Genomic DNA, 58,346 nt, shown 5'->3' with positions numbered 1-58,346 from the left:
GTATCGTGAAATATCAGAGAAATGCCTGTTTTTCTTTTCTTGGTCGAGGGAAGGCGAAAATCGAGAATAGTTCGCAACTTATTCACAGCTCTTACAGTCTTGGTGATCAAATTGTGGAATTACAGCTGATAAAATTGGGTCATTAATCTAGCAGCAATCGGGTATCTTCAACTTATAAATTGAAGACAATTTTCCCAAATGATCAAATTCCTGGTGTGATAATATGAGAGTTCATCAATCAAAATTAGCAACTGCAAAAATTATCCAAAAGTCAAATTGTGGAATTACAGCTGATAAAATTGGGTCATTAATCGAGCAGCAATCAGGTATTTTCAACTTATAAATTGAAGCCAATTTTCCCAAATGATCAAATTCCTGGTGTGATAATATGAGAGTTCATCAATCAAAATTAGCAACTGAAAAAATTATCCAAAAGCATAGGCCACAGGGACTTGAAATGTTGAAGGGTTAAATTGTTGTTGTTTTCATTTCTTGTTTGCCTTGTTGTCAAGTGTACAACAAACAGCCACCACCACCTTAACCAGAAGCCACTACTACTACTTGGCACAATAGCATAAGAACACCATAACAGAAAATATTCATATCCATGATAGAAAGACTGAAAGAAAGAGGACTGTACTAGACCCTCAAGTTACTAAAATGTTTGGTTTTTACTTGGAAACAATCTGCCTAAACCACATAGACAATTAGCAAAGGGTAATGCAAGATAATTCAAAAAGATCAGAGACTAAAGCAGTAAGTTATGAGGCACCTTCAGGATGGGATTGAATTGGTACTACCAATGTGAAAATGCTGCTCTTCAGCACCTCCAAGCTGAAGCTGAGATGAGATCTTTTCTTTGCCAGCAGAGAACAAGCGAAGATTGTCTCTTCTCAACGTGGAAACCCCGAACAGGCGTCCGCTTCACCAAACACTCAGCTTGGGACTCTGAGAAATTACTGAACGTTAATGGGGAGAACCCAGATGATAATAGAAGAGTCCTCCAAGGTGGGGTCTTCTCAGGGGAGCGGTGGCGACCCAGGACGATTTTCTCAATGCCAGGTTGAAGCAAGAACCTTTCAATCTTTTGCAGGGCATCTGAGTTCACATTTACAGCATCAAGGGACTCGAGAAGGGTCAAGTAAGACTGAAAGGCGTGAAGGATATGGTGAGAGTATGGAAGATCAGTTCGGTCACAGCCTCGGTCCAGTGAAACCATAATTTTTGGGGAGAGCTGCTTCACAACACGAAGTACCAAAGGAAGGGGTAAGGGGTAATTCGAGAAAGAACCAACTGGGAGGTTCACAGCAACTGCTTCATTCTCTGAGAGATGAAGGGGTAATGAATTCAAAGAATCAAGGCTTAGAATTTCAAGTTCAAAAGCCATGTTAATTTCACTAGCAAAGTGGTTTAGATTTTCTCTGGCGAGGCCAAGCTCAAGCTGATCATGGTTGGAGACAGAAGCAAACGCAGTGATTTTCAGAGAAGGGGCACCACCGTTCCTCAAGGCAAGCTCCTGCATAAGCGAAGCCCATTGCCCACCATATCCAATATCAAAATCGATTATGTGGATTCGATCAAAGCCCTCCAAGGCTTCAAGGATGGCTTGAATGCAGGTGAAATTGGCAAATTGAATGAGCGGTGATATCTCTGAGAAGGATTTGTAAGCTCCAATCTTGAAGATAAGGCTAAATGGTGAAGAATGAGGCGAGGTGGCCAACGGGTTGGTGTTATTGCTGTTGGAATGGAGGAGTAATTGCAGGGCCTCCTTGAAGTAGAAAGCAGCTCTTTGAAAAGGCTTGCCAATTGGAGAGAGCTGGTGATTGAGCCGCGCCAATATCCCTTGCGCGAGTATTGAATTCCCCGTCTCGACCAGCTCTGCGGCCTTGAACAGCTGGTCGATTATCACCTGTTGATACTGCTGGTGGTGCCCCATTTCTTCCCCAACCATTTTCGGCTTACTTCCCATGGCCGGCCTTGGCTGAAGATGATGAGGAAGCAACTGAAGCTGCTGAGGAAACCCTTGTGCCTGCTGTTGCTGCTGCTGTCGCCGAGCAAACAGCTCCTGCCCTGAATCCGAAAACGGAACCTTTGGAACCGGACAATTCTGTTCAATGCTCCCTATAGGCCCAGTGTTGTGCCGCTTGGCCTGGGGCGGCAAGAGGAGGTTCTGCTCTTGCTGGGCATAGGGCAATGGCAAGAAAAAAGCGGGGTTTTGAGTATGTTGAGCCTGGTGCTGGTTTATAAGCACCTGGGGAATAAAAATCTGTGGCTTCTCATCCAAAGCTTCAAACGGCTGTTGCTGCAGTTGCTGCTGATTAAACGAAATGGGCATAAGATTGTTCCCCGATTTTGCAAAATTCGGGTTGCTTTGAGGGTTATGAATCTTGAAATTAGGTTGGTTCGGATTCGAAACCGGACCAATCCTCCCATGATTGATACTATTGACGCTGTTGCTGGTAGGAGGAAAACCAGGACAAGGTGCATTCATGGAGGACCCAGAACCCAGACATGGCTCAAACCCAAAACCCTGATCCACAACCCCAAAGCCACTGCTGAATTCGAAATCAGGAGGGCCACCTCCACCAGATTGAAGCAGTTTATTCAAGCCCACTGATGGGTCCTCGACATCACCCATGATCCACCGGAGAATGGACTGCTCTTGGCTGGGCGAGGCTGCCGTCTCCGACAACACACTCTCCCAATCCTCCATTCCAAGACCGCATTTTTCACCGGCCCCGAGATCTACAGAGGCGGGAATTGGGTGGAGTTCAACTCCAGCATTGGAGCTTGTGGTGTCCGGCTGTGCCGGAGGCCATTTCTGAGAAGGGTTTCCGGAAACCGCCGCCACGCCGGCCGTATCTGAACCACCACCACCACAAGAAGAAGACAGTGTTGAGGTGGATGTAGGAGGACTTGGGCTTCTTCTAGTATCCAGGACAGAGGTAGGCTCAGTGCCCACACAACAACCTCCTTCTTCCTCTTCTTTGTTCCACTTCTCCAGCAAAGAATTCAAACAAATCTCAAACACCCCCTTCCCCTCTAACTCCAAGGGTAAGGGCATATCCTTCATCTAAACCCAAAAACAAGAAAAAAGGAAAAACCACTCAATCTTGTCCAACACCCACACAGCAACTCTGTCCAGTTTCCCCCAAAATCACCACAAACAAGAGACGGGATTAGTTGATACAAGAAAACACAAAGAAATGCATGCAGAGCTCTACAGACCCATTTCACCACACACCTGAAACAGCTCTTTTTCCCTTCATCTTCTCGTTCTTCTCCCCCTACAGTACTCCATTTCAAGCACTGTTTTGGATATGATTGATGAAACCCATTTCTGTTATGTTGTAGTAGTTGTTGTTCTTCTTCCTCTTGGGGTTAAACTCGGTGGGTGTTGGTGTGATTGGCTTCTTCTCTTCCCTTCTCGTGTCCTTGTAGTACTCTGTATGCCTTCTGTTTTCTGCCATGGATGCGTGCAACATAAAAAAGTAGTAAAGTGCTCTTCATCCCTTCTCTCTCTCTCTACCCTCCCCCCTCTCTCTCTCTTTCTCTCTCCTCTCCTATTTTTTTATTTTTTTTATTTTTTTTTTATCTTTCTCCTTTTTTTTCTTTTTCTAATTTTGTGTGGCTTGTCTGTAGACGTAGTTATCTCTCTCTGCTAGGGTTTCTGTCACTCAATTCACTCTCATTCCCTTGAATGGCGCGTGACTACTACTCTCCAAGAAAAAAAAGTGATTTAAATATAATAAATAGAATAATTTACATACATTATCATTTTTATCCTATGTTTAAATTAACAGGCTTTTAATAAATATAACCATAAAATGATAAAAAATAATGATAAAGCCTTGGTGTAAAAACTAAGAACTAATAAACTCATAATGATTATTTAGTTTATAAATATGGAGTAAATTATTATTATTAGTTAAAAAAAAATATGGATCACGCTCATGAGAAGGCGCGTGAGGTTGTTAAATTCGAGTGCTCCTTTTATTATTTTCTTTTAACAGAGACCAACGACACAGAGAGGGAAAGGTGAACTGGCCCAAATGGCGTAGTGTTCCGATAACACCCTTACGCTTTTCTTGTATTAACCCCCAGTACCCATAATGTTTAATTAGAGACGGAGGGCGTCAGAGTAATTTCCGCGCTGCTGGCCTGGATTTCGAAACTGAATCTGACGACACGAGATAATGAGAGGCTTTTTGGAGTTTAAAATATCGAGACGGATTTGACGGATGAGATCTTTTGGGGAGAGGCGCAGATGAGTGGCTGAGATCGAGAGTTTGGTTTTTGATAAAAAAGTAACTGTTATTTCGAAAAAGTAAGTGGTAAAAGGCAGTAAAGTACGACGACCAAGGGACTTTTTTGACATTTTAAAATGGTAGAGGCGTTTTAGTCTTTTTCGTCTATTCTGAAGGGCATTGAGGTCACTCCACTAAAAAGAGAAGGGCATTTATGTCAAAATGTTGAGGATTTGATTCAGCTGGCGTGGCTGTAGATTTGGGCATTAATAACCGTCCTTAATTTGAGGGTGACTCTTAAGTTAAGATTAATGATTTTTAAAATACTAGAGAATTTATTATTTTCCATGAAATCATAATACTATTATTAATTGATTTCCCAATAATATAATTTTCTTTTTAAAATTTATTTATATTTGTAAAGACAATATGGAGCCATTTTTATTAATGTTATTTTGTCCTTCAATTAGAAAAATAGAGGCTTACCTTTGTTATGATAAAATAAAAAATAAAAAGGATGAAATATATTATAAATATTAATTTTTATATATTAAATTCATTATTTTATTTCAAAATAAGTAAGGTGGTGTTTGTTTTTTTTTATTAAATAGAAAAACTCAAAATATCATTTTTTTTTGTTAAGTTAAAAGTAAACTGTTAATATCAATTAATGAAAGCAAATCGAACCTATCGATACCAAGTTTACTTTAATTACTCGACAATTCTTACGAAGGTACTATATAAAAGTTCTCAAAGTATTCCATGTAGTTTTAATTATTGTTCAAAATATTATAAAAAATAATTAAAAATATCTTAAATTGTATTTTAATAAATAACTTATTTTCATAAAAATATCTCAAAACGTATTTTCAATTAAAAGTTTACTAGAAAAGTTTTTGAGTTAAAAAAAAAAAATTCCAAAAACAATTTTCAATAAGATTATCAAGGCCTTATTCCAGAAAAAAAAAAAAAAAAAAAAACAAGAAAATATATTTAATAATCATAAAATCGAAAATAGTTTTTTTTTCTTAAAAACATAAAAATAACAGTATTTTTTAAGAACATGTTTCAGTTATTTTCAATCATATATATATATATATATATATATATATATATATATATATAGTATTATGAATAAAAATTGTTTTAAAAACATATTTAAAACATAGAAATCGGGTTAAGCAAACAAGCTTTTGTTTTATAGATAATGTTTTTCAAAAATATTTTCGAAAATAAAGTCTAATTAAAAAAATATATATTTTTTCATTGTTTTATTTTATTTTATTTATTTATTTACTTTGCTTTCCAGCCTTCCCATATTGTTTTTGTCACAAATGACAATATCCTAACATGGTTAAGGGTAATAATTTTTGGACATAAATAATTAGTTTGTCAGCATTAACCATGGGATAGTGTGAGTGAAAATTAAGGTTAGGGTCTTAGAGTAGGGTTGGGCAAGCTTTTAGAAAGTGTTGACAAGTGAAGATTTCTAAGATTAAGGATACTCTATTTAAGGCGACAAGAATTCATTTGCTAGGCGGCATTGGTTGGTTTTGAAAAGAAAGACATTGACAAACATGATCTTGAAAAATATCACTTCTATTACTATGTGCTACTCTGGTTTTCTAAGAATAGTAAGGAAATTATTATTGAATAGTGCCCCATTTGGATGCTCATCACCATCAAGAGGTTCTTCAAGGCCCCAAGATTCACAAAATTAGGGTTTCCAAACATGGTTTACCAAATCAATTTCTCCATTTAAAAAAAAAAAAAAACCCTAAAGACCATTTTATTTTTAAAATATTTGTACTAAAATTTATGACAATATTGGTATTTTTTCGAAAATTTTGATTAAATAAATATGTGTTAAATTCCCCATTTATTTTAAATATGTCAAAAAAAAAATACAACCCTAATTTAATTAAGAATTTTATCCAAATATCATTAAATATTGTCTTTGATGTTTGTAATAAGAAGCCCTCCAAAGTAGAATTTTTCATGTTGTATCTTGATTTGTACAAAAAAAAAAAAAAAAAAAACCTATTTGAGAGTAAATTTGAAAAGACTTAAAAGTGTTTACTAATATTTGAAAAACGTTTTTTTTTCACAAAAATTAAGTGTTTGAGGAAGTTTTTAAAAAATCACTTAAACAATTTCTCTACAATCACTTTGTGTGAGCGACTTTTCAAAAATCATTTTTTGTTATATGATGCATTATAGAAAATAATATCAAAATATTTCTTTAGTTTATAAATAAACATTAAACAATCTGATTTAAAAACATTACTAATAAAAGGTTTTCTTTTAACCAGAATCGCTTTAAATCAGACTCTAAATAAGAAAAATATTTGGTCCACTTTTAACTTTTTTAATGGTTTTCCTTCGTGCATTTCACTATAAGACGGATATTGCTTTTAACAAGTAAATAAAAAAATTGCTTCATTTATGCTTAACAACTTTAAAATTGTATTACTAATTTTCTATTTAAAAGAAAAGATAAAAAAAAAAAAAAGGAATTAAAGGGGAAGAAAGAAGCCACTAGCACATCCTTTTGTACCATACTTTCAATTTTCCCACAAATAAGCAAATGGATGATGTACTTATCCGACCCTTTTCCCAACTTGTGATGAACCCATAAGAAATAAAAATAAATAAAAAAGTATGACAAGGGTTTTAGCCATAGTGGGTTGATTAACCATGGTGCCTGTAGAACAAAAGACAAAGGGTCCTAAGAAGATCCATATAAATTGCAGTGGAAACAAATCCATTCTTAAAGTTTTGCATTAAAGAATGAAAGAAAGGCAAGAAAACAAAGTAAGGATACACTGAATTTGATTGGACAAGTCCATGGACAGACCCACCACCTCTTACACTGAGGTGTTTCATTTATTATTACTCCAACAGGACCAACACTCTTCTTGCTTTTGTCCATTTCATTAGCTTCAGGGGTTGACTCCAGTGTGCTCTCATGCATCATGGCTTTTGTACTTTGGCTATTCTTCACCATCTGATCAATGGACTATTTGTTTGTGGGTTCAGCACTCTTGAGGGTTTGATGAGCAAAAAATGTTTAGCTGTTCATTGACTTTGCTTTGTTTTTTTAAAAAAAAAAAAAAAAAATTGTTTATTTATTTTTGAAGCTTTTTGGGTTTTCACATGCATGCAGAAAGAAACAAAAAATATATATATACTTTTTTATAAACAATTAAATAAGAGAAAGACTTATACATCTTTCTTATATTTTTATTTTCTTATATTTAATAAACCTTTTATAATATCAATATTATTTTTTGAATAAGTTGGACCAAACTTCTCATTAAAGTTAGAAAAAAAAAAAGTATTCAAAATGGAACATGGGTTCTTATAAAGCTTGAGTATCATTTAAACATGTCTTTATGGCTTGATGGCTTGATGGCTTGATCAATATCATAGATGCTAGTGCAGTAAAATTATGTCATAGAAAATGATTTGAGAAGGATTTTTTCACATGAATGAAAGTTTGAACCTTGTGTTTCAAAACCCTTGTGGAGGTTAAAGCAACATTCTTTTTGTGTGTTATCTTGCAAGTGAATCTAAAAGGGGATATGGTGTAGTTTCCATTGTTCTCTAATACCCTTTTGGACATCATCCATTTGTCCTCTAATGTTTGAGGCTATTATACCAAACTTGGAAGAGAATTGTTTTTGTTTCTCTTTATCTCTATCAATGACTTCTTAGTTAGAACTTCAAACATTAGTTTATTATCTTACCCCTCTCTTACAAAACACAATCCTTTAATTTTCTTACACTTGAGTACCCTTGGACTTCATATTGAAGCTAAACTTTGGATTAATGTTAATGACATCTACCATTGGAACACCATCCTAAACAAGTAAGGAATAATTATTACCTCACCCTTGGGGGAATTTTAGGGTTGCTTTTCTATGGGACACCCAAAAAAAAAAAAATTAAAAAATTAAAAAATTAAAAACCTCTCAAATGAGTTTAAGAATTACAAAAGATGGAGGGTGACTTAGGTGGAAGGTTTAGATTTTGAAGGGGGTGAGGAGAGTGAAATTGCAAAGAAACCCAGAGAAGCAAATTGTGGTGGCTCTGCCTTTCAATCAGTCAAATCATATAATTTGGCAACAAGCTATTTAAAGGGTGGGACAGAAGTGCAGGGCACCAGTAAAGAAGTAATGGGTTTTCTATGTTGTGTGAATACCACCCTGCAAAAACATCAAAAGCCCATGGTTAACATGTTTTCATCTCAAGGTTGCTTTCAAATTTGCCATGTTTTGTATGGGGGGCCAAAATGGGTTACATGCTTGGATTGGTAAAGGTTTGGGAGTGCCCTTGAAAAGGGTCACTTTCCCTATAAGAAAGGAAGGAGAAGATGGGTAGGGTAAAGACAATGTTAGGAAAGGAAAGGGCAGATAGGGGAAATGGGGAAGTGGGGTTGTTGAGTAGAGTAGACAAGATTGAAGTATTGGGTATTAATGTGGGGAGGAAGAGGGGACATGCATAGGTCTGGCATGAATTGTTTAGGAAAACCATGATTTGGACATGTCAGTGAGAAGGCTTAGTTTATGGAGTCTCCCATGTGATCACTAACAACAACTCTCTCTCTCCCCCTCTATCAAGTGGAAAGTGACCCATCTTAAACCCTCTTTGCCTCTCTCTCTCTCTCTCTCTCTCTCTCTCTCTCTCTCTCTCTCTCTCTCTCTCTCTCTCTCTCTCTCTCTCTCTCTCCTTCCTTCCTTTGTCCAAGTGTTTTTTTTTTTTTTTTATTCAAAAATTTCATCCAATTTCCCTCCCTCTCTCCCAAGTCTCAAGTCTCAAAAGCATGGTGGCATGTTCCTTTCTCTCCTCTCAAGACACCCATCTCCTCAAGCAACCCACAAACACAAAAACACTAAACATAATTATCCATTTGTTTATACTTGTATTACTTCTTATAAGATTTGTTTATGCATAATACTTGAATTTTTATTAGGTTTGGCATGTGCAAACTTTTTATCTGTTTTAGCTACTATTTGGATTGACTTTTAAACAATTAAAACTTTATTTTTAAATTACTAAGAATTGAATTATTTTATTAAAAGAAATTTTGAATTAAGAAGCCTTAAATATAAAATTTAGAAAAATATTATTTTTTTGTCGGGAACCTTGATTATAATACAAAATTATTCATATTAAATAAAACTTTTATAATATCAATATTATACTATTTAAACATAAGCTAGTGATAAGAAGAGATGGTAAATATTTTAAAAATATATAAATGAGATGTTATTTGGATATGTTTTTTTTCTTTTAAAAAAATAATGACATTTAAAAACTAAAATATTAAAAAATTATTATTTCAAATTTTAAAAATAATTTTTAAGAATATAAGGTAAGTCCGTTCTCTTCATATAAAAATTACTATATTTTATATAAAAATTATTATTATTGTTTTAAATATATATATCAATTGATCATAATGAATATTGGACATGATTTTAGTGACATATGGTTCTGAGTTTAAATTTTGTCACTGTTGATACTTTGAATTTACCCGATGTCTGTTGTTATAAGACGATTAGCACAATTATAAAAATAATAAATAAATAAAAATTATTATAAACCTTGGTAACAAAGTTCAAAGAAGTAATGATGTTAGAAGGCTAAGATGACTTCTATGACTTTTAACGAAGTAATAAAAGCTCATTGATTTGTTTTATTGATGACTACACCATATGATTAGAAAACACATGAGAAAACCTACTATATTGCCTCTCCCCCACTTCTCTCCCCACTAAAAAGCTAAGGGAGACTTTAACAAAACATTATCATTCCTATCAAAAAAATAATATAAGCTTGTTCCTTAGTTTTATAGGAGACACCCCGTCATTAATATATCCATGAAAAATAATCCATTTCTCATTGGATCACATGCCCCATGACAAAAAATATTATGCATAGGTTAAGCCTACTACTACTAGGTGACTCCCATGAAACAGTGCCGTCACATTGAGATCACGGGTTTGTTCCTTTGCAACTACTACCAAGAAAAAATATAAGAGAAGATGAGAGAAATCTAGACATATACATGCATGGTTAATTTGGGTACAAATAATTGTTAGCATCTTTTGTTTTATTTAATTTTGGAATGTTTTTGTCTATTATTTTGTGATTGAAGTATTCAATATGATGTGTAATCTGTTGGCGGATGCGGTTTTTTATGACTTTTTTGAAGTCAACAAATATTAGATACCGTGTTTATATTTGTGTATGCATGTATGTATTAATTATAAAAATATTTATGGTTTGTTTTGTTGTGATATTTGGACAAGACAATCTTGTTGATGATTTTTGTTTAATGGCATATGAGGTGATTTTTTTTAAATAATTATTTGAATTGAGAAATATTCAATTTAAAGGAATCTAATCCGTCCTTTAATTTAAAATTCTCGATTTGAGTCATATATTTATTTACTTCTTCAAATTCAGATTATTCGAATCTTGACGATTTAACTCAAATTGAGTTCAGACCATAAAAACTCAATTCAAGCCCACCAAAATAATTTGGTCACGTTATCAAGGTAAATTGACTGCATTGGAAAGTAATCACATCAAATTCGGAAAGTAATTTGATCATGTTTGGAAGGTAATCGGGTCTAGTTACTTTTGAGCGTGACTAACATGAATTCGAGTAGTAACTTCATTTGCCTTCGATCAAACCTCCCCATAGTTGAGAATATTTTTTGAGAAATTTTGTTTCTTCCATTTGGGTAGGAGTCTTTCCTGGTCCTTTATTCAGAAGGCTCGGGTGGCCAATGGTGAGAATGGGCACGAATCAACCCATCCTAAGCCCACCTCAACAGCCTAAACTGTTGAAACATTCAGGTTGGGCCATGGGCTGTCCTGATTTTCCTGGAAAATTGTCATTTTCCTGCTTTTTTCTGAGAAATGACTAAAATCTTTGAAACTATGTACAACAAATATATGAACTAATACAACATATTGTACAAGATGAAGAATAGAATAGCTAACAGTGCAACTCCCAAGTCATATCCCTCTCCTTCATACAACAAGCCGTAGAGCACAAGGAAGATGAAAGAAAGAATAATGAACCCCCACCCCCTTTCTTCATTTCTTCCATCCTTCTCTTGATCTTGTGGAAGCCCTTGCAATGGAGGTAAATAGTTGTTGACAAGGAGAATTATCGATATCAATATCAATATCAACGGCCAAAGGAGCATTTTGCTAACGAGGTAGACTATGAGCATCAACACAAGAGAAATAGTGATTGATCCACCGATGAAATATGCCATTAGAAAGACCAAAAGAGAAATTGCTAGAACGAAATCAAAGATTGTTTGCTCTAGGTTCAAGATCATCGAAACGCTTGTTAGGAGGGTTTGTCTATAAATGACTATTCCTAAAGTGATTAGTACTAGAAATGGGATTAAAGGAGATGGTCCACTAGCCATTTGCATCCAAAATCTTCGACTTTCGATGACGATGAAGAGAGAATTGAAATCTCAATACTAGGTTTTATATAAAAGCATACATACAAAGAGTAGTTATAGGTGTGTTGTTGGATTAATTGTTTCACATTGTAGGTTGATTCTAGTTAGTTAAGTTATGGTTTCTAAGTTGGTTGATTGTATGTTTTCTACTTTATTGAGTAAATGAAATTTCATCAAAGTTTGATTATCAAACTGTAAGGTTGGAATTGGTTTATATTATGGGTCCATTTAGAATACTGAATTGATATTTATCAAAAAGTTTAATCAATCAAGTTATGTCATATATTCATTTTGGTTTCATTGCTTTGTATCTTGATCTGATTCATTTAAACATTTATATCATTTTTTGTTTCTAATCTAAATTTTGTACATTCTTTCAGTTACTTGAATTTGTTTATGTAATCTTAATGGTGAAAATTGAAATTTTGGAAGGTATCAAATTGATATCTTGGTTTTTTCCTATATCATGACTTGCACAATTACAAGATTGAATGATTTTATGAAATTACTCTAATTGAATGATGTCCTACTATTTGTGTAACGTTTTTTAATGTGTCTTAGAGCATAAAAATCTTGTTTTTGTCAACCTCCGAGAAAAGACAAAAGTTTCACTTGTTGCTCTTTAGTTTTGAAGAGTTTCCATGACAATACTCCATATTCAATTCAATTCATGTTCAATTCAATTGGAAAATATAGGTAGTATAGGTGTTGTATCGAATAATCTCTAAAGAAAAATTCGCTAGACCAACTTGTCAATCAAAATTATTAAGTGGATTGACCATTGATCTTTAATTTTGACATAAATAAAATTATGAATATTATTTGACATTTCAATAATGTCAATTCTAGTATATTATTTATGTAATTTTTAATAATAAAATATTATTTTATATTTTGAAGATGGAAAATATGTCAATTTATTGGTTTAAGAAAAAAAATTAGTTTTATTAATTAACTTTCACTTAAATAATAAGTTTTAAGTTCTGCGTACAATTCAACTTTAAGTCATCTTTAGTAATTAAATATTATATCAAAATTTAATCAAATCACACCTAACTATTTTTTACTTGTCTCATATTGAAGTGCATATCATGACAAACGTAAAGATATAAAAGAAGCCTAATGACCTAAAAGCTTATTAAACTCCTTAAAAGCGACCCAAAGTTTCTAGATTTGAAAAAACCTATAACAAGACCAACGCGAATTAAGGGACCGATGGTTTGTCTTGTGTCGATTTTTTTTTTTTTTTTGAAGACTTCTATTAGTTTATGGGCTTCCATTTTGCTAATTTCTTTAAGCCCACTTGTACAGTGAGTCCAGGCCCATTTCATTAAAGTCTTCACCCATTTGAAACTCTATAACCGCATCAATCAATTTCTTAGTGCAAAACATTTTTTGGTCTCCTCATAATCACCACTATCAAACTATGTCTTGAAACACTAACCCTAAATACAAATTTATTGCAATTTTAATAGTTTCAATTCCATATTTTCTAGACTTTATTTTTCTTTGGATTTTTTTTGTTGCTATATGTTGTATTTTAGATCAATTGAAAGATGAGAAATTTGGAATTGGATTGAAGGAGATCATTTGTGTTGGATAATATTGTTGGAAGATATTCTCTAATCTCTATAATAGTTTATCGTTTAGTGGACATATAAGAAGATTTGTTGTTGTTTTTTTTTTTGTTTTTTTTTTAACTTTTGTACTTGTTATATTAAAAATTCATCATACAAGATTTTCTTTTGTTTTTTATGATTTATTGTGAGAAAACTCGTTTGTTCTATTTCATTGGATCGTGGAATAATTAGATTACTAGTGTAGCAACCCATCTTAATAGGGGCCTGCTTATAATAAAATCATCATTCTAACAAATAAATAGAGTATGAAAGGAATGAAATTCAATTAAATAATACTAATAAAACAATGATTAAATGTAACGGCAGTAGCATAAGTAAGTTATACAAGATGAGCCATATGATTGAGAATAATTAAATTAAACTAAAAACATAATAAAAATAAACTTTTCCACAAGTCTAATAAAGACTAGATGTCTAGTGACTAGCTTTTTAAAGCTAAATATATCTCCTTAATAAGAATACAAAAGTCCTTACTTACCTGGAAAAAAATAAATAAATAAAATTTACGAGGTGAATACAAGGTCTGGTGAATGGTTACAATATACAAGTGTTACAACGGTTAGTCCATATCAAAGACAATTCTAAAACATATCTATAATATTTATATATATATATATATATATATATATATATATATATATATATATATAATTAGAAACTAGCATAGAATAATTATAATAGCATTTGAAAAATGTATGAGATGCAAAAGATGCAATCATAAGTATGGACATATCTATGGTCGATCAAACAATTATTCAAAAGCCTATTGCTTGTGAACCCCTACGTTTACATGGTTTTCATGGTCTCACTACCTCGAATCACAATACCAAAGAGTTCATCTCTTGGTCATCCTATTAATGGCACAACAGAGCGTACCTTACCACTTTGGGCTCTACCCTTAGTCTAACATTAGAAAACACAATTTCATCTTAAAACCTCTCGTGACATCCCACGTCGGATAAAAAGGAAAGATTTTAGTGCTAGATAAGTATGAACTTCTCTTAATTTTATAAACGTGTTTTAAAGTCGTAAGGGTTTCAAAAGGGGTCACAATGGGAACGTTGTGTCTACATAGGGATAAATGGGGTGTTATATAAGTATGAATTCCCCTTAACCTTGTCGACGTGTTTTAAAGTCGTGATGACCCTTTTTGGATCTAGAACGGACAATAATTACGTGGTTGAGGGTGGGTCGTTACACCTCATCTTGACAACATGAGTGGTGTAGAGTCTCAAAACAAAAATGCACGAAACACCTTGTAGGTGTATGTGTTATCATACTCATCAGATATCAATGTCTAGAAAGTTCAATAATTTATTACATCATAATATGATATATAATGTCATTGGTTATAAACATAGGCATGATAATATATAATTTATGAATGGTAAGGTAATATTCATTTTTGTAGCTCAACATAAATCATGTACATTTTAACCAAATAAGAACTTAACATATATCTCATATCTTTTAGAAAATTAAGTGATTAAAAACTATCTTAGTTGAACCGCTCTATTTTTTTACCAATTTCTTTAGAATTTTTGTTCTAAGCTATTAAGGTGAAATTTATATGTTAAAAATCCTAAGGAGTCTAATACTATATGAAAATAATTTGAATCATAGGATTCATCATAGATAATTCCGAAAATTTTATTGAGACACTCACTTTGGGCTTTGATTTTGCTGTTGGGCGGCTTTGATTGACACTATCCTGGATTGTTCATGTGGGCTTGGGCTTAGATAGTATTTCTGGATTTGATATTTTTGGATAGAACACCCATAAACACCAATCACCGGATTCACCATGGCAGAATTCAATATACTAGTATAGCCTATACAGCTCCGAGCCCCGGACTGCACCCACCGATCCATGTGGGCTTCTGTCACCGGTAACGGCATTCGATTTTTGCGTTACTGCTATGTATGCCTGCCACCTGTCACGCCCACTCCATCATCCCTGTCCCTGCTGACTCGTTTTGGCGCCCTAGTTTCAATGGAGAACAACAGTTCCTTCTCTGCTTTTGCTCATTCCAGTAGAAGGTAATTCTTTCTTACCCTCTGTTTGGTTTCCCAAGAAAACTCCGGAAACGAAAAGAATCGAAATTTATGTTCAAAAAATGAAAGACTCGAATGGACTAAGTTAAATAGCTGTATTAGGCGCAGTTAGGCCCTAATTCTTTTGTTTCTATTCTGTTTGGTTGCCGATAAAATTGTGGAAAAGAATATGACTTTTATGTTTTATGTTGCTTTTTCTCTCGGGAAAATGAAAAATTCGATTCGAAAAAGTCATCTGGTTGTGTTAAAGTGAAAAATCTGAGATTCAAAAATTTAACCTTTCTTTTCCTGAACTTTCTCACCAATCAAATGGGTCGATGATGGTGATTTAGCTGACGTGGTTTTTTTACTTTTGTGGTAGTGGTGGTAGGGGAAGAGGTGGGACCATGAGGGATGATCGAGAAAGATCAAGAGGCCGTGGTGGTGGTGGTGGTGGCGGCGGCAGTTCTGGCAAAGATAAAATTGACGCTCTTGGGAGACTCTTGTAAGCATGACTAAACTTTCTAATTTTATTTCAATTTCATTCTCTCAGTTGTTGAGTTTCAACTGTGAATTCTCAAGTAAATTATGCTTATTTTTGGTGCTTGTAAATTAAAATATATTCCACAAATATTTAACTATTGAGCTTTATTTGCATCCTTTTGTTTTCTTTTACCCTACTTTTGGGTTGGTCAGAAAACCAGGGAAAAAAAGATGGAAGTAATATTTTTTTGATAGGTAAAAGCACAGCAAGATAGTATATAGAATAAAGGGCACCCAAAGCATGCAGGGAATATAAGGCTCCTAAAGGCAAGAGCAAAAAAGAAGAGGGGAAACAAAAAACTTAACCACCCTCATCTAGAATCCAACCAATCAAAAAAATTGAATAAAGGTAAAGGTCCTTCATCTATAAACAACTTAGTCTAAGACCAAAAAAGAAGGAAGTGATATTTTGATCTTGAGTCTTGTCTTATTTCAGTTTCTAGCAAAATCAAAAGCCAACTCAACTTATACTTGGGTTCTTTTTTTTTCTTTTTTTTGATAGGTAAAGAAATTTCATTAAGAGCCAAAAGGCTAGAGAAAAGGTATACATGGAGTATACCATAAACAAAGAAGCAAAAAACAAAGGGACAAAACAAACTGACCCTTACTTGGTGGCTAGCTAGTCTACAAAATCTATTAAAGACAAAGTGTGTTCCTCTATATACACCCTAGCCCAATTCACACAAGTGTATAAAAAAATGGATTTAATATATTGATTGTTCCTCTCCATATCCTTGAAGGCCCTCCTATTCCTTTTTTTCCAAATGGTCCACATCAGGCAAAGGGGGGCAGCTCTCCAAGCTTTCTCTCTTTTCTTGCCCACAAATGATCCATGCCAACCTAGGAGGTTTCTTTTCACAGAGGAGTGCATCACCCATTGCACCCCCAAAAGGGAGAAGATTAGAAGCCATAACATTCTAGCCTTCTCGCAAAACATTCTCGCAAAACAGAAGAAGAAAGCGATCTGTGGTTTCCTCCTTATATTTACACAAAAAGCACCTGTTGGGGATGCTCCAACCAAATCTCTTCAGGCGGTCCGTGGTGAGCAGCTTGCTCCAAGCCACCTCCCAACCAAAGAAGCTAGCCCTAATTGGAACCCAAGGCGTCCAAGTAGCTCTAGCCGGGAAGGGGGGCTTGGTGTCCCTTGAGAATGAGCTATAAAAAGACTTGACAGAAAAGGTCCCATTCTTGTTCTCTTTCCACTGGAACAAGTCATCCACACCCTTCTAATGGTCAAGGGATGAAGTGTGCTTAATAAGCTTTCTACTCCTCCCACCTCCCAATCATTAAGGTGTCTATTAAAACGAAGCCCTCAGCTACCTCCACCTTCGTCTTCCTCCCAAGCCTCAGCAACCCAACCTTCTTTATTGACGGAGAGGTTAAACAAGATGGGGAAAGCTTCTTCCAGAGATTGATTTCCACACCACAAGTCCTTCCAAAACTTCACTCTGGTGCCATCCCCAATGATGAAGCAGGATTGAGAACGAAATTTCTCCCAACCTTTTCTGATGGCCTTCCAGACCCCCACCCCATAACAGTCTCTTACACCTTTGGAGCACCATCCTCTCTCTTGAAGGTTGTACTTACTAAAGATAATTTGCTTCCATAGGGACTCATTCTCATTAGCAAATCTCCACAACCATTTCCCAAGAAGGGCCTTGTTAAAAGTAGGTAGACTACGAATGCCCAAGCCACCTTCCTTTTTATCGACACAAATAACCTTCCAACTCACCAAGTGAGGTTTATTCTCTAAGGCTCCACCACCCCATAAGAAATCCCTTTGGATCTTTTCAAGCCTTGCACACACCCTCTTGGGGATCACAAAGAGAGAGAAAGTAGGTTGGGAGGCTTGAGAGGGTGCCTTTTAGCAAGGTAAGACGACCACCTTTGGAAATGTATTGCCTTTTTCAGAGAGACAACCTTTTCCTGAATATTTCTTCCACTACATCCCACACCCTAGTGGATTTGTAGGGGGCTCTAAGGGGAAGACCCAAGTAGGAGGTGGTAAGCTCCCTATCTTACATCCCAAGACTGACGCAAGAGTCTCCATAGGAATGCCTTGCCCATTGGGATGGCCTCTGTTTTACTCAGATTGACTTTTAATCCTGAAATCACCTCAAACCACATGAAGGTCCAGCTAAGGTATTGCAATTGATCTGCATCGGCGTCACAGAAAATTAAGGTGTCATCGGCAAACAAGAGATGGGACATGAACAACCCCCCACTTCCTCTTCCTCTTACTCTGAAACCAGAAATAAAGCCCCCATTTCTTGCACGGGACAACAATTGGTTAAGAGCTTCCATGGCCAAAAGGAAGAGATAGGGGGATAGAGGGTTGCCCTATCTCAATCCCCTAGAGCTACGAAAGAAGCCCGAGGGGCTTCCATTGATGAGGATCGAGAAGGAAGCCGTGGAGCAGCACCATTTTATCCAATTAATCCATCTATGCCCAAATCCCATCTTAGACATCACATCCATGAGAAAGTTCCAATTGACATGGTCAAAAGCCTTCTCAATGTCCATCTTGAGAAGGAGGCCCGGGATGTTGTCTTTCAATCTAGAATCAAGGGCTTCGTTAGCAATAAGAGCAGCGTCCAGAATCTATCTCCCATGGAAGAAAGCATGCTGAGAATCAGAAATCACCTCCCTCATCACTAGGTTCTATTCTTATTATGTACTCTCCAATGAATATTTTGATTTTATCAGATTTCAACTGAGATATAGAAGTGTATTTTGTTTTCTCATTCTGTCTTTTTCTCTATGGCCAAACATCATGGTCCTTTTGATTACTGTTAAATAGGAGGAAAAAGAAAATGAAAGCTTGGAAGCTTGCTTTCATCATTCCAACCTCTGCCTGTTCAGAATTCCAACTTCTCATGTCATATTTTTGTTTTTCAACATTCACAGGAAGTGCTGAGGTTAATAGTGAATTTTAAGACAACTCATTGTGTATGTTATCTTAGCAGTTTGTTCTATGTGATATTCTCAGGACTCGTATATTACGGCATATGGCTTCTGAGTTAAACTTGAATATGCGGAGTGATGGGTATGTCAGAGTTCAAGATTTGCTAAAGCTGAATATGAAAACATTTGCCAATATCCCATTAAGATCACACACAATTGATGATATTAGGGAGGTTGGTTTTTTAAATACTTTTAAAATCTCTTTCTCTATCCCCATTTAACTAGCTATCTGTTTGTGTTTGGCTAAAATATATTCTAGGAGTTATTCTGTAAAAGTTCCTATTGTCATGTGCTTTTTGTTGATAACAGTTGTATGCCTATTCAAAATAATGGAACATGGCTTCATTATTTATTTTTGGGATGCCATTTTCCAAAAACATGCTGGACACAAGTGCTACTCATTTTCTCTTAACTAAACAAAGTCTAATTTACCTGCATAATTTCACATTTCCTGATTTGTTATTCAATCTAAACAGATGTGGCATAAGTGAACTGTGTTTTACAATATTACCCATATTTGTCATGCATTCCTTATTTGGACCTTCTATTTTCTTATGTTTTTTTTTTTTTTCCCCTTCCACCTGTTGTAAAAGGTTTGATCCTATATTGCTTATGTTGAGACTATGTTTCATTCTTTTTCAGTGGAGCAAAGTGAGTATAACTGAATGAGGTTTGAAATCCATCCCTAATACTGTATATTTATTCTGCCAGCCAATTTTACATCACAGATTTTAACACATGGAAATTTCTAAGGCTGGGTTATTTCCATGTCGAGCACTACTCTAGTGCACCTGGACACATGTCAGACTTGTGCATAGGGCCAATGAATACATAGGGACATGGTCCCTTTTTTCTTAATATAAATGTTATGTTTAATTGTAAATAAAGTAATAATTGAAATAAAAGCATAATAAGAGAGGAGGGGTAGGAGGAGGATGTGTGTGTAGCTACATTCATACTCCCCGTGTCTATGTTTACCTCCTTTTAACAATTTGTTCTGTTGGCTCATCCTTGGCATATCATGTCTATATCCTGTGTCTGTTTCCATGGAACATAGTCCAGCATTTGAAACTTATAATGTTAATACCCATAGTCTTGTTGTTTAATGGTCCTCTATATTTGATATAAACTGCTTTGACATAAACATATTTATTTCATGGTCCTCTGTATTTCACATAAATTGCTCCCCCATAATGTATATTTAATGCATTTTCTGAAGGCTGTCAGGAAGGATAATAAGCAGCGATTTGGCCTCCTAGAAGAAAATGGGGAGCTTTTGATTCGGGCAAACCAAGGGCACACAGTAACGGTGATTCATCCTCTATTAAACCAAATTTGTTCTTTTATATGGTTTATAGTTTGCTAGAAATTGTTTGAAACTAGATTACAGGTTATTGTGAGCATGTGTCCATAGATTTCAAAACATCCCTTCTTATCCTTTGAACTTTCCTATAAATTTTTCATAAATTTTAATTGAACTCCATTGTTATGGATCTCTTCTAGGCAGTAAAGTCCGATGCTGTTTTCTACACTTATTTCAGCTTTGACTCTGTACTTGACCAGTTGGTTATTGGTTGATTACAAATTAGTTATGATTGAAGGGTAGTTGGCCTCATCATTCAAGTGTGCTTGCTTTCCTACCTTACCCGTTAAAAAAAATTCATCTATTGTGCTTGCTCCATGTGTCAGACTGTTTTTATCATTTTGTGTGTGAAGCTGCATTCAGAATGGAAAATCATGAGTTGCACTCACTATAACTCATATCAGATCATAAGTTTGGAACCATTTTTCGTCACAGGGATGTTAAATATAAGTTTGAAACAAAACACTGACCCAACCTTCTACATAACGACCTACTTTTTTCCGTGCAGCAGAAAATCCTAAGTAATAGGACACCGCCTTATCTGAGTGCCCAATTCTGAAAGAACTTTTGTAGCACTTTTTTTCTAAATAGGAAACAAGACTTTGTTTTATAACAAATCCAAATCAAAAAGAAGAAGGGAAAATCAACCATGTACAAATGAGGACCAAGTGTCCAATGTGAAAAGATTAAAAGAATAGATGTCAATGCAAAGGCAACCCAAAAACTAAATTCAAAACAGATGCTCACTGGTAGCTTCCCCTCACAAGCTTTTGGGAATTTTTAACATTGATTTTAAAAATGCCACCCTGTTAACTTACACTTACTTTGAACAAATAGATTTATTTATATTCATGGTTATTGAAATGTCTAGTGTTGTCCCAACAATTGCTCTATCAGGTACTAGGCACTTTCTTAATGTACATATACTACTAGTTAGTTACTAATGTTGCGGTCCTCTCAATAATCATTCATCTTCAAGTCCTTGATATTGTCCTTACGAAGTCAGTCTAGTCTTAATTGATGCCATTATACTGAACTAGATAAGTAGTTTTAATCTTAAGCTCTTAGCAGTTTAATTGATTCACTTGAAAATCATACTTGGTTTTAATTAATTCACTCGAAATTGTTCATTTCACTGGATTAGATTATCACATATCTGACCGAATTAATCATCAAATGAATTGAATGAAGAATTTTAGAACTATATGTTTATGCTTTGGATTTTGCTTCTGTGTACTGATAAATAAATTATCTTCATAGAAATCAAATTTTGAACATTGGGACATAAAAAGTGATACTGGTTTTGTTTGGAATGATGACATCACACAAATTTTAATTATTTACCTTGATCTATCAATATGTTAATACTGATGCTCTTTTTCTTTGTCATATGTTATTAGCCTAACATGGAATCTTGATGTTTTTTCTTTGATTTGTTCATGCTTTGTATTGTTGGATGGAGCATTTAATTAAGTTTGCATGATATCAACTATTCATATGGATTCTTATGTGCACTTAGCAGATAGTTGAATCTGAAAGCTTACTAAAACCAATCCTTTCGGCTGAAGAAGTTACTGGTACGTACATTTGCATATGAATTGTTTTGTATTTTCAAGTTAGAATCTCAAGAGTTCTATATTATATTTTGAGTATGTCTTTGTTTTTCTATTTTTTGCTTCCCTGTGATATGTAGTGTGTGTACATGGAAGCTATAAGAGGAATCTGGAATCAATTTTGGAATCTGGTCTCAAACGCATGAAGAGATTGCATGTTCACTTCTCATGTGGCTTGCCAATGGATGGGGAAGTAATTAGTGGTATGATATCCAAAGAAATCTCTATGTAATCATTTTACCATTCATGATACTGTTTTCTGAAACAATCCCAATGCTGTTGCCTCTGGCATCCTTTAATCATTTGTATTATTTTCCAGCATGGTTAACGAACCAGAAGAAGAGAGGAGGGGAATAGGGTGTGTGATGGGGTGAGAATAGATAGATCAATGCTACTAGGTGGGTTCCCCAAATGTTTATGATGGCAGCTCCTTTAATCTTTGTATCTACAGAAAATTCCATTGTGGTTGTCTTAACTTTTTAGTGAGGTGCATAGGGACCTCAAATGGAAACTATCAGCCTCTTGTCTGTTCCCCAAAAGGGGAAAGTGTCAGTGAAAGGAAAAAGTGTTGCTTGAATTTCCTTGAAGGAATTTCAGATATCTATGCATTCCAGACTTATTTTTCAACCTTGGGCAGTTAGATTTTAGGGCTCTCATGACCGATTTGGGACATAACTGAATTGTGAGGAAGGAATTAAAAATGAATATTCTGCATTGTGGTAAAAGAAGGATATCGCTTTGTGGATAAGCTTCATAAACAAATAATAACAAAAACAAAAATAAAATATAACATTTCGAGCTTGGGTATCTGAAGTATTGGAAGGTCAGAATTTGCTCGTCTGAACACATGATTCATCTTGTCCTTAAATGGTTCTACCCCCACTGGATGCTATTTCAATAAAAAAGTTTTTGTTTTTGTTTTTGTTTTGTGCTTTGTTTTTCTTTTTTAAATTTTGTTTTTTTTTCTCCCTTGTGTATTATATAGTGTCTGAGAATCACGAAGATATCTGCTGGACTTTGATAGATCATGTAACTCCAGGAATATCTCTCTTCTTTGTATTAGTTTTTGGTTGACGTCTTACTGTTTACAGTATTTTTCCATTCTTATAGGTATGAGACGTGATGTTAATCTTCTGATCTTTCTTGATGTCAGAAAAGCTTTGGAAGGTATACCCTTAAATTCAAAATGAATTGGTCCAACTCCTATAGGAGTTCAGAATGAATCCTATCTTAACAGTATAAGAGATGTGGAACACCACTAATGCTTTTTTCCCTGTCTTGACTGAATTCCACTAATTCAATTGTAGATGGAATGAAGTTCTACATTTCAGACAACAAGGTCATCTTGACTGAAGGTTTTGATGGTGTTGTGCCTGTCAAGTACTTTGAAAAGATAGAATCTTGGCCAGATCGACAAACCATTCCCTTTTAAATGGAGATCAGGTCAGTAATGTTCATTTTTTTCAACCATGAGCTACCATTTCATTCCCATGAAAATGTACTGGCTTCTCTTTATTTAAAACCAGAAACCACAGAAAATGTGCCATTCATTATTATTAACGGCGAATTTTAAATTTGAAGGATGGAAGATGAGAAATTCCCTTCAATAAAAGTCTCTTGACCAGTTTTGAGCAGGATAAGCCTCTCTTGCTTCATTAGCAGTCTGCAATCACATTCAAATCCTCTGTTTTTGCCATGTGTTTGTTACTTTATTTGTCAAAGTGAAATTCAAACAGATGCAGGCAACTGATACATTCATCAACTTTTATGTCACTTTGAAAATTTTGTTTGTGAAAGGACCCAAGATTGTGCTGTAAATGAAGAGGCTTTCATGGAAATGGTATTCACTGTTAATTACTGAACTGTCTTGTTTATTTATTTATTTCAATTCTTACTCTACTGCACTGAGACAGGGACATGTATTTCCTTTGATTCCCAAGTTCGAAGCTATCATATATTTTCCTTCTAGTCTCTTTTTCCTGGAAAATCATTTGCATTGATCAATGATTTTAAATAAGTGCTGACTAATGACAGAAGGCTGTCAAGGTTAGCTCACTTTAAAAGGCGCTTAACCACCAGGTGAAAATTCTGGAATAATGACTGATTTATATTTTTATTATAAATTCTGGAGTACATTATGTAGATGGCTGGTTGAAATTTAACCTATTAGCTAATATCAAATGATTTTTAGCCAAAGGTGAACTTGCTTATTATTAAAGAAAAAGTGAGATTTGATTCACTAATATGAAAATATATAGAAAAAATAACTTCAATTTTTTTAAAATAGTATTTTATTCATCTATTTAAAAATAATTTAAAATACAAAGTCATCTGATTATTCATGAAAATACTTTTTTTATGTCATCCAAATGAATTGAAAACTATATTTTTTCATATAGATTTTTTATTTTCTTTTAATATTTTATTATTATTATTATTATTTTATTATTTGATATTTTTTTTCTCTCTAGAAACAAACAGCTCGTAATATTATTAGGAAATATTGTGTAAAAAAATCCTATTTAAATATGATTAATATTTTATTTGTTTCCTAGAATTTTAAGAAGAGATATTATCAAAACAAATCATATTTAATCATAATTACCAATCAAATCCTATTTAATTATAATTATCAAAAAAAGTAATAAGGTTGTTTATTAAATAATAATTTTAATAATATATAATTATTTTAACTATAATTAATTTATTTAATATAAATATTTATTTCTTTATTTTTATACTATATATAAAAGTGTAACCATATTATAAAACATTTTATATCTAAAAAACTCTTACAACAAATTTTATTTTCTATTAGATTAAACAATTATTAATATTATATAATAAATATAAATTTATTATTGGTTTATTTATTATGAAAAATATAAATTTATTTTTAACTTATTAATACTATAATAAACTCCTTTTTTTTTTTTCAAATTCTTACTTTATAATGTTTCTAGACAAAAAAAAAAAAAAACTCAAATAAAATAATAATAGTAATAAAATATCTAAAATGAAATAAAACATTTATATGAGGAATCTAGTTATCAATTGATTTGGATGACATGATAAATAGAAAATGTATTTTTAAGAATATTTAATGATTCATTAAAAAGTAAATGTGTTTCAAATTATTTTAAAATAGATGAAGATAATACTAATTTAAAAAATTTGAGGTTTTTTTTTTTTCATATATTTTCATATTAGTTAATCAAATTCCACTTTTCCCTATTATTAATAATATGAATCTTACTAATATTTGAGTATGTTATATTAGCTAATTTTTTTATATAAAAATTATAATTAAGTTTCATTTATTGAGCACTTAAAAGCACTACAAGAAAAAAAAGACCTACGTTGACTTAAAGGCAATTTATGTCATTATATGTTGTTTAATAGGCAACAATGACAAATAATTTATATGTAAGCAACCATGATGTATGTGTAAATTCAAAACAATAAACATTATTTATAATGTGGTTAGCTTGACATAAAATCAAAAGTTTAAGGTATGATTTTAAACAGATATGTCATTTTAAATTTAGTAAAATGATATTAAATGACCTATGAATTACAAGTCAAGATATCATGTTATAATTACCTGTCAAGGTTTTCTGTGGTATTTACAGAGAGAACACTCCTCATTTTTTCAAAACCCGATATTCATTTTGAGAGAAACTTTTTGCTCTAAACCCTAACCTACACAAAATCTTCCTTTTATTGCCATTATTAAAATCAAAAGCTAGTTGATTGGCCTTTCATTTCAATTTTCTAGTTTGGCTACAATTGCAAAGGATTTCTTTTCAAAACCTTAATGTATTTTCTAATTTCTATTTTTATTTATATTCTTGAAATGGGTAGGCTAGGATTTAGAAATAACATTTGTGTTATTCTTTCTTTCAAGCTATAGAAATGGGTAGGTTAGGGTTTTTTTTTGGATTCTTATATTCATATTTGTATTGTTTTGGAATGACATGCTTGCAAGGTTTGAAATATCGGTGGATATTTTGACTTAAATATCAGTAAATTAAAAATTATTTAAAATTCATGAAAATATTTGAAAAACTTTAAAACATTATAAAATAAATAAAAATTTACATTTTAAAGTTATTTTGTAAATGTAATAAACATAAATTTTGTGATGAAGAAAAATATCTATAAACAATATATCGGTCTTAAGATAGATGCTTATATATTTTGTTGTAATGAAAAGTTTTTTTGTTTATTATACTATTTTCTTTTTGTAATTAAAATTGTATGTCTGTTTTGGTAATTTATTAATATTAAAAATGTTTTTATATTTATACAACATATTATCAAAAACACTATTAGAATCATTGTTTCTGATTCTCATAAAAGTGTTTTTCATAGAAACACTGCAGAAGGAAATACTTCCAATAAAAATACTTTCGTTAGAATCACTATTAAACAGGCTCTTAATATAATTGAGAATCAGATAAGTTATGACTTATGACATAAAAATAAAAAGACTTTTTCCGATAAGACACAAGTTAAAAAATTGAACTTTTTTCGTTAACACGTCTTAGATTTTGTCGTAGTCATAGAATTTGATCAAGATCGGCCTAGTTACAGCTCAATAGTTCAAAACTTGGGCCGGCCCGTGAACTCACGTATCCTAGGCCCTCAGTCAGTCTAGACAAAAACATCTAATTATCCCTTCTCAAAATACAGCGCTTCTGTCGATCTTTGAGTTCAAGGGATCCGATTTGCGTCTCAGGCGATGTCTGAGTTGAAGGTACTTTTCTAATCTCTATTCCCAATTCATTCAACCGACTTCTACATCACACAGAATCGAAATAATGGGAAAATGAAAGAAAATTCTGGATCGTAAGCTTTTCGCCATCAAGTGTTCTAGAATACAGTAAATTGCACTTTACCTAAAACTCATAATATTCTTTGGCTTCGTTTATCCTAGTATTTTTTTTTCTTGTTTTATTTTTGATTTTGATAGCAAAGACAGTGAGAGAGATATCATAGTAATGAAAATGTGGTTTTTCTTTATTTTCTTGGTAACCAAACAGAGGATCGGATTTCACTCTCAATGCTTTTTAAGTTAGGTATGCTATTGCTGGTAGGTTTCAATTCTAAAGTCTCTCTTTGAACAGCCGTGGAACAACTGAGACGAAAATTTTTGTTAGTTAATGGTCGTTTCTAGTCGGTAATGTTGTGTTGTATAAAAAATAGACTTTGTTTAGATACAGAGCAAATATGAAAAAAGTAATTAAAATTGAATTTTCACGAAGCATAAAATTTTCAAATACAAAAACATGCCAACTTCACTGAAAATTCACAATGCTGAGGGGCGTTTTCTATTTTTCTTTTTGGAAGCAAAAGATGAGAAATAAGTTGTTTTCTTTTGTTGCTTTATTTTCTTGGAAACCAAATAGAGGGCTAGGGTTTCTCTTTGAGTGCTTTTAACCTGTCTATGCTATTGTTGAAAATTTTGAATTCCAGGATTTTATTATGGACTACAGCTCAAGCAGAATTTTGATAAAATTAATTATCTAGGAACATTATATTGTACAATTATATATATATAAAACAATTCTTGTGCTTGAAAGTGAAAAATAAATAAAATGAATTTGATTTTATCATATTGATTTTTATATTTTTATTAATAAATTAATATATAATTTAAAATAATAAAAATAGGATTACTTTTTTTTTTTAATGACAAATCTTAACAAATTTAAAGTGAACATATTTTATCAAAGAGTAGCGTAGTCCAACGGTTGAACCGTTCATGATTTGTTGCCCTTTTTTTTTTTTTTTCTCACTACTAAAACTGAAAAGGGCCACTCACTTCTGTCACTCCAGGCATCAAGAAGCCCTTGTCTGAAGTTGCCGTCCAGACGAGAGAATCCCTAAAAAGGCCCTATTTTCCACTGCCACTCTCAATCCTCGCAGGTACTAATCTAATCATGTTATTTTATTTGTTTTATTTTTTTTGCAACCCCCGTTTGATTCCCAAGAAAATCCATCCGCCATTTTATTTCCGGGAAAATTCATCCTCGTTTGATTTCCGAGACAATCCATGCAAAACCCCCGAGGAAAACCAAAAAAATTGCTTTTTTTTTTTGCTCCTTCTAGGGGTCTCTTTGCTTTTGTGCCATTGGATTTAAATTTCACGAACCCTAAATCCACGATTTTTAGCCAGGCTGAAAAACACAACCCTTGCCTGCAAATAATGATCAGATAACCAAATAACATCTTATTTTTTTTTTTTTAGAAAAAAAAAAATTGGACAGATTTTGTATCCTGTGCGTAGGCTGGACTGGTAAGAACTGTCGGGAAATTTCCCGAAAAAACGGTAAAAATACCGATAAATACCGATCGGCGATATTCCCGTAAAATTACCGAAATTTCCATCGACCGACAATTGGTGACGAATATCGTGTCGGAGCCGGCCGATAAGCGAAATTTCGGAGAAATATCACCGAAAATTTTCGATATTTCAAACACTGCATGCTTGTTGGGTTTCAAATCAAATGGGTTCTTAATCCAGGCACTTAATTTTGTGGCTTTGAACTGGTCTTTGCCTCTTTCAACCGATCAAATGAAGGTGCGGAAACGGTAATATTTCATATTTTTATTTGTTCTTGTTAGTTAAATTCTAATAATCTATTCTCCTCTTTTGGCCATGTAGGTTGATTTTGGTTTCGCCTACATTAAACTTGAGATCAGAAACCTCAAATTTTCCACATATCAGATCTTTAATTACTGGGTACGTTCTGGTTTGCTTTGTGATTTATTGAGGAAAAAGTATGGATTGTGTGGGATGGTTGAAAATATTTAGTTACTAAGAAAAGCCACAACCTTTCATTTAAATCCATAGATTTCATACCAGCTCGTGTCTTGCAACTTGTAAGCTTTTTTCCTTTTATGTCTCATTTTTTAATACATTATTATTTTCTCTTATTAATTAATTATTTGATATATATATATATATAGTGGTAAATTTTTAAGTCACTATAATAATGTTACTTCTTTTTATATTCAAATATATAAATAAAAAGACAATTTATTTTTTTCGTTTTTATTAAATTGTGCACTTTGGCGTGTCCTTCATGTCAAATAAGTTTGGCTTTAATTAATCTAAATTGATATTTAAAATAATACAATAAGACACTTTCAATTTCATCATATAAAGTTTAATAGTGTTTGAGAGATAACATATTATGGGAAAAATACTGAAATGGGTGAGTATAGTCTTTCAGTGAGGGGGGGTTTTCTTTCGGGCTGCAGGATAAAAGGAAGAAGTGGAGATGGGGCTGTGGTAACTCATTTGCTATTCGCCGATGATACTTTAGTTTTTTGTGAAGCTTCCCAAGATTAGATGGCTCATTTAAGCTGGTTGTTGATGTGGTTTGAAGCCATATCAGGTTTGAGGATTAATTTGGATAAGAGCGAGATTTTGCCGGTTGGGAGAGTAGAGAATTTGGAGGCTTTGGCTCTTGAGGTTGGTTGTAAAGTAGGAAGGCTGCCAAATTCTTACTTGGGGATCCCTTTGGGGGCGAATCACAAGTCCGTGGCTGTTTGGGATGGGGTGGAAGAGAGATTTCGGAGAAGGCTTGCCTTGTGGAAAAGGAATTATATCTCCAAAGGCGGTAGAATTACCCTAATTCGTAGTACTTTGTCAAGTATGCCTATATACTTGATGTCTTTACTTCGAATGCCAAGAGTGGTTAGTTTAAGATTGGAAAAAATTCAAAGGGATTTTTTGTGGGGGGGAGGAGCTTTGGAGAGGAAGCCTCATCTAGTAAATTGGGATTCCGTGTGCTCGGACATAAGGAAGGGTGGCTTGGGAGTTAGACGTTTGTCTACTCTCAATAGAGCCCTTTTATGCAAGTGGAACTGGTGGTTTGCGAATGAAAGGGAGGCTCTTTGGAGGCAAGTCATTAGTAGGAAGTTCGGGGAGGAAGAAGGGGGCTGGTATACTAGAGAAGTTAGGGAGGGGTTTGGAGTAGGCTTTTGGAAGGAAATAAGGAAGGAAGGAGCTCTCTTGCAAAACAAAGTTGTCTTTTCTGTGGGGAATGGTAGAAGGGTGAAATTTTGGAATGATAATTGGTGTGGGAATTTCTCTCTCAGTAATTTGTTTCCCTCTTTGTATGCCTTTGCTTCATTTAAAGAGGCTTGGCTAGTGGAGTTATGGGATCATTTGGGAGATGAAGGGGTTTGGAATCCTAGCTTCTCTAGGTCCTTTAATGACTGGGAGGTGGAAGGGGTGGAGAGATTACTTCTGACAATCCGGGTTAGGAGGCTTAATCCTCTTTTGGAAGATAGAATGTTGTGGAAAGAGACTAAAGATGGGATTTTCTCAGTTAAGTCTCTTTATAGTTCGCTAGCTTCAAGAAGAGATGTTCAGTTCCCTTATAGTAATATTTGGAGTATTTGTGTGCCTACCAAAGTGAGCTTTTTTGCTTGGGAAGCTTATTGGGGTAAGGTGCTAACCTTGGATCAACTTAAAAAGAGGGGCCGGTCTCTAGCTAACAGATGCTTCCTTTGCGGTATGGAAGAAGAGTCAATTGATCATATTCTTATTCAGTGCTCTAAGGCAAGAGGGTTATGGGAGTTATTGTTTGCTCTGTTTGGTGTTACTTGGGTCCTCCCTTCTTCGGTTAGAGATACTCTTAGTGGTTGGTGTGGCTTTAAGTTGGGCAAGAAGCGTAGGAAGGTGTGGAACGCAGCCCCTTTGTGCATTTTTTGGGCGGTTTGGAAGGAAAGAAACAAGATAGCTTTTGATAATGAAGAGTTATCAATTCATAGGTTGAAGAATTCTTTTGTTTGTAATCTTTGGCTGTGGACTAAATCGGTTGTAAATGAGGGTCCTCTTCCTTTGATCAATTTTTTTGATTGGCTAGGCGCTAGTTGAGGGCTGGTATTGTATCTCTATTTCTTTTTGTGCCTATTGGCGCCTCTTGTATACATCCTGTATGCTTGGGTCAACCTCAAGGTGCCCTTTTCTAATATATTTTTGTTGTGTGTTTGCCTATAAAAAAAAAAAATAGTCTTTCAGTATTTGTTTAAAAATTTATTTTTTATTTTTTCAATTCACTTATTAAAATGTTTAATATACATAATATATATATATATATTTCCAATTTGCAATTATGGTAAGTTAGAATATATGACAAAATTAAAAGAACTTAATTAAAGTCAAATTCTCAATTAAAATGATCATCTAATTTATACTATAACTAAATTTAATTTACAAAGGACTTAATTTAGGTTCGACTATCATCACATGAACTTAATTAAAGTTAAATTCTTAATTAGAATGTTCACCCAAATCTAACAAAGTACGAAATTCCCATTAAATTCTCATTTAAAATATTTCAAATACATTTTGACATCAATAGATTGAAATTAAGATATATTTTAGAACTATCGAATTACCTAACATAAATAATTGTTTTACATATAATTTAACGAAAATAATATATACATTTAATTATTAATTAAAATTTTGTTAAATAAGTTTATTATGCAATTGCTAATATAGATTATAATTTATTTAAGACATGGGTAAATCCTTGATATGAAACATAGTTAACACTAATTGACACAGTTATAGTGCATTTACTCAAACACCTATGACATTCGAACATAAAGGGAATTGAAAAACGCGACTTTTAATTTACTACAGTAATTATGTTTCACTTATGAAAAAAATGAAAGATTATTTGACTTTCATTAATTACTCACTTATTTACATGTGGCGTGTATTTGTATTTATAAAATTAGGGTTGTGATTTGTGTTCAATTATTAGGATTAATTCATCAAATTTAGAATTCAAATGGGAGAATTAAGAACATTAAATCTTAATTTTTAATTTTCAAAATAAGTTAAAATGATTGATTTTAATAAATATTTAGATGAATGTGAAATATGGTTTGGAAATATTAGAGAAATTTTGTTTGAATGGATGATAATTGATTTGTTTTGATTTATTTTAATATAATTGAGAATCAGATAAGTTATGAGATAAAAATAAAAAGACTTTTTCCGATAAAACACAAGTTAAAAAATTGAACTTTTTTCGTTAACACGTCTTAGATTTTGTCGTACTCGTAGAATTTGATCAAGATCGGCCCAGTTACAGCCCAATAGTTCAAAACTTGGGCCGGCCCATACCTGAGTGAACTCACATAGCGTAGGCCCTCAGTCAGTCCAGACAAAAGCATCCAATTATCCCTTCTCAGAACGCTGCGTTTCTGTCGATCTTTGAGTTCAAGGGATCCGATCTGCGTCTAAGGCGATGCCTGAGTTGAAGGTACTTTTCCAATATCTATTCCCAATTCATTCAATCGACTTCTACATCACACACAATCGAAATAATGGGAAAATGAATGAAAATTTTTAATCGTAATCTTTTCGCCATAAAGTGTTCTAGAATACGGTAACTTGCACTTTACCTAAAACTCATAATATTCTTTGGGTTCGTTTATCCAAGTATTTTTTTTTCTTGTTTCGTTTTTTGAATTTGACAGCAAAGACAATGAGAGAGATATCATAGTAATGAAAATGTGGTTTTTCTTTATTTTCTTGGTAACCAAACAGAAGGTTGGATTTCGCTCTCAGTGCTTTTTAAGTTGGATATGCTATTGCTGGTAGGTTTCAATTCTAAAGTTTCTCTTTGAACAGCCGTGGAACTACTACCAGTTTGGATCACAGCTGGGATGGAAATTTTTGTTAGATTAACGGTCGGTTCTAGTCTGTAATGTTGTGTTGTATAAGAAATAGACTTTGTTTAGATACAGAGCAAATATGAAAAGAGTAATTAAAATTGAATTTTCACCAACAATGATCCGAATCATAAAATTTTCAAATACAGAAACATGCCAACTTCACTGGAAATTCACAATGCTGAGGGGCGTTTTCTGTTTTCCTTTTTGGAAGCAAAAGATGAGAAATAAGTTTTCTTTTGTTGCTCTATTTTCTTGGAAACCAAATAGAGGGCTAGGGTATCTCTTTGAGTGCTTTTAACCTGTCTATGCTGTTGTTGAAAATTTTGAATTCCAGGATTTTATTATGGACTACAGCTCAAGCAGAATTTTGATAAAATTAATTATCTAGGAACATTATAATTGTACAATTATATATATAAAACAATTCTTGTGCTTGAAAGTGAAAAATAAATGAAATGAATTTGATTTTATCAATCATGGCCTATAAATAATAAACAGGTGGATTTATACTATTTTTAAGGTGATTTTATTAATGATTGTGATAGTTATAGTTAAATAATAAAGATGAGAAATATAACGGGAAATAAGTGATCTAACAGGGTTATTTTGGGAAGAAAAAAGTCTACGAACTCTTTGTACTTGTATATATAGTATAAATTTGGGAGAAAAAAAAAGTGTTGATGTACAATGTCTTCCTATTTAATTTTTCCACAATTCCAAAGGGGATAAAGGAAATGAGCTCAGTTCCTTTCCTTTTCTTTACATTCATTAAATTCCTTTTCACCAAGGATGAAAACTGCATCTGATAAAAAGAGAGGATAAAAATGGTAACTAAATCTTATAGTATCATTGTATGAGGGAAATAATGCATTGCAGAGCCAATGTTACTGGAGTTTTTGTATTTTAGCAATTGAACCAGTCTAGAAGAAGTTAAATGGTTAAGGTTCTAGGTGACAATTTTAGTGTGCTGGAGTATTTTGGGGTATATTGTTTGAATGGGAATGAGTTTGCTATCTTAATGGATGAGGAGCAATTGTCCGTTTTGAAAGATCTCATGCTACTTTTTCTTGTGAATGCTGTACAACAGTAGCCTAGCTAATTGCAAATCTAGAATGTTTTATGAGCAAGACATGACTATAGTACTCATATCTTTGATAACTTGTTTGATGATTTCCTTTTTGGTCCAGAGAATTATTTATTTCTGCGTGCAGTCAACATAAAGTAAAGGCTGTTGCTGTAGCAAGAGAATATTCTGTATATTCTTTTCTTTGCTTATAGCCTTGGCTATGGTTTCTGAATGAAGAGGTTCTTGGAGAGATCCATTAGGGATGAGAGCATGCAGTGGATGGCGGCGTCGCCTTTATTGTCTCCCTCTCGTTTTGTTCATTCCTTATTTTTTGTCTGGTGATTACTCCCACATTTTCTACTTGCCATACCATTAGTATTTTTCCCCATCCATTTATTAGTTGAGAATTAAAAGATAACTTCTCTGCATTTTTCAGTTTTGGAATTGCATCAAAGCTCAACTATAGAAGGTTCACAGAAAAAACATAGTAAGAAATTTGGTCATCTGGTTCTTGGGCCTGCTGCTGGTGGGCTTGGGCTTAGATAGTATTTCTGGATTTAATATTTTTGGATAGAACACCCATAAACACCAATCACCGGATTCACCGCCATGGCAGAATTCAATATACTAGTATAGCCTATACAGCTCCGAGCCCCGGACTGCACCCACCGATCCATGTGGGCTTCTGTCACTGGTAATGGCATTCGAATTTTGCGTTACTGCTATGTATGCCTGCCACCTGTCACGCCCACTCCATCATCCCTGTCCCTGCTGACTTGTTTTGGCGTCCTAGTTTCAATGGAGAACAATAGCGCTAACAGCTCTTCCTTCTCTGCTTTTGCTCATTCCAGTAGAAGGTAATTCTTTCTTACCCTCTGTTTGTTTTCCCAAGAAAACTCCCGAAACAAAAAGAATCGAAATTTATGTTCAAAAAATGAAAGACTCGAATGGACTAAGTTAAATAGCTGTATCAGGCGCGGTTAGGCCCTAATTCTTTTGTTTCTATTCTGTTTGGTTGCCGATAAAATTGTGGAAAAGAATATGACTTTTATATTTTATGTTGCCTTTTCTCTCTGGAAAATGAAAAATTCGATTCGAAAAAGTCATCTGGTTGTGTTAAAGTGAAAAATCTGAGATTCAAAAATTTAGCCTTTCTTTTCCTGAACTTTCTCACCAATCAAATGGGTCGATGATGGCGATTTAGCTTACGCGGTTTTTTTACTTTTGTGGTAGTGGTGGTAGGGGAAGAGGTGGGACCATGAGGGATGATCGAGAAAGATCAAGAGGCCGTGGTGGTGGTGGTGGCGGCAGTTCTGGCAAAGATAAAATTGACGCTCTTGGGAGACTGTTGTAAGCATGACTAAACCTTCTAATTTTATTTCAATTTCATTCTCTCAGTTGTTGAGTTTCAACTGTGAATTCTCAAGTAAATCATGCTTATTTTTTGTGCTTGTAAATTAAAAGATATTCCACAAATATTTAACTATTGAGCTTTATTTGCATCCTTTTGTTTTCTTTTACCCTTCTTTTGGGTTGGTCAGAAAACCAGGGAAAAAAAAGACGGAAGTAATATTTTTTTGATAGGTAAAAGCACAGACAGCAGGATAGTATATGGAATAAAGGGCACCCAAAGGCCAACCCAAAGCATGCAGGGAGTATAAGGCTCCTAAAGGCAAGAGCCAAAAAAAAAGAGGGGAAACAAAAAAACTTAACCACCCTCATCTAGAATCCAACCAATCAAAAAAATTGAATAAAGGTAAAGTTCTTCATCTATAAACAACTTAGGTGGTGTTTGTTTTTTTTTTCCTTGATTCTAAATAGAACCTTAATACTTAATAATGTTAAATATTAGATTGTTTGTTTTTGTAGTATTTTATTTCTATTAAGTATTAAAAAGTAAAGAAAAACCAATATGTTATTTTTTCTATTTAGAAAAAGCTACATATTTTGGCTTTTTCTATTTAGTAAAAAGTTTATAATAAGTCATGAAAAAGTAGAAAAACAAACAACCTAAATTCTGAAAACAAATTGCTTTCAGCAAAAAGCCAAAAAAACAAACACTACCTTATTCTAAGACCAAAAAAGAAGGAAGTAATATTTTGATCTTGAGTCTTGTCTTATTTCAGTTTCTAGCAAAATCAAAAGCCAACTCAACTTATACTTGGGTTCTATTCTTATTATGTACTCTCCAATGAATATTTTGATTTTATCAGATTTCAACTGAGATATAGAAGTGTATTTTGTTTTCTCATTCTGTCTTTTTCTCTATGGCCAAACATCATGGTCCTTTTGATTACTGTTAAATAGGAGGAGAAAGAAAATGAAAGCTTGGAAGCTTGCTTTCATCATTCCAACCTCCGCCTGTTCAGAATTCCAACTTCTCATGTCATATTTTTGTTTTTCAACATTCAGAGGAAGTGCTGAGGTTAATAGTGAATTTTAAGACAACTCATTGTGTATGTTATCTTAGCAGTTTGTTCTATGTGATATTCTCAGGACTCGTATATTACGGCATATGGCTTCTGAGTTAAACTTGAATATGCGGAGTGATGGGTATGTCAGAGTTCAAGATTTGCTAAAGCTGAATATGAAAACATTTGCCAATATCCCATTAAGATCGCACACAATTGATGATATTAGGGAGGTTGGTTTTTTAAATACTTTTAAAATCTCTTTCTCTATCCCCATTTAACTAGCTATCTGTTTGTGTTTGGCTAAAATATATTCTAGGAGTTATTCTGTAAAAGTTCCTATTGTCATGTGCTTTTTGATGATAACAGTTGTATGCCTATTCAAAATGATGGAACAAGGCTTCATTATTTATTTTTGGGATGCCATTTTCCAAAGACATGCTGGACACAAGTGTTACTCATTTTCTCTTAACTAAACAAAGTCTAATTTACCTGCATAATTTCACATTTCCTGATTTGTTATTCAATCTAAACAGATGTGGCATAAGTGAACTGTGTTTTACAATATTACCCATATTTGTCATGCATTCCTTATTTGGTCCTTCTATTTTCTATGTTTGTTTTTTTCTTTTCCCTTCCACCTGTTGTAAAAGGTTTGATCCTATATTGCTTATGTTGAGACTATGTTTCATTCTTTTTCAGTGGACCAAAGTGAGTATAACTGAATGAGGTTTGAAATCCATCCCTAATACTGTATATTTATTCTGCCAACCAATTTTACATCACAGATTTTAACACATGGAAATTTCTAAGGCTGGGTTATTTCCATGTCGAGCACTCCTCTAGTTCACCTGGACACATGTCAGACTTGTGCATAGGGCCAATGAATACATAGGGACATAGTCCCTTTTTTCTTAATATAAATGTTATGTTTAATTGTAAATAAAGTAATAATTGAAATAAAAGAATAATAAGAGAGGAGGGGTAGGAGGAGGATGTGTGTGTAGCTACATTCATACTCCCCGTGCCTATGTTTACCTCCTTTTAAAAATTTGTTCTGTTGGCTCATCCTTGGCATATCATGTCTATATCCCATGTCTGTTTCCATGGAACGGAGTCCAGCATTTGAAACTTATAATGTTAATACCCATAGTCTTGTTGTTTAATGGTCCTCTATATTTGACATAAACTGCTTTGACATAAACATATTTATTTCATAATCCTCTGTATTTCACATAAATTGCTCCCCCATAATGTATATTTAATGCATTTTCTGAAGGCTGTCAGGAAGGATAATAAGCAGCGATTTGGCCTCCTAGAAGAAAATGGGGAGCTTTTGATTCGGGCAAACCAAGGGCACACAGTAACGGTGATTCCTCTATTAAACCAAATTTGTTCTTTTATATGGTTTATAGTTTGCTAGAAATTGTTTGAAACTAGCTTACAGTTTATTGTGAGCATGTGTCCATAGATTTGAAAACGTCCCTTCTTATCCTTTGAACTTTCCTATAAATTTTTCATAAATTTTAATTGAACTCCATTGTTATGGATCTCTTCTAGGCAGTAAAGTTCGACGCTGTTTTCTACACTTGTTTCAGCTTTGAGTCTGTACTTGACCAGTTGGTCATTGGTTGATTACAAATTAGTTATGATTGAAGGGTAGTTGGCCTCATCATTCAAGTGTGCTTGCTATCCTACTTTACCCGTTAAAAAAAATTCATCTATCATGCTTGCTCCATGTGTCAGACTGTTTTTATCATTTTATGTGTGTGAAGCTGCATTCAGAATGGAAAATCATGAGTTGCACTCACTATAACTCATATCAGATCATAAGTTTAGAACCATTTTCCGTCACAGGGATGTTAAACATAAGTTTGAAACAAAACACTGACCCACCCTTCTGCATAACAACCTACTTTTTTCCATGCAGCAGAAAATCCTAAGTAAGAGGACACCGCCTTATCTGAGTGCCCAATTCTGAAAGAACTTTTGTAATACCTTTTTTCTAAATAGGAAACAAGACTTTGTTTTATAACAAATCCAAATTAAAAAGAAATAGGGAAAATCAACCATGTACAAATGAGGACCAAGTGTCCAATGTGAAAAGATTAAAAGAACAGATGTCAATGCAAAGACAACCCAAAAACTAAATTCAAAACAGATGCTCACTGGTAGCTTCCCCTCACAAGCTTTTAGGAATTCTTAACATTGATTTTAAAAATGCCACCCTGTTAACTTACACTTACTTTGAACAAATAGATTTATTTATATTCATGGTTATTGAAATGTCTAGTGTTGTCCCAACAATTGCTCTGTCAGGTACTAGGCACTTTCTTAATGTACATATACTACTAGTTAGTTACTAATGTTGCGGTCCTCTCAATAATCATTCATCTTCAAGTCCTTGATATTGTCCTTACATAGTCAGTCTAGTCTTAATTGATGCCATTATACTGAACTAGATAAGTAGTTTTAATCTTAAGCTCTTAGCAGTTCAATTGATTCACTTGAAAATCATACTTGGTTTTAATTAATTTACTCAAAATTGTTTATTTCACTGGATTAGATTATCACATATCTGACCAAATTAATCATCAAATGAATTGAATGAAGAATTTTAGAACTATATGTTTATGCTTAGGATTTTGCTTCTGTGTACTGATAAATAAATTATCTTCATGGAAATCAAATTTTGAACATTGGGACGTAAAAAGTGATTGGTTTTGTTTGGAATGATGACATCGCACAAATTTTAATTATTTACCTTGATCTATCAATATGTTAATACTGATGCTCTTTTTCTTTGTCATATGTTATTAGCCTAACATGGAATCTTGATGTTTCTTCTTTGATATGTTCATGCTTTGTATTGTTGGATGGAGCATTTAATTAAGTTTGTATGATATCAACAATTCATATGGATTCTTATGTGCACTTAGCAGATAGTTGAATCTGAAAGCTTACTAAAACCAATCCTTTCGGCTGAAGAAGTTACTGGTATGTACATTTGCATATGAATTGTTTTGTATTTTGAAGTTAGAATCTCAAGAGTTCTATATTATATTTTTAGTATGTCTTTGTTTTTCTATCTTTTGCTTCCCTGTGATATGTAGTGTGTGTCCATGGAAGCTATAAGAGGAATCTGGAATCAATTTTGGAATCTGGTCTCAAACACATGAAGAGATTGCATGTTCACTTCTCATGTGGCTTGCCAATGGATGGGGAAGTAATTAGTGGTATGATATCCAAGAAATCTCTATGTAATCATTTCACCATTCGTGATACTGTTTTCTGAAACAATCCCAATGCTGTTGCCTCTGGCATCCTTTAATCATTTGTATTATTTTCCAGCATGATTAACGAACCAGAAGAAGAGAGGAGGGGAATAGGGTGTGTGATGGGGTGGGAATAGATGGATCAATGCTACTAGGTGGGTTCCCCAAATGTTTATGATGGCAGGTCCTTTAATCTTGGCATCTCCTTTAATCTTTGTATCTACAGAAAATTCCATTGTGGTTGTCTTAACTTTTTAGTGAGGTGCATAGGGACCTCAAATGGAAACTATCAACTCCTGGTCTGTTCCCCAAAAGGGGAAGTGTCAGTGAAAGGAAAAAGTGTTGCTTGAATTTCCTTGAAGGAATTTCAGATATCTATGCATTCCAGACTTATTTTTCAACCTTTGGGCAGTTAGATTTTAGGGCTCTCATGACCAATTTGGGACATAACTGAATTGTAAGGAAGGAGTTAAAAATGAATATTCTGCATTCTGGTAAAAGAAGGATATCACTTTGTGGATAAGCTTCATAAACAAATAATAACAAAAACAAAAATAAAATATAAAATTTCGAGCTTGGGTATCTGAAGTATTGGAAGGTCAGAATTTGCTCTTGTCTGAACACATGATTCATCTTGTCCTTAAATGGTTCTACCCCCACTGGATGCTATTTCAATAAAAAAAGTTTTTGTTTTTGTTTTGTGCTTTCTTTTTCTTTTTTAAATTTTGTTTTTTTTCTTCCTTGTGTATTATATAGTGTCTGAGAATCACGAAGATATCTGCTGGACTTTGATTGATCATGTAACTCCAGGAATATCTCTCTTCTTTTCATTAGTTTTTGGCTGACGTCTTACTGTTTACAGTATTTTTCCATTCTTATAGGTATGAGACGAGATGTTAATCTTCTGATCTTTCTTGATGTCAGAAAAGCTTTGGAAGGTATACCCTTAAATTCAAAATGAGTTGGTCCAACTCCCATAGGAGTTCAGAATGAATCCTATTTGTAACAGTATAAGAGATGTAGAACACTGCTAATGCTTTTTTCCCCCCTGTCTCTAATTCAATTGTAGATGGAATGAAGCTCTACATTTCAGACAACAAGGTCATCTTGACCGAAGGTTTTGATGGTGTTGTGCCTGTCAAGTACTTTGAAAAGATAGAATCTTGGCCAGATCGACAAACCCTTCCCTTTTAAATGGAGATCAGGTCAGTAATGTTCGTTTTTTTCAACCATGAGATACCATTTCATTCCCATGAAAATATACTGGCTTCTCTTTTATCTAAAACCAGAAACCACAGAAAATGTGCCATTCATTATTATTAACGTTGAATTTTAAATTTGAAGGATGGAAGATGAGAAATTCCCTTCAATAAAAGTCTCTTGACCAGTTTTGAGCAGGATAAGCCTCTCTTGCTTCATTAGCAGTCTGCAATCACATTCAAATCCTCTGTTTTTGCCATGTGTTTGTTACTTTATTTGTCAAAGTGAAATTCAAACAGATGCAGGCAACTGATACATTCATCAACTTTTATGTCACTTCGAAAATTTTGTTTGTGAAAGTACCCAAGATTGTGCTGTAAATGAAAAGGCTTTCATAGAAATGGTATTCACTGTTAACTACTGAACTGTCTTGTTTATATATTTATTGCAATTCTTACTCTACTGCACTGAGACAGGGACATGTCTTTCCTTTGATTCCCAAGTTTGAAGCTATCATATATTTTCCTTCTAGTCTCCTTTTCCTGGAAAATCATTTGCATTGATCAATGATTTTAAATAATTGCTGAAGTCTGTCAAGGTTTGTTCACTTTACGCTTAGCCACCAGGTGAAAATTCTGGACTAATGATTGATTTATATATTTATTATAAATTCTGGAGTACATTTTGTAGACGGCTAGTTGAAATTTAACCTATTAGCTAATATCAAATGATTTTTAGCCAAAGGTGAACTTACTTATCATTAAGGAAAAAGTGGGATTTGATTTACTGATATGAAAAAAAATAACTTAAAATTTTTTAAAATAATATTGTATCCATTTATTTAAAAATAATTTAAAATACAAATTCATCTAATTATTTTTAAAAATATCTCTTTTATATCATGCCATCCAAATTAATTAAAAATTAGACTTTTTTCGATGAGACACAAGTTAAAAAATTGAACTTTGTTCGTTAACACGTCTTAGATTTTATCGTACTTGTAGAATTTTATCAAGATTGGCCCAGTTACAGCCCAATAGTTCAAAACTTGGGCCGGCCCATACCTGAGTGAACTCATGTAGCCTTGGCCCTCAGTCAGTCCAGACAAAAGCATCCAATTATCCCTTTTCAAAACGTTGCGTTTCTGTCGATCTTTGAGTTCAAGGGATCCGATCTACGTCAAAGGCGATGTCTGAGTTGAAGGTACTTTTCCAATATCTATTCCCAATTCATTGAATCGACTTCTACATCACACACAATCGAAATAATGGGAAAATGAAAAAAAAAATTTAATCGTAATCTTTTCGCCATCAAGTGTTCTAGAATACGGTAAATTGCACTTTACCTAAAACTCATAATATTCTTTGGCCTCCTTTATCCTATTATTTTTTTTTTCTTGTTTTGTTTTTTATTTTGACAGCAAAGACTGTGAGAGAGATATCATAATAATGAAAATGTGGTTTTTCTTTATTTTCTTGGTAACCAAACGGAGGGTCGGATTTCACTCTCAATGCTTTTTAAGTTGGGTATGCTATTGCTGGTAGGTTTCAATTCTAAAGTCTCTCTTTGAACAGCTGGGACGAAAATTTTTGTTAGTTAACGGTCGTTTCTAGTCGGTAATGTTGCGTTGTATAAGAAATAGACTTTGTTTAGATACAGAGCAAATATGAAAAAAGTAATTAAAATTGAATTTTCACCAACAATGATCCGAAGCATAAAATTTTCAAATACAGAAACATGCCAACTTCACTGGAAATTCACAATGCTGAGGGGCGTTTTCTATTTTTCTTTTTGGAAGCAAAAGATGAGAAATAAGTTGTTTTCTTTTGTTGCTCTATTTTCTTGGAAACCAAATAGAGGGCTAGAGTTTCTCTTTGAGTACTTTTAACCTGTCTATGCTATTGTTGAAAATTTTGAATTCCAGGCTTTTATTATGGACTACAGCTCAAGCAGAATTTTGATAAAATTAATTATCTAGGAACATTATATTGTACAATTATATATATAAAACAATTCTTGTGCTTGAAAGTGAAAAATAAATAAAATGAATTTGATTTTATCATATTGATTTTTATATTTTTATTAATAAATTAATATATAATTTAAAATAATAAAAATAGGATTAGTTTTTTTTTTAATGACAAATTTTAACAAATTTAAATTGAACATATTTTATCAAAGAGTAGCGTAGTCCAATGGTTGAACCGTTCATGATTTGTTTCCCTTTTTTTTTTTTTTCTCACTACTAAAACTGAAAAGGGCCACTCACTTCTGTCACTCCAGGCATCAAGAAGCCCTTGTCTGAAGTTGCCGTCCGGACGAGAGAATCCCTAAAAAGGCCCTATTTTCCTCTGCCACTCTCAATCCTCGCAGGTACTAATCTAATCATGTTATTTTATTTGTTTTATTTTTTTTGCAACCCCCGTTTGATTCCCAAGAAAATCCATCCGCCATTTTATTTCCGGGAAAATTCATCCTCGTTTGATTTCCGAGACAATCCATGCAAAACCCCCGAGGAAAACCAAAAAAACTTTTTTTTTTTGCTCCCTGTGTTTTCTGGATCTGTTCTAGGGGTCTCTTTGCTTTTGTGCCATTGGATTTAAATTTCACGAACCCTAAATCCACGATTTTTAGCCAGGCTGAAAAACACAACCCTTGCCTGCAAATCATGATCAGATCACCAAATAACATCTTATGTTTTTTTTTTTTTAGAAAAAAAAAAATTGGACAGATTTTGTATCCTGTGCGTAGGCTGGACTGGTAAGAAATGTCGGGAAATTTCCGGAAAAATCGGTAAAAATACCGATAAATACCGATCGGCGATATTCCCGTAAAATTACCGAAATTTCCATCGACCGACAATTGGTGACGAATATCGTGTCGGAGCCGGCCGATAAGCGAAATTTCGGAGAAATATCAACGAAAATTTTCGATATTTCAAACACTGCATGCTTGTTGGGTTTCAAATCAAATGGGTTCTTATTCCAGGCACTTAATTTTGTGGCTTTGAACGGGTCTTTGCCTCTTTCAACCGATCAAATGAAGGTGCGGAAATGGTAATATTTCATATTTTTATTTGTTCTTGTTAGTTAAATTCTAATAATCTATTCTCCTCTTTTGGTCATGTAGGTTGATTTTGGTTTCGCCTACATTAAACTTGAGATCAGAAACCTCAGATTTTCCACATATTAGATCTTTAATTACTGGGTACGTTCTGGTTTGCTTTGTGATTTATTGAGGAAAAAGTATGGATTGTGTGGGATGGTTGAAAATATTTAGTTACTAAGAAAAGCCACAACCTTTCATTTAAATCCATAGATTTCATACCAGCTCGTGTCTTGCAACTTGTAAGCTTTTTTCCTTTTATGTCTCATTTTTTAATACATTATTATTTTCTCTTATTAATTAATTATTTGATATATATATATATATATAGTGGTAAATTTTTAAGTCACTATAATAATGTTACTTCTTTTTATATTCAAATATATAAATTAAAAGACAATTTATTTTTTTCGTTTTTATTAAATCGTGCACTTTGGCGTGTCCTTCATGTCAAATAAGTTTGGCTTTAATTAATCTAAATTGATATTTAAAATAATACAATAAGACACTTTCAATTTCATCATATAAAGTTTAATAGTGTTTGAGAGATAACATATTATGGGAAAAATACTGAAATGGGTGAGTATAGTCTTTCAGTATTTGTTTAAAAATTTATTTTTTATTTTTTCAATCCACTTATTAAAATGTTTAATATACATAATATATATATATATATATATATATATATATATATATTTCCAATTTTCAATTATGGTAAGTTAGAATATATGACAAAATTAAAAGAACTTAATTAAAGTCAAATTCTCAATTAAAATGATCATCTAATTTATACTATAACTAAATTTAATTTACAAAGGACTTAATTTAGGTTCGACTATCATCACATGAACTTAATTAAAGTTAAATTCTTAATTAGAATGTTCACCCAAATCTAACAAAGTAGGAAATTCCCATTAAGTTCTCATTTAAAATATTTCAAATACATTTTGACATCAATAGATTGAAATTAAGATATATTTTAGAACTATCGAATTACCTAACATAAATAATCGTTTTACATATAATTTAACGAAAATAATATATACATTTAATTATTAATTAAAATTTTGTTAAATAAGTTTATTATGCAATTGCTAATATAGATTATTATTTATTTAAGACATGGGTAAATCCTTGATATGAAACATAGTTAACACTAATTGACACGGTTATAGTGCATTTACTCAAACACCTATGAAATTCGAACATAAAGTGAAAAACGCGACTTTTAATTTACTACAGTAATTATGTTTCACTTATGAAAAAAATGAAAGATTATTTGACTTTCATTAATTACTCACTTATTTACATGTGGCGTGTATTTGTATTTATAAAATTAGGGTTGTGATTTGTGTTCAATTATTAGGATTAATACATCAAATTTAGAATTCAAATGGGAGAATTAAGAACATTAAATCTTAATTTTTAATTTTCAAAATAAGTTAAAATGATTGATTTTAATAAATATTTAGATGAATGTGAAATATGGTTTGGAAATATTAGAGAAATTTTGTTTGAATGGATGATAATTGATTTGTTTTGATTTATTTTAATATAATTGAGAATCAGATAAGTTATGAGATAAAAATAAAAAGACTTTTTCCGATAAGACACAAGTTAAAAAATTGAACTTTTTTCGTTAACACGTCTTAGATTTTGTCGTACTCGTAGAATTTGATCAAGATCGGCCCAGTTACAGCCCAATAGTTCAAAACTTGGGCCGACCCATACCTGAGTGAACTCACATAGCCTAGGCCCTCAGTCAGTCCAGACAAAAGCATCCAATTATCCCTTCTCAGAACGCTGCGTTTCTGTCGATCTTTGAGTTCAAGGGATCCGATCTGCGTCTAAGGCGATGTCTGAGTTGAAGGTACTTTTCCAATATCTATTCCCAATTCATTCAATCGACTTCTACATCACACACAATCGAAATAATGGGAAAATGAAAGAAAATTTTTAATCGTAATCTTTTCGCCATAAAGTGTTCTAGAATATGGTAACTTGCACTTTACCTAAAACTCATAATATTCTTTGGGATCGTTTATCCAAGTATTTTTTTTTCTTGTTTCGTTTTTGAATTTGACAGCAAAGACAATGAGAGAGATATCATAGTAATGAAAATGTGGTTTTTCTTTATTTTCTTGGTAACCAAATAGAAGGTCAAATTTCGCTCTCAGTGCTTTTTAAGTTGGATATGCTATTGCTGGTAGGTTTCAATTCTAAAGTTTCTCTTTGAACAGCCGTGGAACAGCTGGGACGGAAATTTTTGTTAGTTAACGGTCGTTTCTAGTCGGTAATGTTGTGTTGTATAAGAAATAGACTTTGTTTAGATACAGAGCAAATATGAAAAAAGTAATTAAAATTGAATTTTCACCAACAATGATGAAGCATAAAATTTTCAAATACAGAAACATGCCAACTTCACTGAAAATTCACAATGTTGAGGGGCGTTTTCTATTTTTCTTTTTGGAAGCAAAAGATGAGAAATAAGTTGTTTTCTTTTGTTGCTCTATTTTCTTGGAAACCAAATAGAGGGCTAGAGTTTCTCTTTGAGTACTTTTAACCTGTCTATGCTATTGTTGAAAATTTTGAATTCCAGGATTTTATTATGGACTACAGCTCAAGCAGAATTTTGATAAAATTAATTATCTAGGAACATTATATTGTACAATTATATATATAAAACAATTCTTGTGCTTGAAAGTGAAAAATAAATAAAATGAATTTGATTTTATCAGTCATGGCCAATAAATAATAAACAGATGGATTTATAGTATTTTTAAGGTGAATTTATTAATGATTGTGATAGTTATAGTTAAATAATAAGGATGTGAAATATAATGGGAAATAAGTAACAGGGTTATTTTGGGAAGAAAAAAGTCTACGAACTCTTTGTACATTTATATATAGTATAAATTTGGGAAAAAAAAAATTGTTGATGTATAATGTCTTCCTATTTAATTTTTCTACCATTCCAAAGGGGAGAAAGGAAATGAGCTCAGTTCCTTTCCTTTTCTTTACATTCATTAAATTCCTTTTCCCCAAGGATGAAAACTGCATCTGATAAAAAGATAGGATAAAAATGGTAACTAAATCTGATAGTATCATTGTATGAGGGAAATAATGCATTGCAGAGCCAATGTTACTGGAGTTTTTGTATTTTAGCAATTGAACCGGTCGAGGAGAAGTTAAATGGTTAAGGTTCTAGGTAACAATTTTAGTGTGCTGGAGTATTTTGGAGTATATTGTTTGAATGGGAATGAGTTTGCTATCTTAATGGATGAGGAGCAATTGTCCGTTTTGAAAGATCTCATGCCACTTTTTCTTGTGAATGCTGTACAACAGTAGCCTAGCTAATTGCAAATCTAGAATGTTTTATGAGCAAGACATGACTATAGTACTCATATCTTTGGTAACTTCTTTGATGATTTCCTTTTTGGTCCAGAGAATTATTTATTTCAGCGTGCAGTCAACATAAAGTAAAGGCTGTTGCTGTTGCAAGAGAATATTCTGTATATTCTTTTCTCTGCTTATAGCCTTGGCTATGGTTTCTGAATCAAGAGGTTCTTAGAGAGATCCATTAGGGATGAGAGTATGCAGTGGATGGCGGCGTCGCCTTTATTGTCTCCCTCTCGTTTTGTTCATTCCTTATTTTTTGTCTGGTGATTACTCCCACATTTTGTACTTGCCATACCATTAGTATTTTTCCCCATCCATTTATTAGTTGAGAATTAAAAGATAAGTTCTCTGCATTTTTCAGTTTTGGAATTGCATCAAAGCTCAACTATAGAAGGTTCACAGAAAAAACATAGTAAGAAATTTGATCATCTGGTTCTTGGGCTTGCTTCTGGTCAGGGCTTGCATGATCGTTTGCAATGCCAAGGTTTGTGTAATATGCTTCTCCAAGTGACTAATTTGGATGCCTTTAAACTTGAATTTCGTTGAACTTGGGAATAATATTTAGTTCTGAAGATCTTTTTATTCCTTGGTCATCATTTTGTCTCATTTTTTAAAACTTGGATCAAATTTTATTTTTCTTATTACTTGTCAGTTTCTTGTCTACATGGTGATTATCCTCCCCTTTAATTCCCTCTTGTACTCCCTCAAGTACTATGGGTATGCACAAATGCTTTGACTAAGAATAGGCTCATGGTTTATCTAGCTGAAAATTTATTCATTAGCCGTGTAAGGCCCATATTATTTTCCAGAAAAGATTCACACTCAAGAATTGCAACTGAAGTACAGTTGCTATTTGGTGGGTCATAGAGGACACTGCTGTTTTAAAACTCTTGACTTTTGTTTTACCCAAAAAGTTGTCATGTTGGATGGCCTTTTTTGGCCTGCATGTGGCACTCGATATCACCATTATAGGTCCATGTTAGCCGCTCCCCTCCCCCCTTCCATGTATGATTGCCTATTTCGGGGCTCCATAGGCTCTAATGTCTCATTGTAATTTTGGTTAGGACATAAATAGGGTTCAAATCGAAAAGGAGTAAATTACACAAGCCTCCTTCTTTAGGGTTTTTAACAATAACAAAGACACTCCTCAAGGTTTTTGATTTATTGCTAATGTTTTGTCTTCTTAACCCTGTAAATTTTGCTCTTTGAATGATCAAAATTTCCTAACTAATTCTCCAAAACTCCATTCTTCTTGCCCAAAACTATTCTTTCTTAAAACTCTAATCCCTTTTATGATATTTATTTAAGGATTAATTGATTAAAAAGGGTGAAAACATCCCAAAATTGTAAAACTAACCTTCCCCATTTTTGAGAAGAGTAACCCATTTTTGAAATAAATACCCTTCAACATTTTCATTATTTACATGTGTGTTTTAAAAGAAAGGATTATTTTTGCAAGAAAAAGATGAGGACATTTTTGTCAAAATGGGTATTTTTTAGGTTGAAAAAAGGTGAAGGGTTAGTTTTCCAAGGTGGGGAAGATTTCATCCCTTTTAATCGGTTATCCCTTTATTTAATCCAGTAAAAAACCTTTTTATTTTTTTTTAGTTCAAAGCCAATTGACTTCTCTCTCTTTTCTTTTAATTTTTCCTTCACTATGCAAAGTCATGGTTGTGCAGAGCCATGGTATCATGGTTGCTCTGTGTATCTTTTGCTTACTTTTTTATCTTTTATTTTTGGAGAAAGGTTGAAGGGAAAAGAGCAGGCATGGCATCAACAACTTTAATCTATAATTTAACAGCCGATGGAGGGGGTGAATATTTCTGGTACTTGTGAATAAACTTCAGGGAAGGTTGATAAAATGGGGGCTAGTAAAGCATAACCTGCCTGTGTTTCCTTCCCTGTGAGTATAACATGATGAGACCAAGTTACAGCAGTTCCAGATGAAGGGAGAATTGGGTGAAGTGGCTTCCTAATTATAGAAAACCCTAATCATTTGGGGGCTGACTTCCTCTGATCTCTCTCGTAGGTGTGAAAAAAGAATGAAAAGAAGCCCAAAAAGAGCAACAAGGAACATAACCTTTAAAACAATAAATTAAAAACCTCAGAGGGGGTCACCATTATAGTTAGAAGCCTCAGAGATGATTTCCATAATAAACCATTTCAAAAGAAGGTGCAACCCCCAGTTACATGTGAGGTATAGAGAAATTTTATACAGCATTGTACAAAGAGCTCACATTGTGAAACAAGAGCCCAGATAAACAGAGACTTAAAACTATCCTTCAGCTGCTGTGAGGATTGGAGAACTAGAGAATTCAGACCTTGTGACCCTGCTCTAGAATATTTTCAAATTTTAAGGAATTAGAATTTATAAATCAATAGATTTTTCTTCTTTCAAACTCCTGTTCATACTTATTTTGATCAAGGGACAAATCTTTCCATGGATTTTTAGTTATTATATTTATATTTCTTTATTGAATGAGAAAAGAATAAGCGATGATTCAATGGTTCTTATTAAGGGAATCCTTGGGGTTGTTCAGAGAATTCTTTTGTATAACTTCAGGATATTATACATGTGGGTTTCTACCATGTCATATTCTAAGTTTACCATGTCTTCTACATGGCCGTATGCTGACTTCCTTGGCCGTAAATAATGGAATTACATGCATAGGTAGTTCCTTTTCCCCTTCTTTTAAGAAAGCTTGATTTTGTGCAGGGTGTGTTCATTGACATGCTGAAGTTTGTTTTAAAATCTAATAGTAGGATACTTCATTGCAGTTAACTCATGTCTTCATTTCTCCTATTTATTGCCATTTACATACATGCATCTTATGTGTATTTGATGTTTTGCATTTTTTTTTAAACAGGAACCAAAGCTTTGAACAAGACCCACATTGCAACCTCTTCCCATGAGTCCAACTTTGGAGAAAGCATTGCCTTAATAACTGTTTTTACCATTTATAACTCCTCACTAGCTTTGCATGCGGATGGTAGATCATCAGATTTGGTTACTGTTGGGAATGCTTCATATAGTAAGATGGAGAGATCGATGGCCATTTTGAATGTATTCATTAACTTCATTCAGGTAATTCTTCAGTAAAAAATCCATGGAATAGCCAAAGAGGAAAGTATCACATCTAAGGTTCACGCGTCAAGAAATCATAATCATGAGGAATATGAACAAGAACACCACCAAATATTTTATGTCTTTTGCTGAAGCTGTAGTATTTAACTTCTAAGGATATGAAAATTTATGATTTTCTTGAATTTATTCTTCAACAAGTGATTCATGGGTTATGACCATATACTCAAATATGATGTGTGCCTTAAGTGCTATGAAAAATATGAGTTTTTCACATTTCTTTTGTCCAAATGCTCCATTTCTCTCAATGTCTGCATTTCAATTATGATGCATCTAATTGCTTGCAAAGTATTAGTAGTTGGTATGATAAGCTTAGCTAAGAGTTATACTTCATATTTAAATGGCTTGGTTGAAAGCCAATGCACCTTTTTAGGTATAAGTAATTTAATGAAATGAATAAAGACAAAAAAAGGAGATTCCCTATAAACACCCCAAGCCTCGAGGCTAGGGGTAACCTTGTCAATTTTGCATATCTAACAAAAAGGTAAAACATGCAAAAATGATCAAATAGTTAAACTGAATGAAAGTTAGAAATATTTATTTCAGAGTGAATTAATAGAGTTCAAGCTATCTTTCCACCATAGAAGTTTAATGATTCATATAACTATGAAATCCTAATTTATTTTAAGTTGATAATTAAAACATAACGCATGATCCAAATCAACATGTCTAAACAAAGGTTTTAAGGCCAAAAAAACATTAAACTAATGTGAAGCCTTCCTAGCCCCCGACATTGATGCATTCTCGGGCTTAAGAGTGGCATTGTTTTGCTCCAATAATCCCTCCCCCAATATGATGCTCCCATGGCCTAAACCATGACGCTTGGCTTTAATACCAATTCTTGGATCAAGTTTTTTGACGATATCATCTAAAAACCAATTGGTGTTTAGTGAGGATAGGCTAAGCTTTTTATGACATTTGCACAACATGATGTTTGTGTGACTCGAACCCATGCCCCTGACTTTGATATCACTCTGTAACATCCCAAGTCTAAGACTAGGGGTAACTTTGTCAATTTTGTATATCCAACAAAAAGGCAAAACATGCAAAAATTACCAAATAGTCAAATTAAACAAAAGTTTGAGATATTTCTTTCAAAGTGAATTCATACAACAAAAGTCAATTTTTCAAGATAAAATTTTAATGATTTACATAACTACGAAATATTAATTTAGTTTAATTTATATATATATATATATATATGAACTCTTCTTAACTATGTAGATGTGTTTAAAGTTATGAGGGCCCATTGGGCCTAGAGCGAACAATAGCAATACGGGAAGGAGTGCACCATTACAAATGGTATTAGAGACGATCTTGGAACCTATGTAGGACTTTGTTTGACAATGTAAGGGGTATTTTTTTGTTCAAGTAGCTTTGCAATCCTATAGAACACAATGAGGACATTGTGTTTACATAAAGGGGTGTTTATGATATCCCATATTTGATAAGAGAAGAAGTTCCTGGTGCCATATATGTATAGACTTTTCTTAACTATGTAGATGCGTTTTAAAACCGTGAAGGCTCATTGGGTCTAGAGTGGACAATATCTACATGGTTGGAAGTAGGTCATTACATTCCCTTAAGGGCAAATCACAAAGAATGTGAAGAATTAGAAAAGATAGTGAGGATTAAGTTATGGATAGATCACAAATACGTATAACATCATCTTAATTCCCATACATATCATGGATGAAATTATATACATTATGGGTGAGACAAGCTGGCATAAGTAACAGATTTTGTTGTCATGCGGGTTTCATTACCCTGGAAGGCAGCTTGTTTCTGTATTCGTGGAGTGCATATTGCTACTGTTTTATAAAGTGGAATGGTCCATTCGTTTTCTCTGATTTGAATAGTAACTATTTGCAGACTTATCAAATTTATTGTAACTATTACAGAATGATTGATTATGTTGCGAGTGCTTTCATTTGTGTTAGTAAGTTGGACCAGCAGGATTTGGTCTTAATATGTACCAGAGTGACTCACATTTTTCGGTCAGCTTAGAGTGGTATTTTTATTGCAATTTTAGCCAATTCAGGAATCATTTCAAAATAGTTATGCTGAATTTCATTGTTTGCAGGCGACAATGCCCCAAAGCAATGTAATCATTCTTACTGATCCAGCATCTGAGTTTTCATTGCACAGAGATAGGGTTACCATCTATCCCATTCAAGGTGAATATTCACGAGACAAGTTGATGCTTCAAAGAATCAGGTCTTACATTGTAAGAGCACATTGCATTGTATAGTGGGTAGAATACTTATATTTTTGGTAAATTGCTATTGTTCTTCAGCTGTGTTCCATAGGTTTGCATTTTTTCTTTTTTCTTTTTTAGCATCTATTTGTTTCAGAAGACCAATTCCAAAACATAGTTTAGTCTTTCCTCTGTGATTGAATTCTCTCTCACTCACTCATTGTTTGATTATTTTAATATTTGAATTGAGATTTGTAATTAATAAATTTTGTTTTTGTGCTTTCTTATGTTTAGCTTCATGTCATTTGCATCCAAGGGTTTTTAAAGAATTTATCATCATCCAGTCATATTAGAGATAAACTACTTTGTTATACAAAATAATGTTAATTCACAATGCCATTTGTTTAATTGATTTTCTGTGTGCAGGTCTTCTTAGAAACAAAGCTTGAGGAGCATTCTCAGGGTCATGGGCATATAAATCATTACATCTTCACTGACTCAGATATAGCAGTAGTTGATGATTTAGGACAGATATTTCAGAGCCACCCAAATTTCCATGTGGCTCTCACCTTCCGGAACAATAAAGAGCAACCTCTGAATTCTGGATTTATAGCAGTGAGGGGCACCCCTGATGGGATTCTAAGGTGTGTAATTTGTGTTTTTATTTCCCTTTTATTCCTCTTCTAAGGTTTATAGTTATGTTACTATTTTCCTTTCATTTTTGAAATCTAAAATTTTCAGTTAGTTACCAAGAAACTTGAAACTCAAAGATATGTAAATGATTGTATGAGTCAGCTACACAAACTTGTGCTTCCATTCACTTGTGTAGATTCCATCACTGGCCCCCACTCTTCACACGTATCACTTCAACTCACAACCACAGAAGCCAAAAAAGTGAAGGCATTTCCACTTTCTTGAGGACTTCCTTCCACACCCCTCATAGGGCACTTGTACCATGGCTTCATGCTTCACAAACATGGTTCCATGGATAGCATTGCAAGAAGTGATGAAAAATTTATATTGATTTCTTCACTTTCAAAGAATAATGATGTGCAAAAATGGGTGCAGGGCAAAACTTTTTCTGCAAGAAGTACTGAAAGTTTACAATTCTAGATTCATGAATGCTTCCCGGATGCTTGGAGATCAGTTAGCTCTTGCCTGGGTTGTAAAGTCTCATCCGTATTTTGATACAAAGAGATTTTCAAAACCACAAGCTTTTCTAGAAGATATTGGTGGTACTTCAGTGCTCTTTCTACCTTGTGCTATTTACAATTGGACACCACCAGAGGGTGCTGGACAATTTCATGGCATGCCCCTTGATGTGAAGGTACATAATTTCTTCAAATCATTTTTTCACATTGATCTTGGTCAATAGCTGAGCTTGAATATCATCTCTGGGTATCCCTTGGGTTTGATCCCTTTTTAACATATATGGCAAGTTTTTATGAGCATCATTTTTTATTTACGTCTCTGGCTTTGTTTCCTGTGCACAGGTTGTTCATTTCAAAGGATCAAGGAAACGCCTAATGTTGGAGTCTTGGAATTTCTTCATTTCCTCTTCTGACATTTCAGATATGTTATGCCTCATCTTAATGAGTGGGAGAACAAAGTACGACTTTTGAATTGGTTCATTTGGTTGAGCTTGGCTTCTGGATTGTCTTCTAGCAATTCAGTTGACTGAAGAGCTGGTTTCATACAGGAGTTACTGGGAATAATCCCACGGCTGAATCCTACCAATTGGTTGTTATAAATTTGGTTCTGGCCACCAGAATGAATTTGGAAATGAAACTGGGAAACTTGGAACTGGTATCAACATTATATTTATTCATTTACTGACAAAATATAGTCATTTTTTGAACTGTTTCAGCATGCCTCATTCCATGAGATTTGGTTAGAATACTTGCATTATGGGATGGGTGCTTCATGGCTTTGGAATCAGCAAATGGGCTGTTGAAAATCCCTAAGTCTCTTCTTAGTAGCGATTTTTCTCCTTTTTCCTCTACAACTTGGGGGATTTTCAACAGCCCATGTATTGATTTGTCCTCACAGATTGAAACATCCCATAAAATTTCCCTTATTTGATATACGCAAATGGGCTGTTTGGCAAAATCTGATATACGTAATAAAACCCATGTTAGCATTGAGAAACAAGCTTAGAGAACAAAACCATGTCAAGTCAAAGTAAATTGGTTGTCTGTGTCTGCTAAAATATATGCCAACTGTATGTCCAGAATGAGACGAAATCATAAATGTCAATGACAGAAGAATCAGGTCCAGTCATGGGATGCACATGCATGGACAAAGAAGAGATGATGCCAAGTGGAAGTTCATCTTACACAACCCAGAGGCGTGAAACCATATGTTGTATTAACACAACACAAGGGGCGGAGGCGGCCTCCTTGGTAAGCCGCCTGGTATCGGTCTTTTGGAATCACCCCTCACCTGTGAGTCTTTGACATTCATGCACCTTTCGACAATCACTTCTCATCTTTATCTCAACTTTCCCAGGTAAAATACAGCTTTCACGTGATAAGATAAGGTTTATGCAGCCACGCCACCAAAATTGCGAATCTGGAACCACCCTGTATAGATTGTAAGGAAGAGGTATCTCTCTTAATACTCCCCAATACCTAAAAGCCCATTCTCACAAGCCCCTTCAATGAATTGAGCCTCTAAAAGTTGAGGCATATGGTAAAAAACTAACATGGTTTTTCCGAATAAGTTGGTCCCCAACAACACCAGTCAGTATCGGTGGAAGTTGTGAAATACTCAATATTAAATAAACAAATCTAAGTTCGACAACCTACCTTTGCAATCTTAATTCAACCCCTAAATCACCATAACTCCCAACTTTCTCTTTCATAAACAATCATTCCATTTAGAAACAAAACAAATCCTGCCAAACAATTCTGACTTGACAGCCAAATTAACATTCTTCCTAATGGCTACCAGCTTTCAAATATTTCTTTCAAGTTAGGAAAGAAAGTGAGAATGGAAGTGCAGCAATTCATTAAGATCTATCATTCATCTAAAGAAATAGAATCCAACGGAGGGTCCGTGGCCATGGACATTGTTGATGCACCATCCCTTTTTCAACACATTCAATTAAGCTACAAGGGGAATAGAAATCAAGCTAATATGTGCTAGTTTATTGAAATTGCGCATAGATGGTACTCGTCCACCAATGAGCATATGATCTATTAGGTATTAATTCTATAATGCTGAACCTAGAAAAATTACATCCCCCACCTCCCAGCCCCTCCAGAAAAGAAAAACAAGGAAAAGAAAATGATGAATGTGGTTTTGTTTTGATATAGCTCAGGACTCAGAAGGTAGTCAGAAAACAATATCCACCAACCACAGAACTTCGTCTTCTATCCTACTTATACAGACATGTAAATATATAACAAGACCATAAATGATAATTGGGCAAAGAACAGAGAGACTTTAAACAATCACAAGAATCATAATGAACAAGATGCTACACACAATTGAAAGAATGTTTTAATGAGCAGTCTTCTTCCCAGCCGAATAGTAATTGAGGTACCACTTAACAAATTTCTTCAAACCTGTCTGCAGATCTGTTGTGGGCTTATACCCGAGCTCCCTTTGAGCCAGGCTGATGTTGGCATGGGTGAACTGCACATCCCCATTCCTTGGCATCTTTATCATCTTCCTTTTTGCCTTCACCTTCAACAGCCTCTCCAAAATGTTCACAAGATCCGTAACTGGGACTGGCGATGTGTTGCCCAAATTGAAAACCCTCAATTGGGCTGGCCCCTTCTTCTTCCCTCCACTACCAGTGCTCTTTTCCGCGGTATCCAATGCTGCCACACACCCCTTCACAATATCATCAATGTAGGTAAAATCCCGGGCAACTGTGCCATGATTTGGTGCCTCAAAGATGGGAATTGATTTCTCCTTCAAAATATCCCGCGTGAAAAAGAAATATGCCATATCAGGTCTCCCCCAAGGTCCATAAACGGTAAAGAACCGCAACCCAGTAAGCGAGAGGCCATATATATGATTGTAAGTATGGGCCATCTCCTCGCCAGCCTTCTTGGTGGCGGCATAGAGACTGGCAGGCTGATCCGTCCGATCTCTCTCGGAGAAGGGTACTTTTGTATTGAGTCCATACACTGAACTCGAAGAAGCCCACACAATTGCAGGCTGTGGGTTCGCGGATTTACAGACTTCAAGAAGATTAACAAGACCAGCAATATTACTATGAACATAGGAGCTTGGATTTTCCATTGCATACCGAACACCAGCCTGAGCTGCCAAATGCATTACATGGGTAAATGTAACTACGTCAAATAGCTTCTTGAGAAGCTCTGAATCGTTGATATCACCCTCCACAATGAACACACCGGTACGCTCAAGAAGAGCTTGCCGGGCACGTTTCAAGGACGGATCATAGTAGTCATTAAAGTTATCAAGCCCGACAACGCCATCGCCGCGGCGCTTGAGTGCGGCGGAGACGTGGGTTCCAACGAATCCGGCAGCGCCGGTGACGAGCACAGAGATCCCATTGCGAGCGCGCACTTTGGCCGATGATCGGACCCGCTTTTCCCAGGCAGGACCGCCCCAACTGTAGGACCGGAAGGACCGGATTGAGGAATCGGAAGGCAGAGATGACGATGACGGCGATCGGAAGAAAAAGATGAAAATCAAGCCCGAGAAAACGAAGGACCAAAATGTGAGCTTGGCCAGAGAGGAGTGCCACCTGAGCCTCTTTTCCATCTTGAACTTTCCTGGGGTAGAAGGGATGTTGTCAAGATGGGACATTTGCTTGAGCTGAGACATTTTCCGTAGAAAATGGAGGACTCTGAAACAAACCCAGATTTTCTCTTCTCGTGAATCCTCAGAATGTGACTGAAATTTAGAGGAAAGGAGAAATCTAGGGTTTGGGTTTCAGGAATGAGTCTTGAGAAATTCCTAGTGTTGCTGTCGAGGAAAAAGAAATCAAAGAAAAGGGTTTGTTCTCCTTGGCCTCTCTTACCTTATTGTTCCTACATATGCATGTATGGAATCTTACAGTTTCTTGGAAATATTGGCTGGTGGTGGTAGTCACTTTTAGGGCTTGTAGTTCTACAGACGGAAGAGGAAGACATGATCTTGAATTAATAATTAAGCAAATACTGATTTTCTAGAGAGAGAAAATGACAGAATTGTAGAGAGAGACATTAACGCGTTTGATGAATTTAAAATGAAGTAACGGGGATCAACAAGAGTCAAAGCAATTGTAAAAAGTCTAAAAACGGTGTGGAATGGGTTAGATTCAATAGATTTTTATTTATTTATTTATTATTTATTTTATATTTTCATTATCACCTTAAAATCATACCAAAAAAGAAGAAAAAAAAAACAGAAATTAAAGAATGGACGAATATAGTAAAATGAGGAATCTAACAATCTAGTTTTTTTCCCACCTTAAATTGATTGGGAGGCCTTAAATTTTGATCTCTCCATTTTTAAACCCTCTTTGTTTAACATTAGTTCGTGTGGGGGTTATTATCCTTGGAAGGAGTTTTTGGAGATGGTGTGGATGAGATTTTGAAGCTAATAATGAGGGGTTTATAGTTTTCTCACCATTGAAAATGGAGAGAGATCTGTGGGGATTTGGAAATGGGAATTTTCTTTGGAGTTTTTCATTTATGATGATGAAGATGCTCAAGGTTACAACTGTAAACAACTAACCAAAGTTGCAAGTACCCAATCAAATTTTGTTTTTATTTTCTTGTCTTTACCAAAGCATTTCTTTGTCAACATAGAATATAGTGTTATTGTGTATTTAAGACACTTAAAAAAACCATCAACATTCCTAAGGTTTTTGTATTTGACTCCAATTCATTTGTACCAAATACGAGATATTATTACTTTATATAGATTGGTTTTATTCCATTTTACTTTGATATCATTTATTTATATTTTAATT

General features: G+C 33.9%; 5 protein-coding genes across 19 annotated transcripts; 3 read left to right on the top strand and 2 right to left on the bottom strand.

Moving 5' to 3' along the window:
- Positions 1 to 458: 458 nt before the first annotated feature.
- Positions 459 to 3,514, bottom strand: LOC117932225 (scarecrow-like protein 27). Its single transcript, XM_034853353.1, has 2 exons — positions 3,245 to 3,514; positions 459 to 3,137 (listed from the first exon to the last, which is right to left on the bottom strand). Exon 2 carries the CDS (start codon positions 3,071 to 3,073, stop codon positions 821 to 823), a length of 2,253 nt encoding a protein of 750 aa, XP_034709244.1. The 5' UTR covers positions 3,074 to 3,137; positions 3,245 to 3,514; the 3' UTR covers positions 459 to 820.
- Positions 3,515 to 15,198: 11,684 nt separating this feature from the next.
- Positions 15,199 to 23,788, top strand: LOC117932272 (tRNA 2'-phosphotransferase 1-like). 3 transcript variants are annotated; one of them, XM_034853441.1, is made up of 9 exons: positions 15,201 to 15,423; positions 15,800 to 15,922; positions 18,950 to 19,097; positions 20,144 to 20,233; positions 21,810 to 21,864; positions 21,981 to 22,103; positions 23,011 to 23,067; positions 23,208 to 23,343; positions 23,482 to 23,788. In XM_034853441.1, the coding sequence occupies exons 1-8, from the start codon at positions 15,254 to 15,256 to the stop codon at positions 23,330 to 23,332; spliced, it is 891 nt and encodes a 296-aa protein (XP_034709332.1). In that variant the 5' UTR covers positions 15,201 to 15,253; the 3' UTR covers positions 23,333 to 23,343; positions 23,482 to 23,788. The 3 variants fall into 3 exon arrangements, with proteins under 3 accessions (XP_034709335.1, XP_034709333.1, XP_034709332.1); XM_034853442.1 differs by lacking the exon at positions 23,482 to 23,788 and having other exon boundaries at positions 15,200 to 15,423; positions 23,208 to 23,422; XM_034853444.1 differs by lacking the exons at positions 23,011 to 23,067; positions 23,208 to 23,343; positions 23,482 to 23,788 and adding an exon at positions 22,220 to 22,718 and having other exon boundaries at positions 15,199 to 15,423.
- Positions 23,789 to 26,542: 2,754 nt separating this feature from the next.
- Positions 26,543 to 54,272, top strand: LOC117932269. Of its 9 annotated transcripts, none has more exons than XM_034853429.1 (11): positions 42,822 to 42,938; positions 43,554 to 43,610; positions 43,695 to 43,772; positions 45,342 to 45,540; positions 47,116 to 47,332; positions 47,431 to 47,553; positions 49,937 to 50,154; positions 52,295 to 52,438; positions 52,835 to 53,052; positions 53,477 to 53,735; positions 53,902 to 54,272. In XM_034853429.1, the coding sequence occupies exons 5-11, from the start codon at positions 47,257 to 47,259 to the stop codon at positions 54,028 to 54,030; spliced, it is 1,167 nt and encodes a 388-aa protein (XP_034709320.1). In that variant the 5' UTR covers positions 42,822 to 42,938; positions 43,554 to 43,610; positions 43,695 to 43,772; positions 45,342 to 45,540; positions 47,116 to 47,256; the 3' UTR covers positions 54,031 to 54,272. The 9 variants fall into 9 exon arrangements, with proteins under 9 accessions (XP_034709326.1, XP_034709320.1, XP_034709323.1 ...); XM_034853432.1 differs by having other exon boundaries at positions 43,554 to 43,621; XM_034853426.1 differs by having other exon boundaries at positions 43,278 to 43,610.
- LOC117932270 (tRNA 2'-phosphotransferase 1-like) lies at positions 27,799 to 41,029 on the top strand. Of its 5 annotated transcripts, XM_034853439.1 has the most exons (11): positions 28,157 to 28,486; positions 28,571 to 28,648; positions 32,000 to 32,198; positions 34,913 to 35,029; positions 36,176 to 36,323; positions 37,370 to 37,459; positions 39,033 to 39,087; positions 39,204 to 39,326; positions 40,247 to 40,303; positions 40,435 to 40,570; positions 40,710 to 41,029. In XM_034853439.1, the coding sequence occupies exons 4-10, from the start codon at positions 34,938 to 34,940 to the stop codon at positions 40,557 to 40,559; spliced, it is 690 nt and encodes a 229-aa protein (XP_034709330.1). In that variant the 5' UTR covers positions 28,157 to 28,486; positions 28,571 to 28,648; positions 32,000 to 32,198; positions 34,913 to 34,937; the 3' UTR covers positions 40,560 to 40,570; positions 40,710 to 41,029. The 5 variants fall into 5 exon arrangements, with proteins under 5 accessions (XP_034709331.1, XP_034709328.1, XP_034709330.1 ...); XM_034853440.1 differs by lacking the exons at positions 28,157 to 28,486; positions 32,000 to 32,198 and adding an exon at positions 27,799 to 27,831; XM_034853437.1 differs by lacking the exon at positions 32,000 to 32,198 and having other exon boundaries at positions 28,154 to 28,497.
- A 1,313-nt stretch (positions 54,273 to 55,585) lies between the features above and the next one.
- On the bottom strand, positions 55,586 to 57,583 carry LOC117932713 (UDP-glucuronate 4-epimerase 3-like). The gene has a single exon (XM_034854002.1). It carries the CDS (start codon positions 57,212 to 57,214, stop codon positions 55,913 to 55,915), a length of 1,302 nt encoding a protein of 433 aa, XP_034709893.1. The 5' UTR covers positions 57,215 to 57,583; the 3' UTR covers positions 55,586 to 55,912.
- Between the last annotated feature and the right edge of the window lie 763 nt (positions 57,584 to 58,346).

The sequence above is a fragment of the Vitis riparia genome, chromosome 15 (genome assembly GCF_004353265.1).
Source record: "Vitis riparia cultivar Riparia Gloire de Montpellier isolate 1030 chromosome 15, EGFV_Vit.rip_1.0, whole genome shotgun sequence".
In the NCBI taxonomy this organism is placed as follows: domain Eukaryota; kingdom Viridiplantae; phylum Streptophyta; class Magnoliopsida; order Vitales; family Vitaceae; genus Vitis; species Vitis riparia.
The sequence above is the reverse complement of the archived record's forward strand: the minus strand, read 5'-3'. Positions and strand labels throughout refer to the sequence as shown.

Bases quoted from the DNA above. Each gene is read 5' to 3' on its own strand.
- LOC117932225 (XM_034853353.1), bottom strand. From the start codon at position 3,073: ATGAAGGATATGCCCTTACCCTTGGAGTTAGAGGGGAAGGGGGTGTTT.
- LOC117932272 (XM_034853441.1), top strand. From the start codon at position 15,254: ATGTGGGCTTCTGTCACCGGTAACGGCATTCGATTTTTGCGTTACTGC. The intron at 19,098-20,143 runs GTTGGTTTTTTA...CATTTTCTGAAG, and splicing joins CAATTGATGATATTAGGGAG to GCTGTCAGGAAGGATAATAA. The intron at 20,234-21,809 runs GTGATTCATCCT...TGCACTTAGCAG, and splicing joins ACCAAGGGCACACAGTAACG to ATAGTTGAATCTGAAAGCTT.
- LOC117932269 (XM_034853435.1), top strand. From the start codon at position 47,257: ATGAGAGTATGCAGTGGATGGCGGCGTCGCCTTTATTGTCTCCCTCTC. The intron at 47,333-47,430 runs GTGATTACTCCC...TGCATTTTTCAG, and splicing joins CATTCCTTATTTTTTGTCTG to TTTTGGAATTGCATCAAAGC. The intron at 50,155-52,294 runs GTAATTCTTCAG...CATTGTTTGCAG, and splicing joins TATTCATTAACTTCATTCAG to GCGACAATGCCCCAAAGCAA.
- LOC117932713 (XM_034854002.1), bottom strand. From the start codon at position 57,214: ATGTCTCAGCTCAAGCAAATGTCCCATCTTGACAACATCCCTTCTACC.
- LOC117932270 (XM_034853436.1), top strand. From the start codon at position 34,355: ATGTGGGCTTCTGTCACTGGTAATGGCATTCGAATTTTGCGTTACTGC. The intron at 36,324-37,369 runs GTTGGTTTTTTA...CATTTTCTGAAG, and splicing joins CAATTGATGATATTAGGGAG to GCTGTCAGGAAGGATAATAA. The intron at 40,304-40,434 runs GTATACCCTTAA...ATTCAATTGTAG, and splicing joins TGTCAGAAAAGCTTTGGAAG to ATGGAATGAAGCTCTACATT.